Source organism: Schistocerca americana, chromosome X (genome assembly GCF_021461395.2).
Source record: "Schistocerca americana isolate TAMUIC-IGC-003095 chromosome X, iqSchAmer2.1, whole genome shotgun sequence".
NCBI classification, from domain to species: Eukaryota; Metazoa; Arthropoda; class Insecta; order Orthoptera; family Acrididae; genus Schistocerca; species Schistocerca americana.
The window spans coordinates 258,630,238-258,702,326 of NC_060130.1; the positions used below are offsets into that span (position 1 = coordinate 258,630,238).

Genomic DNA, 72,089 nt, shown 5'->3' on the forward strand with positions numbered 1-72,089 from the left:
TGAGCCACCGGCAGTGTGAGGTTTAACAGAGACAATGGTGACCAATTAGTGCAACAGATGGTCTGTGCGAACACTTTGAGATCCAAACAAACCACCCCCTGCACTTCCCTGCCACTCTCGTCGGCAGCTGCTCAGCTAGCAGCAAGCAGTGGTGGTGGCACTGACTGCAAGCTGAGGGGAGGAGTGAGTTTTTCGAATTTCTCTAATACATTTGAAATGCCCTGATTTCCAGAACTTGTGGTAACCCTGGATATAAATTTCTTCACGGTTCACACAGTGTTGCCATGCTTTTCACAGATGTGCAAGATAATTGAATGTACGGACATGAGCATGTATAAATGACCCCATAGGACTGTGTTTGTAGCTATCTGAGGGTTTTACGCATGATGCAGCTGTGTATAGGGACAAACGATCATCATTTAAAAGAGCAGTAACTGGTAGGTAACACTAAACACAAATGCAAACAAAATAGACCTATACAGTTTAATCATATGCTCAGTGACCAGAAAGTGGAATGAAAAACACATTACCTCTTCCAACATAAATCTTATGCAACCATAACAAACATTAAAATTAACGTAATTCAGGGTTACACAAAATGGTACAAACAATCTTTTTCTTTCCCTTCTTACCACCAACAAATGGAACAGGAAAATCGGGTACATAGTCTATCATGAGGATGATTTTAATTATCCATCCTGTAATTAAAACTGTAATTTATATCCGATGAAACAATTATTTTAGTATGGTACTACACAATGACTGACAGAAAAAGTATGGTACTAACATTTCCACAATGGTATATCAGTAAATTAGATTTGTATTTTGTCTTTTTTCCCATAAGGACCAGTGAATGATAAACCACAAATCCAAACACATTATCACTTGCACCTATCATACAATATTCTGGGAATAATTTCATTGAAGAAATGAAATTACCAAATTTTACTTCTGATACTTCCAAATTACGCACTTTCTTCAATCAAATTTCATCTTGCCTATAGAGAAATAAAAAATACAAGGTCTATCTCTTTTCTCCCCCACATTTTGCTATTCTTCATGAGGCGCCTTGCAGACACATTTTCAGAATGGAAATTTCTCACTAGTATCTACACAACACTGACGAAACTGTTCTACAACCACTGGAACTTAAAGGTGAACAATGTTCTTATTATAACAAACATTCTCTATCTCAAATGTTGACACAAACTTGACTTTTTTCAATGTGTTTCATCTGATTAATTCTTCTATGCTGCTTCACATTGCACTGTAATACTGTTGTGTACTACTAGTTATTTCACATCAAAATGAACATCACATACTCTGTCTTGAAAGCAAGTATAATGCAGCTGACTCATATGATTACACAAAAAAGCAGCCGTAGCCAAAGTACTGAAAATGTGGATGGTGTATGCCATAAAACACACAATAAAATGTTACAGCTATCCAATGGGATTGCTTCATAACATCTGGGCATTAAACAAAACATGAATGGTATACAATGAATGCAACATAAAATGTTGCAAACTTAACTGGAGTAAAACACTGAGTGAGAGGGCCAAGGGGAGGATAACATCTATAAAAAATATGTTTGAAGTAATGTCTATTTAATAAGGACCTTTCAGGGAAGGGAATGGCTGTTCAGAAAAAAAGTGTACATGAGCAACAAGTCACTCCAATTACAAGGCACCAACACTTTCAACATTACACATTTCATCCACAAAACACCAAATGTTTGTTCACTGCAGCAAGTCCATCTCACTTCTACAAACATATACTTTTCATAGACTGTCAATCCTTTAATGCACAATCCCACTGCCTGTACACTTTCAATTTCCCTCTAATCACTTTTCATACTGGCTCTGCCAGCCTATGTCAGCCTCCATCATTTTAGAATGGGCCATTTGAACTGTTCTTTCGCTGACTGGAAGACCTGTAAGAAGTGATACAAAGCACAGTTTAACAAGTGGAAATATGTCTTCAGATTTATAGCTCAAAATTATAGACAACCGTGTATGCAATTCTTATACATGAACAATGAATAAATCTCCATCAGAGCTAATTATGTGTCAATAACCAGCCAGAAATGGCAACAGAAATTCAAAGCGACTGATGGTACTGAACCTGCAAGTTGGCAGTGACACCACTTTGTCTGACACTTACACTGCCTCATAAAGAAGAAAGGTAATTTATAACTTAATTGAAAATTCAGAATTACCTGAGAGACAGTCTGATCACCAAGAGGAATGTCATCCACTCTCAAAGCAACTCTTGAAACAAGGGCAGATGGATCTGCTTCCATAATAATCCTGTACAGATTGAAACAATATACATAAATAAATCAGTCATCAAATATGTCAACATTTAAATGAAGCTGCTCTTAAAATAATAGCATGAAAACTTCCATCTGACTGTTGTATTAACATAAAAAAATGTTAAATTACTGCATTGGCCCAAATATAAGCTGCATATTTAATTTCGAGTGGGGGAAGAGAGCACCTCAGCAGGAAAAAATCTGTCACATCATCCATTTTCAAATACAGTTCACAATTTAGTCGCTCTTAATCACATTCTTTTATATAGCAATGCCAATAAGTTACACAGAAATACCAGTCTTCCAATTATCCTTCACTGATGTCACTTAACTTCATGCTAGTGGTATTTGTTTCATTGTTATCAGCATTTCTGTCACTTTTTGTCCTGACTACCTTCCATGGCACTGGATATGACACTCATTGACCCTTCTGATAGTAGAATGTGATGGAGAGAGAAACCACTCACACACAAGGCTAACTGAGGGCTCTTTAAACTTGCCATATGGAGTGAGTGCATAATTTCACAGCCAACCGGAGTCCTGTTTATGGGGACTATCTTCGAATGGTATGTTTATGACATCAAGCAGCTGTAGTTTTGAAGTCATACCTCCAGGTACAATGGGTAGGTATGTCTTCCAGAGTAAGAGTGCCAGTGCCATATTTGGATTGTCTCTCTTGGGACGTTGAGAAGTTTCTTAGTAAAATCTTCTAGCAGTCTCTGTTGGTGACATACTTCTCCACACAAAGGGGCCACTTCTACACATAAACCTAGAGCACCATACAATACTCTTAGAGGGTTCTGTTGGTAGTATTTTAAGGTCTCTACAATTTCCAAGGCCCTTAACTGGATAATGTCAAGAAATATGTACACGGATTTCCTCCTATCTTGAGAAAGAATTCCACAACTTTGGCCCTCTGTTACAAAGCACTGATGAAACAGCAGTTTGCTACTTATTTTCCAACACAATTTAACACTGCACATTACATCAATCGAAACCATAATACTGCTAGCTGTTCTACAAACACACTTTTCACACAACAAATGAATGAGTTTCAATTTTGCATGTTAATTGTGCCAAATTCCGAAGTTTGTTGATTATTTTTTCTGACTTTAGCAGTCTTTGGTGAATTTTACTCTTTAGCTAGAGAAAAATTGTACCTCTTCTGTCATGTAAAATAATGGAACTGCGAGTAAGATTATAATCATTTTTGGCACTAGTGTTAACAGTTGCATTATAATAAAAATAAATGAAAGATAAGAGTGCTGATGATGATTCTTTGAAGCAAGAAACAGATTCAAAATGGATACTAGATATAAGTTTCAACAAGAAGTTCTAGAAAGTAAACAAAGCATACACTGTTGGAAAAATTTCTTCAGTGCTGTTTGTGGGTATTTTCATTGAAGAGACACATGATTAACAAATTTTTAAGTAAGAAAGTTTTTATACTCTACACTCGGAATGCTGAAATGTTCTACAAGCACTGCAACTGCTACTTCTTCCTTTAATAAGAATAAGCACACAAGGATTTGAATCTTGTTCCTCCCAAATGTGTGTCCTAAATATAACCACTATCACCACACTCAACCTGCTTTAAAAATATGATATAGAATAAGTGTGAAAAACTATGTGCCTCTAATTTTAGGTCATCCGCTGCAGCATGTTTCAGATGATGATTGGTCATAATGACACAGCACAAATTTATACAACCAGTGCCCTTTAGCAAACAGACATGAATCTGTACAATGTATAACACAATAAATACAGGTGTGACATTATGCATTTATTCAATAGACTTTTAAAAAAGCTTACAATTTTGCATTGTAAGGAGGCTGTTGGTGAAGTTTGGGCCCATGGAGCAATTGTGATGATAATGAGAAGGCATTTTGAAGCAGCAGTTAATCTCATTTGCATACCACTATGAACAACCATGTCAGCATTCACAGGGAACTGCTTCATACAACATATTAACTTCAGTGCATATTATAAATCGGCTGAGGAGGAGGAGGAGAGATTTTTTTGTTTGTCTAAAATCAGTTCAAAATTTTCATCATCTATACATCGCATTATTGAAATTCCAAAACCCTTGGAACAAGGAAAACTTATTTCAAATCACAGTTTAAGTACAAAAGCTAGTTACATGCAAAGTGTAAGAATTTTATCAATTAAAATGGTGAACAACATTAACAGCTCTTCACTGTTCTTATTTCACGACCTCCCTAATATTCAACACAGGCAGGCGAAATTTCCACAAAATTATGTCCCAGAAGCTCACTTAATCAATGGAAACTCTCTCTCTGACTAGGTTTTCCCCAAGGCAAGAATGAAATATGATTGGAAAAACTGGCAGAAGAGAGAGTATTGCAATGGCCTCATTATATATAAGGATCATCACCAAACAGGATAATTAAAATTACAACTAATGAACACTGCTAACTTAGGAAAGTTTTCTGTATAGTTCCTTTCAAATATAAGTTACTGAGCCTGGTGATATCTTCTGATCTCATATTCTACCCAACTGATCACCGTTTGATATTTTGGTGCAGGTACTAAAGAGACATTATTTGTTTTTAATGTGTTACATTGTGATCTTTACAGCACTGTATTAGCAAGGATATACTGCCCTTCCCCAGGGGAATCAACAATATGCAACTCAGGAAGTGAGAATTATATTCTTCACACTAGATTTATGGGGAAAGCTGAACAAAGTGTGCCATCCTACACTATTGGTCAGAGACTAGCGGCAGCCGGACTAGAGAATTACCATCTCAAGCTTAGGCTGCCATTAACACAAGATAAACAGCTGCATTTAGAGTGGTGTAACCAGGAAGCATGGACTGTTGATGAATACTATCACATTGTGTTCACCGATGTATCGCAGTTCTATAGTACCCCAGATCACCATCATCAACAAGTATGGCTGGGACCTGGGGAGAGGTCCAATCCTTCCAAAGTTTTGAAGAGGCACAATGGTGTTACTCCTTCAGTAATGGAGTGGGAAGCCATCGGGTATGACTTCCGGTCATGGCTAGTAGTGATTTTGGGAACTCTGATGCAGCAAGGGTATGTCACAGACATCCTGTGTCCTCATGCATTACTTTATTACTTGTTTCCCCTTGTGGTACAGTGCCTACTGCCATTACCAGGGAACTGGAGACATGTAGCAAGTGATCTTTAAGCAGACCATGTGCCAGCGCATCATAATATCAATTTTCAAGTTGTGTGTGACTAATGTCTGAGATTTCTGAAACAAGTACTGTATGGTTCCTTTCTTACTATTTTGAAAGCTTGGAATATTTTAGCCATTTTTAAGAGCAAAAACAAATTCCTCAAGTTTTCAGAGGTATAAAAGAATGCCCTAGTTTCAAATTACAGGAGTGGGGAGGGGGAAAGGGGGAAGATTAGTTATCTTCACACATTAAAAAAATCACCATTTATGATGCTTTACCAATAAAGCAAACCACATGCGGCATTTTCTTTATTTGCAATACACTTAAAACGATACTCCCCCATTTTATGCTACCATGCAATCATTTCATTATTTTTGAATCTTAAGCTAATTCACATCCTAAGCTGAAAGCGCAGACAGAACACTACTTACAGAATGCATGGTAGCAATTATTAGCTGCATGTCTACACAAACAGGAAAGCTTATTTGTTTTCTTGGTTTCATACATTTAAAACCTAGACGAAGCTGATATCAATAAACACAGAGCTTTTATTGCCACAATTAGACAGATTCTCACTGTGTGAAAAATTCATTTATATGTACTCCTCTCCACAAACTGCACTACATCTTGAGTGGAGTACAATTTATTTTTATCTCCAGGACAGCTTTAGTTCCCCTTTCTCAACTAAACTGATTGTGAAGATCAATATCACTCAGCACAAATTTATAAATTTACACTATCATTCTATCTCACTCTTCCTGATAACAATACAGGGGAAAAATTACACAAACTTTTGCTCAAACTCATTTGTTTGAGACTGAAATTTTAAAATCAACTCAAATAAATGAGATCAGTGGACATAACTGGTATCAACTAGCTGAATTATGCAAGAGTGATTTGACTGCATCATCTTTGCTACTAAAATGGTGAAAAATCTAAATCCCTTCACACTCGGGATCTGAAATACCAGCTGATGCTTTGACCTAAACTGCAAATATACTGAGTGTGTGATGAAATAAAATTAATGACTTGTACTTTGCGATTACAATTATTATTTATGAAGGAGAAAATTCCAGAGGGATCATGTCAAAATGTGCTCCAGAAGTTATGCAGCACCACCACCAGCAGCAGCAGTACTAGTAATTGCTGTTGTTGCTGGTGTTGGTATTGCTGTCGTCCTTGGTGCAAGGACTTGATTCTGTTCATGCTAGTCTGTCTAGCACAAACCCCTTTAGCTCTGCATAATTACTGCACTCTACATCCAGCTGAACCTGCTTACTGTAGTCTAAAAAAATGTCATTTGATGTATTAGCAGTTCAACATAAAGCACCATTTGCTGCTTCAGATGGAAGGGCTTAAAAAGCTCACACAATTATTACCCATCAGTGATCTCTATATTACTTCCAGGTAGAACTCTGGTCACTGAGGACAGAACTTCAGCACACCTGCAGATTCCTATCTACAACGTCTGCCATTTTATACGTAGTTAGGAAAAAAAAATTACAATGTTATGTGTGTGATCCAGGATTATTTACTTGTTTCTGTTTCTGAACCTTGTGTCAACATGCAATGTAATAAGCCGAGGTAAAGCAGAATAAAAAATTATTTTCTTTTCGTGTCCTCGTGACACTTCATGGCAGCCATTTGTAGTTAGGCAGCAATCTATATGCATGCACAGAAAATCTGTTCATTATTGTTTAAAAAACTATACATAGAGTAAACTACAAAAATTTGAAGTAAAACAGTCAACAACTTTTCAAGATTTTTGCTAATATTTTTCTCCGTTACATATGACATAAATATTTTAAAAATATATAGCCTATGCTCATCCAAAAGTTTATTAGAATATCATTTAAAAATATGAAATAAATCAGCCAACAAATTTGAGATTTTTTACTGACGACATTCCCTCCCCCCCCCCCCCCCCTATATATATATATATATATATATATATATATATATATATATATATATATATATATATATATATATATATATATATATATATACTATGTCTGTCCAAATGTTTATTAGAGTATCACACAATAATTTCAAGTAAATCCGTTAAGAACTTTTTGATTTTTCTGCTAACTTTTCACCTTTGTGTACCATATTTACATTTATATATCACATAAATTAAAGAAATATGTATCCTATGTCCATCTGAATTTATATTACAGCATCACGTAAACATCTGAATTAAATTGGTCAAGAACTTTTGAGATTTTTGCTTACCTATGTTTCCTCTTTACATATCAAATTGATATTTAAAAAAATATACAGCCTATGTCAGTCCAAATGTTTACTAGCACATCATGTAAAATTTTCAAATACACATATACGAGGTCTGTTAGAAAAGTATCTAATTATTTTTGCGAACATATGATGGATCTGAATCTAGCGCACTTGCATGAACCAACCTTCAACTTTCATGCGCTTGAGTGAATTTTTTCCTGCATGCCAACAGTGTCAGTTGTGGCAAGCAGCTTACAGCTTTCGGTGATGGTGCTATGGGTATCACACAAGAGTGCCGGGAAAATTTGTGAAGAAAGTGCTGATGGCTGAGCAGAAACAACTTTGTGCTGACGTATCACAGGACATGCTGGACTCTACAAACAGTGACTCACACTTCGTCAACACCATAATCACTGGTGACAAGTCCCGGGCGTATGAGTATGACCTGGAAATCAAATCCCAGTCATCACAATGGAAGCATTCCTTGTCACTAAGACCAAAGAAGGCCTGTCAAGTGCACAGCAACGTCCAAGTCATGCTGACTGCTTTCTTTGACTCCTGCAGTTTGGTATACCATGTGTACACACCACAGAGCCAACCTGCAGTTTGGTACACCTTGCTTACACACCACAGAGCCAACCACCAAAGAATACTACAGGGATGTTTTGTCATTTACATGATGCTGTATGGTGCAAAACGACACACTTGCGGTCAACAGGAAACTGGCACCTCCATCACAACAATGCTCCAGCACATCCCTCACACTTTGTTCGACTTTTCTGATGAAAAATCAGATTCCTGTGCTTCAACAGGCTCCTTACACTCCTGATACGGCCCCCTGAAACTTCTAGCTGTTCCCCAAACTCAAGAGGCCATTGGAAGGAACACAATGTCAGACAAGAGAACATTATGACAACAATGAAAGCTGAGCAAAACTACAGTCTGAAACAGGTTTTTTTGGCATGCTTCCAACGATGGCGGCACCACTGGTAGAAACGTGTGGAGTGCTAAGGGAATTATTTTGAGGGTGATTAGGTGTCCAATGCTACAGGTAAGTCAGTAATTGGTACACATGGAAAGACAGCACTGATTTTAATCTGACAATGGCACATGCCATGTGGGGGATCATGAATGTACTGATAATGGTTTGGTTTCAACATCATCCACCAACAGGTAGTGTAGTGGCATAGCTATGAGAGTGCCATCTGTATCTACCCTTTAATAAGGAATGCTCACAGCCAGAAGGCTCAGTGTGGTGCGGACGTGTGAAGCAAGCAGGCAACCATGCCAGAGACACACTCATGTTACCTACGGCCAACTGACAGTTTGAAAGAGGTCAAATTATGGCCTTCTATGTGGCAGAATGGTCCTTTCAGTCAATTGTCACACAAATTGGATATGCTGCATCAGTTGGGCAATGATGCTGGTATCAGTGATCACATGAACATTCTCATACCTGTAGACGAGGTTCTGGGATGTCCATGCAGCACAGATGCCTTTCAGGGTCATCTTATTGCAAGGGCAGCAGTGGTAGATCGCACAACTACCACAGCACAGGTAACTGGGCTTGCGAGCCCAGATATGTCAACACGAGGAGGAGGAGACTAGTGTTTAACATCTCACTGACAACGAGGCCATTAGAGACTGAGCACAAGTTTGGATTAGGGAAGGATGGGGAAGGAAATCGGCCATGCCCTTTTGAAGGAACCATTCTAGTGTTAGTCCAAACAATTCAGGCGAATCACTGAAAACCTAAATCAGGATGTTCGGATGTGCACCATCATCCTCCAGAATGCGAATCCAGTGTCCTAACCACTGTGCCACCACGTTTGGTACACGTGAACACAAACTGTTGCATACCAGATATTAGCAGTATGACTACAGGCACGCACACCTCTAGCCCATCTTCAGCTCACGCCACAGCATCGATGTGCTTGGCTTGACTGGTGCCCTCAGACAATGACTTGGAATGTGGACTGGCACGCTGTGGTCTTTAGTGGTGAAAGCAGATTCCGCCCGCACAAAAGTGATGGTTGTTTGTGTGTACGATGTAGACCTGGTAAGTGCTCTCTCGTAGAGTGCATTTGTCCAAGACACAATGTCTCCACCTCAGGCCTTATGGTCTGGGGTGCGATAAGCTACAACTCTCATTCACCTTTAGTGTTTCTGGAGGGGAAGCTAACCAGCACTCGGCATGTGCAGAATGTTGTTAAACCTGGTCTTGCAACAAGAAGGTGATGTGTTGTTCCTACATGATAACATTTGCCCACATACTGCCCGTGAAACTCAAGGTGCTCTGCAAGACATGCAGCAACTTCCCTGGCCAGCACTATCTCCAGACTTGTCTCCAATTGAGCATGTATGGGATATGAAAGGATGAGAGTTGACTTGTGCGACTCGTCAACCAACAACTCTTACAGAACTCTGTTAAAAGGTCAAGCAGGTGTGCCACAATGTATCCCAGGATAGTATTCACCATCTGTATGAGCGACTGGATGCCCAAGTCAGTACCTGCATTGCCGCCTGCAGAGGCTACACCGTGTATTAATGTGGGTGTTTCAGCATGGGTCAATACCCGGTACCACAGAACCACAGGTGCTATTGATCTGTAAATGTAATCATTTCATGTACTCGATACATACTGCTGCAACACTAAATCTCTAGTGAATCTGAAACCTCTAAAAGGGTGTACTAATTTTTTTCTGGCAGTGTATGTAGCCTATGTCAACTTGAGTGTTTATTACAATATTGTGCAAAAATTTGAACAAAATCGGTCAAGAACTTTTTGAGCATTTTGCTAACACTTCCCTCATGTGTTTTATATGTATATATACATTTGTGTACCACATATATTAAAGCAATATGCAGCCCATGTCTATCAGAAAATGTATTAGAGTATCGTGTAAAAAATTTGAAATAAATCAGTCCTGATTTTCCATTGTTTGAAATAAATAAGTCTAGAACATTTGAGATTTTTGGTAAGAATGTTAAACTACAAATTGTCTTTATACAGTAGTACAGAAGTATCGATAGGTCAACATACCAACATTTGAATTTTGGTTTTTGTATTCCACCCCCACCCCCGTTAAAAAGCTGTAACGAGCATTCAAAGTTCTTAAGTAACATAATGAATCGTGCAATTTGACTTCCACATGCTATTCTTTTATTTGTTCTACCCAACGCACAATGCATCACACAGCATGTCTTTAAATTCAAACCATCAACGTATGAATCTCAGGACACAATAAAATCTCATGAGATTCGCATGTTTGATATGCACTGTGAGGAAACATTGCAAATTCTGAGTAGTATTACTTTTTTCTCTTCCCACATCACTGTAATACGGGAACACTACACACATCTGTGCTAGTTCATGTGTTTTATTCTAAAGTAAAAGGTATAACTGTGCATCACTCTTTTATTATGTTATGCTGAGTATTTATTATTAGTATGTTATTTTTGTGATTAAAGAACCATTCATGTATGAAATACAATAAATAAATAAATAATAAATCACTGTTATGTTTTATTTTTGGGCATCAATATTTTAATGTTCTTGTAAATCTTTGGGATAACTTGACTGAATGTAACAACTATAATGAACTGCTATACAAGATTGACAGAAAGAGCGATACAGTTATAGAGAATCAAACATTGTCGGTGCATGCGAGTTTGCCTGAACGCAGAGATAGTAGCGGGTCTGTGCCATGTCAGAATATAAAGTATGCCATATATTGCAGAACACACAACTTTCATATACTGTATGGACTGTACTGCATGAAGAATGTATTAGAATGATTCAAATGGTGCGAGCTCTTTGAAATGCTACGGGCTATACTGACAACATATACACAAGAAAGTTGGGATTACTGCTTCACTAAGCTGAATTCGCTGGTACGAATTGAACAGCATGAGTTTTATAATTTTTATTTGCAAGATGATATGTGATCCTTCAGGTTTTCTTTGTGTGATAAATTAGTGGTGTGCTTCCCAGGTATATAGCCAAGTTGTTGTTTGCACATTTTAAATGGATTAAGACAGTGAAAGCGCTTATAGCAATATTTTCATGCAAACAAAACCGTGAATGTTGACAGCCAGACCGCAAGTTGGCGGAGGTCACCCATCTGGCAAAGACAGACAAACTTCATATTCATATTTTGCTAGTTGATATGATTCCACACACTTTCTAATCTGTGAACTTGCCAATAAGAATTTTGTCATAGCAGAAATATTTGTTGTGGCTTAAATACCGACATTAATTAACTACAAGACTAGTTTCTTCTGACCGGCCTATTCATCAGAGTTGATGGACGAACGCTACTGCCATTAAACAGATTATACACAAATCAAGAGGATGTAATGTTAATGGACCTGCTACAACTTCAGAACCACCACTGATCTGTTGTTGACTCAGAACAGCATTATCCATCAGGCACAGACAACACTACAGTTTCGCATCACCATAAAGCCTTCCCTCTGCAAAGACTCTGAAAGCAGTTCAAATAATTTATATGGTAATTTTATTTTCACTGACTTCATCAAATGTTTCTCAATAAATTTATTTCCACTGTAACTCAAGTACCTATGTTCTAATTTTCCCAATACAACTATTTGCTGACTTTACCTTCCTTTGTGTCAAAGGACGTGTTTCAACGTGTGTGTTCTGTGATGTTAAGGAAATTTGCATAGTTATATGTTTTATTTTGTGAAATGTGAGCGAGCTGCAGTGTCCACCATTATGGTTCTGACTCCAACCAGCTGGAATAAAGTAGGTTACTTCCCACTGGTGTAAGGTCTAAAGGAAGAGAAAAGTTTGAAATCTGCAGTTGTATGATGATGTGAACTTATGTTTATGTCCTGGAACTCTTCACACTGCAACATTCCCAAAGTTGAGAGCGAGCTTGTTTCCTTTTTAGTTCTCTTTGGGCAATGTGACATGCTTGGCTTACTTAATGAAGATATTCACAGGATTTTCGTAAATTGGGGGTTTTGTTTACCAACTGCAAATGTGACTTTTACAGAACTTTGATATCGAAATGGGTTTTCCAGCTCTCAAGTGATTAAATGTTACTTCACTTAGCAAATTCACAATCGAAATTGGACAGTTTACTTCACATACAGTTTCCTAGTGACAGTATCATATTAGGAGTGCCATGTCACGGAAACTAAAAATTACATTATTTCCTTACATAAGACTATTGAGTAACAACACTTTGAAGTCTAATCTCAACAGAGCTAATTTTGTAACAACTGTCAGATGTTTTGTACAGTACTCTGGAACTGGGATTCCTTTGAAACTTAAAATTATTCCATTCCAAGTGGGAGATGTACTCACATTATATTTTTGAGAAAACTGAAAAGCTAGTTCACTGTACTTATAAGGTACAGTTATACACTGGTGTGTGTATTTAAGGTAAGTATGAGAATGACAAAAACAAAAATGTAATTAAAGAAATAAAAACAACTTCTGTGGAGCCAGGTGCAAGTAAGGTTTCTACAAACTTGTTGCACCTGCTAAACATTATATACTGTATCAAAATATAATGCACAAGATTAGAATGTTATTTTTCTGGAATCAGATGTGCCAATGGCTTTATTAATCAGCAATACACAGAAATTCAACTTTAAGTGAAATTAACTACAGTCATCTTTTTCAACACATTTAATATTTTACCCATGTTATCTGAAAATTTAAGAATGCAACTAAGATAGTAGAACAGATAAAAACCACTCCGAATAAGGTCCCAGTATATATCAGAACGACGCTTTACAACAACATAACTTATGTTGCATTATCTTTTCTTACATACATGCAGTTTTTTCTTAATGGAACAGGCACAAATCAGTTTACTAATGTTTATATGAATGATTTGAGGATTAGTAATACTTATGTACGTCACATTTCGGTTACTGCCTTGACCAAATGACAAATGCAATAATCGCTGTAGCCAAAACGTGCCATATGGAATTTTTCAGCAGTGATCTTTATCACAATTTTTATTTTACGAGCAAAATGGTCACAGAATAGTACACATTATTTCTTTCCTGAATTAATAACTTGCCCAATCATTCACGTAAGAGTTGTATAAGTGAATTATAACAATGCTGGCTCTGAAACGTTCAGTCATTTTGTTATATTACACATTTCACATTAAACCGAGTATTTTGAACTACAGCAAAAGCTGTACTAATAGTCTGAATTGTACTTTTAGTTAGCAGTTGTGGGACTGAAGTCTTTAAATACTATCTTCAATCATCCACACAATGCCACACTTTCCAGATATCTACAGATACAAATGTAACAGCTGTTCATCATATAACTGCATGAAATGTTAAATAGAGAATATTAGATTTATTTAACTTCTCAAAAAATTAAAAAATAATAATGAAAACCATTACTGCAGATCAACCTGAGTAGTAGCCCAATAACGACCCAAGTTTCCTCACATTCTCTTCACAAGCCCACGTAAGAGACGGAAGTTCATTAGACAAAAGTGCAGAGGCTACAATTAATATCTCTGCCAATAAACTGTGATGGGGCATGGTATAAGAGCAGATAATTAATATGTTTCCTACATTAGATGACCAATTTACTAATCTTAGAAAGATCTAGTGTATAAATACTGGTACAATGTGATTTATCCAGTATTTGCATTTATGAGGAAAAAAATTCTGTGTTGACTGCTTCTGTATCACACATTTCAAAAATTTAATTATGACACACACAGAAGAATCTTTCACAGACACATTAAAACTATTAGTAACTCGTCTGAACTACTTCCTGGCACAGCAAGAGGACAGAAGCAGTTTTATTTGACTGGATCATATCAATCTTACCTTCATTATCATTCACTACTTAACTGCATGTTATTAGTAAAATTTCTGGCTCTGCATAAACAAATGCACATCACAGGGAAGTCAATTATTTGGACTCCGTATTTTCAAACTAATGAATTGTGTCAACAATCATCTTCAATGACATTCCTCAATAGCAATGAACATTGCTCTGTCCCAATAATAACTCATTCACTCTATAATCATCTCTGCAGCTATGAAACTAAATAAGAGTTATATTTTTTTTTTGCCACAACTGAGCCTTTACACTAGCACACATTTTGATAAATGAAACACAAATCAGAAGGGCTAAACTTTACAAGGAGCTTTCCACATGCAGCACCTATTCGCAGTTTAGAGTTTATGTAGGTGACGTGTTTTCATATGAACTTGGATACAGCCAACGGGAGAATATTTTGTAGTAGCCATTAATGGATGTTAACTAGATACATCTTTATGCTACTATAAACAAATTACTGATGATGTGTGGAGAGCCCTTCACTTTTTCCTTTGGCCATATATAGGCTCTTACTGCTGTATACACACAGTACATTACAACAATATATGAACAAATATTATTAATGTTTTTGACTCAAAGGCAGCAGCAAGAATGTGGCGATAGGCTGATCTGTAGTGTAGCCTGAGGTCTGATTGTAGTGTAACTGGAGGTCTAGGTTAGGATGGAAGACAACAGTTTGGGTTATGAGTTAGTGAAGCCCAGGTAAATGAAATTTCAATCTATCTTGGGTTGAAAAACTGATCTGTAGTGTAGCCCATAGTCTAGGTTAAGCTGGAGGGTGACAAATTCATTTTAGATTGTTTTCTGTTTACTTCAACAAAGTGTCCAACAGGATTTTAGAAATGCCATGATCTGCCTGCACTCATTATTAAATTTATTTATTTACGGTAGAGCTGTCCACACAAAGTGAGTAACTTTAATGAGTGTTTCCAGTATCACAAGTCCATATATTAAATGAAGTAATTTGTATCAGTTCATCACTGAAACCAAGAAACTGTGTTTCAGATGAATTTACTAATCTTACAAGGGGAGACCACAACATTGTGATCACAGGTTTATTTAAAGCTTTTTACACCTTTAGTGGGCCATTAAATCAACATAATGTGCAAGAGAAGTTTTATGCATCTATTATGTAACTAATGTATCTGTGCAAGGGAGGGCTGGTCGTAATGAGTCGTGGTGGTCAAGCAGTTAGCATTTGCTATTTGCAAGTGGTTTCCGAGTGACACAATCGTTCGAATCCCTGCTATCACTTCCATTTTTAATCTATATTTTTTTCCATCACTGGTCACATTATTTAATTTATATAACATTTGAGAGGTAATATAACAAAAAAATTACCATTTCTATTTGCATGAAGTTTCAATTTATGTTTTCCATGTGTCTATGACAAATACCATCCCACAACATGTGATATTGAGAGCACACCTGACAAATTGTACATTACTCTTGTGGTCTGGCACATTGTGACTTATCATATTACTGATTGTGAATAACGTCATTCATATCATTATTTATCAAGGTTTGACTTGGGCTCTCTGAGCCCATCCATCGTCCTCAAAAAATGAATTACAAATAGCAAATAGTCAAATATTATGAAATTCACAACAACTTCATGAAAATGCATGTGTGTTTTCATTATATTACCTCTCATGTGCCAAAAATTAAATAATGTGAGCAATGACAAAAAAAATATAGATTAAAAAAAGTAAGTGGTAGGTGGGATTAGAACCGTTGCGTCGGCCACGTACCACATGCAAACCATGAACGCTAACTGGTTGACCACCACATCTTCTTACGAAAAGCCCCTTCACATCAGCTATATATAATAGATGAGTAAAACTTCTCTTGCAATTTTCTTGGAATTGCCAGAGTATTGCACCTTACTAGTTGCAAATTATGTTGCAGTAATGGCCTACTGAAGGTGTACAAAGTTTGAAGTAAATCCGTGATCCCAACATTGTGGCATCCCCTCGTTAGCATAAAAAGCCCAAAAAACTACATACATCGGTAATGAAAACCCCAACATGTGACAAAGACAGAAAATTAAAACTTGAGGTTAATTTAGTTAGTGTGTGTTATGCATATTTTCACCTGCAAACATAAGACTTTTCTATGAAAATTAAGTTTCACCTCATTCTTGCAGCTGATATATCAACATTGTTATGTTACAAATTAATATATTATTTCGTCCACTATCTAAATGAAATTATCTTGCTATGTCATTAGCTATACAAATCAGCTGTTTAATTCTTATGATTTCTTACAACTGACATTACCAAAATAGCCTGTCAGGTAAGAGTGTGGATGGCCCACTCAAACGTTTTACTTTAGCAAGAGCAAGAGTGTAAATTCAATATTAGCAAACTTTTCAATTCCTAACGATTCTTTGCCTGCTTGCTGCATGTAATTGCCGTACCATTTTATTAATTAACTTACATGTGAATGCAGAATTTACATTGCAGTTGTGTGTGTTAAATACTGACAACACAATCAGCACCAAGATATAATACAATCTTTATCATATTTATGTATATATTGGAGTATAGTACTATTCATTCCTCCTTTCATGCTAGGCACAGTGCAGCAGTACTATGGGCTAAACAAGGATGGAAAATTTATTATGAGCACTTTTCAGAAGCTGTTGTCAGGGTTGCCGGAGGGAAATCATATGGCATGGGGTGTGAAGATGACATTTCTGATTGGCATGGTATGCTGTGTAGCATGTTTTGTCACTGACAAGTCAAAACATTCCTTTGGCCACAGTTTGGTGGCAGCCATTCATATGAATAACAGCTGGTTGGTGGTCATGCCTATATACAACACTGCAGCAGGTATGATAAATGATGTCGCAGCTGTTACTAGTGGCCAGAATGATTGTAATGGCAGAATTCTTTTCACTCACCACAAGCATCTGGATTCTCGTCTATTGGTGATCTAGTTTTATTCTGTTACTTGCTGGTGGCTCAGTATGTACGTACCAGACTGCAACTCAAAAAATCTAGCATTTGATCCCCACTGGATCCACATATTTTTTCCTCCTGGATTCAATCCCTAGTACAACTTTTGATTTTTTCTATGACTGTGTGATTGATTCTTTCACTTCTTGTAATGATCATTTAATGTACAAAATGCCCAGCTGCACTCTGAAACAGAGTCTATGTTACACTGTAGGTCTCTTCGGGCTGGCTATTTCAGTTTAAAGGTAAGAGGAAAGTCAGGGCATATCTACTCCAACAGGATCATGTCGAGTACAGCACTGAGTTGTGGGCAGCTTTAGCTTTTTTTTATCCTGCCTTACCAAGCTTACTCCCCTCTAACCTAATGCACAACAGCCAACTACTTCAGCTGTACCTGGTGAGACCTTTCTCCTAGTGCAACATTCCTATATTTCTCCCCTGCTGTCCATTCTTTTGGTCATCACTCTGACATCCGCCCTGCTTACTCTATACAAGGCAACCACTTCCTGTACAGCTCTTTATGTTGCTTGCTTAGTGAAACTTTCACACTGCAGTTGAGTGCACACCATTTCTGAAACTTCCCAATAAAACTGTGTGCTGGATGGGGACTTGACCCTGAAACCCTGAATTTTATGGATAATGCTCATACTGACTGATCTATCCAGGCAACTTAAACTTTTTACTTAGAGTCTTCTCAGTACCATCATCACATGAAAAAAGAGTATTGTTACCAAAATTTTGATCAGTTCTTGCTTATAATGCTTAAATTCAATTATCTACCTTCCCAATCATTTTCAAAAAGATTTTGATTTGTTTGCAGATGTTCCACATGACAAGATTATTCATAAAAGTTTATTTTTCTTCACATCATCTACTTTTCAATCATAAATGAAGTAACACTCACCCCCCTAGACGACTAATATTTTGTGTACAAAAAGGTCACAAATTATGATTCTATGTACTGATTAATCACTCTGTACCTAGATATCTATCATTGATTCTAACTTCTCTAATTTTTCCAACTTTTCTTCATATGACTTTTTCCTATGTGATATTCAAATTAAGCATAAGAATGGTTCACTATGTATTAATTCCACTCCCTATGCCAGATGACTTTTGAACAAAAAATAATTGCATTAAAATACAATATTTCCAGCTTTATTTCATATTCAATTCATAAGTAGAATTCTTGGAGTCTTGTCTCCATTTCAAGTTTTTTTTTATTGCTCCTATTCAATATTGTGTTAATGTTCATACCTCATCAAATTGACCATGTTGTAGCTTCCCATAATAATCGATTCTTTTCTCTGCTATAGCTATTTCAATGACTAACTTTCGTCAGGTCCTCCTTCAAGCACATTTTTCTCATCCTCTGTGTTTTCAGACCACATAGATATTCTCATCTTCCAGCTTCTATCTGTCACAGTTGCTAATATTTCTTTCAGCACATTGTTTTCCACCTATGGCTTAGTTGTCAGCTACCTTTCCCCCTTTAACTATTCTGTTGCATCTCCCACACGCAGCACAAGGCTTTCTTCCGTCATTTAACTATTCTACAAATAATTTCGAAGTTTTGTGTGTGTGTGTGTGTGTGTGTGTGATTTTTATATATATATATATATATATATATATATATATATATATATGAGAGAGAGAGAGAGCGAGAGAGAGAGAGAGAGAGAGAGAGAGAGAGAGAGAGGGGGGGTCTTATCTTAATAAATTAATTAGGAAGACAAATATATTCTTGGCAGCACAATTTCCCCCTTTCTACACCAAATTATGATTACATAAGTAAAAGTGAGAGTCATTTTTTGTCCTAACACTGTGTTTGTTAATTCACCTACTGGACTTTTCTTTCCGAATTCTGAATGATTGCTAGTGATAAACTTTTTAATGGAGGAAATGTAGTGGGAAGTTTTTAGCATGCAGCGTTGCTTAAATAGTTGTTTGTGGGAGGTTTTGCGAGTATGCCAGGTGTATTCATGTTTTGAAGGAATCCCCATCACCTGTCAATTGCTCCCCAAGCAAATATCAGATGGCAGATATTAGAACCAATAAAATTAAGCAGTTACAACGAAGTTGGGTTTATGTTTTGTGATAGGGGCAACTGCTTGTTATGGGCCAAATTTCAAGAACGAAATGTTTTTTACTATAAGCACTGCAGATACAATACGGCACTGGATGTCATACCCTACTGTTTCATAAAAGGTATCGAAACTTCATATTATTCTGAACACACCATCACAATATTTCCAGACAAAGCGCCCCAACACCATACAGGGGAAATAAAACTATGCTAGACCTCAAACACCATCTTTAAAAGTCAAAACAGAACATTACTGGAACTGGAAACAAAGTTAAAGACTAATATTTCTAATAATATTTACCCTCCATCACAAATTTCATCCAGAGCCAGCATTACTATATCCAAGTTTTCCAGGACAACTCGTTTTTCCACATTTTTTCTAAGGATCTGACTGACAGCGTCATACAGGCAATTCAGTACACTCACAAGAATTAACTGAAATGATTCAAGAAATCAAGAATCAGTGTGTATGATAAAAAAAGCATAAGGTTAGTACACTGAAATACAAAAGTACTTGTAATTGTAATCAAATATATAAGGAAACTCAGAAAATGCATTTAAGTATGATACAAAACAGAATTTTACTCAAGTCATGTTTTTAGGTGTCTTATGGTTTCAGGTTACACAAAATAAAGAATGCATTAACAGGCAGACAACTAGCTCAGTTTTGGAGAGGTCAATTAAGGAATAAACTGCAGCCCTGTTGAAGCCAATTTGCTGTATCTCTCACCCTGTTGCAACTAAAATATTCGTAAAATCAAGTTGGCCATAGAGAGTCCAGCAACACTGTAGCTCATCTGTCAGCAGAAGGCTCACAAACTGCAATGTTTTTATGAAATGAAACAGCTGATGGTGCACACCAATACATCAGACACAAAGGAACTCCTATAGTGTTGCAGCAAGCAAATATCTGTTGCAGCAAGCAAATATCTTTCTCAATCTGCAGACCACATAATTTTAAGCCACTCACAAACAATAACACACAAAACTGACAATTTTTTTGCTTCTATACTATTATTTGGAATGTGTTTTTGACGGACTGATATGTAGTGTTGCTCAAGGCATGGGTCAGATAGGAAGCTGAGTTTGGTTGCAAGTTGTCGAAGTCAATGAACATGATTTTATGATAACAACTATATTCTTGTTATGATAGGTATTTTACACATATTTGATTTTTGTAAGTTGTTTTTGTCTGCCAATTTCACAGTATGATGCATCAACGAACTGGTGGTATCAGCAGGTTCGGTATCTCTGCAAACTATACGTACAAAAGTACCCTGTTTACATGGTTCCAACATAAATGGACTTGGACTCTATATAACTTTCTCAAAGAAAGTCCTACAGATACACCGATCATGGAAATTCAATGCCTGTGGCATTGGCAGACAAGATGTGAACACGGACTGAAGCTTTTCTAGTTTCAATTCACTGTGTGCTTTTCAGACTATGCACTGGCCACAACAAGCAAGAAAAACCTGTCTGCAGCAACCTCTTCTCCATTCAAAAATAAAGTAATGATTGAGTAAAGTCACACAAAATGTGAAACACAATATCTGTAAGCGAGAAATGATTCAATTCTTTTATATTTCAAGTTGTAATATACTTTTATTTCTTAATGTTTTCATTCCATTTGTATGGTCTTACTTCATGATTTTTTTTTTTTTATTACACTCTGTATGTTAATTCACCACTTTTAACTGTGCATAATCTTGCCAATGGTTGTATGCTCAATCTACTTTGATTCTGAAACAGTTTTGTATAAAATTAAATAGTGTAAAAAATCTGCTGCATCCATGACTATGTTGAAAGAATTTTAAAAAAATATTGTAGCTGGTCATTACATGTTAATTCTTACAAATTGAGGCATTTTGGAGGAATTGCTCAATAAAGTGAACATTTTGTCAGTAGTTCAGTAGCAGTGCTCTAGGGAAGGCAACAGAAATTATTTTAATTGTTACCTGATGATAGATCAAAGCTGCTGAAAGACATCACAATAGATAAGTAATAAAATTAATTACTGGTTATTGAGTTTTGTTGGGTAGGTATAGAGTAAAACCGGAGACACACAGTTCCCACAAAAACAAACTTGTAATTGAAGTGATTATAAACAACATAATCTAATAAATGAGAATAGGAAGTGAAAAGTTTGCAACAAAACATGGACCGAAATTAACCTTGATTAGAGATAAAACAGTGCCCAACCGGATACAATGGCTTATCTGTGTGTTTTTAAGGATGGAACCAAAGTTAGGGCTTAATGACTTGAGGTGAAGAGAGAGTAGTGGAACTCAGAAGGCCAACTTTTCATGGAAAGCTCTTGTAAAAACAAGTGTGACGATGGTGAAAAATTGCCTGAAATGATTCCAAGAATTCTTCAACGTTTCTCATGCAACACACTTCTACATAATTACAGCCCGCTCACGGAGTTACAACGATATCCACTGGGTTTCCCATTTTATACTGAGGCATGTAAGACTTGAAAGTATCTTCCATTGATTCATATGCTGCATTTGCTTCTTTCATACTAATAAGTGCAAAAGACTTTGTTCCACATCCGAAAGAAAAGACATTGTACATAGCTTCTTTGTTTCCAGAGTAATAAAACAGCATTACTCATTTTCTTTATCTTGTAAAATTCAGTTTACAAAGTTAAAGTTAATTTTAGTAAGCATGAAATTATACTGGTCTCTCTGGTTATATCACTTCCTTACAATTGGCAAGAGGACTGAGGATATGGTAATATCAACTTGTCTTAGAAATATATGAAGAACTGTACCAAACAACCTGTTATACTCACCTCATTCTCTTGGGAACTGCCCATTACATAGAAAAAAAGATCAACGTTTGACCTGTACACACATGTCAAACCATCCAACATTATAATTTCTGCATTAGCCCTGTGCGTTTTGGTGAAAAGATTTTTTTCAAAAGTTTTTTGCTCTTTCGCAGATGGAAATATATTTTTGTCATAGTATTTTGCAAGGATCCTATTTCCATCATTGTCAAGTATTGCAATGCCTTTCACAGTGTACAGGCTCGGTTCCTAAAAAATCAGAAGTGTCAATTAATACAAATATGAAAACAAAAAAAATTATAATTAGAAGGTAAATAACACATTGGAATAATATGTACATACACTGATGAGCCAAAACATTACAACCACCTGCTCAATAGCTTGTTTGTCCATGTTTCGAACAAAATACATCACTGATTCTGCGTATCAGGGATCTGGTAGGTTTGTGGAGGTATGTGGCATTAGATGTCTACACACATATTATGTAATTCACTCAAATAATGGGCCACTGATTTGCGTACATCAAGCGAAATAGATCACCAAGACATCAAGGCGAGTTCACTATAATGTTCCTCAAAGCACTATAGCAAACACAGTTCTGGCTCCAAGATAGAGAAAATTATAGCAATGAAAGATGACATCACTATCAGGGAAAACATCAAGCATAAAGGGATGCAGGTGGTTCGCAGCTGTGTGTCAGTGACTTCAATTACTACCATAGGTCCCATGCAAGCGCAGGAGAATGTCTCCCACAGCATAATACTGCTTCCACCAGCATGCACCCACGGCGCATTGCACATTTCGAGCTGCTGTTCACCTCGATGAGTGACTGTGCGTACAACCATCGCCCTCGTGATGCAAAATGTGATTCACCCAAAGAGCCGACACTTCCATTGATTAACAATTAAATCCTGGTGGCCCCGTGGTCACTGCAACCTTAAATGACGATGTTGTTGTGTCAATATGTGATCACATAGGGGTGGTCTGCTGCAGAGCTCCATGATCAATGATGTATATGAACAGTGTGCTCCAAAACACTTGCGTGTGCACCAGCATTGTGATCTTTCAGCAGAGATGCCACAAATCACCATCTTTTCCACTTTACAGAGCAAACAAGCCTCCGAACCCCATGTTTTGTGATGAGCATTAGTTTCATTGGCTTACTCTTTCCATAAATGCTCACGGCAGCAGCACGTTAACATTCGGCAAGCTTTGTCGCTAACAAGATACCCTTTCACAGGCTCTGCATAATAATAATCTGCTCTTTGTCAAAGTTGCTTTCTCAATGGACCTGCACATTTGCAACCCATATCTTCGCTAGAGTGATCCTCTGTCGGTATCCGATCCAATTACATACTTTTCTTATGTCATGCGCTACAATGTCAGGTGACGAGATGGCAAGAAGTCATTCGTGGTCTTCTCAAAGGAACCACGCTAGCATTAATCCTGGCACTACCAAGGAAGGGGCTTTATAGGCCCACTGACTTAATAATTACACGTTGTATCAACGTCCTTTGATAAATGAACTTGAAATCAAAGCTTGTTATCCATTACTGCATTTACAACTGAGTGCTTTTAGAATTTGTTAATTAAAATTCATTTATCTGATTTTATTCTCATACGCCTTAGAAGCCTCCCACCCATCAGTAACACTAGGGATAGATTTCAGGTCATTGTGGAGTATGTGGTATTAGATAAATTTAAATATTTAAAATTAAATGATCTTTTGCACTGTCGTCTTCAAACATATTTTTAAGAAACCGTTTTTTTATTTTCATTGTTTCTGGTACTGTTGAACAAGTGACATGAATAGACAATGTTTACGCTATAGTTCTATTGAAGGAGTGCTTGAAGTCTTGAATGAATCAGATGTAGATGAAAATGAAGTGGATGATGGTATGGAGATACACTGCCTGAGAATGAAGATGATGTTCAACCCAACCTACCAGATGCTAATAGCAACTTTTATAAATTCATTGCCAAAAGTGGATGTGAGTATGTTATAGAGCAATTTCGATAATATCAGTGTTCTGTACAAAATACGGGTCAACAGAAACATCCGATCTCACGCGTCGGCTTTGACCCGTGACGTAAGGGTGTTGTGGTGTGTGACGTCATTACGGCGCAGAGTTTGGTTTGTGAGTGTGGCGTGTTTGTAGATGTTGCCTCGTTGACGTTACCTTGTTTTAACGTCGTCTATGAGGCTTTTATCAGTTTGCCATTAGATTGTTCAATCTTTATGGTCTATATGTTTTGTCGCTACTCGTTATGTCTAATGAATCAATATTGTTTTTTTCTATTTTTTTATTTGTTTCTTTTTCTTATCTTTTGATTGACCTACACATTGATCTGTAGCGTAGCCCTGAATACGAGGTTAGGTTGGGAGTTTTTTTTTTGGCGGGGGGTGGGGTGGGGGGGGTGGGGGTGGGGGTGGGGGGGGGGGGGGGAGGGGGGCGCAGCCCCCCCTGCCTGGCCTTGAGTACCACTTGTTTATTATTATCTTTCTTTGCTATCAATGTTAGCAGATTGTTCTTGTGAAACCTTTGTGTGTGTTGTTTTTCTATGTGTTTTCGTCTTTGTGATACGTATGCAACGTTTCTATATCCGCCATATTGGAATTGTCGTTTCCGCTATATTTGTGACGTCATGGGTCAAAGCCGACGGGTTAGATCGGACGCTTCCGTATTTCCCAAAATATAGTGCGGGGCAGAACGAGGCTAAGACAACAAAGAAAAACTAAGTCTCTGTAAGAGGCTTCTCGACCAGATATTCAACACACTGATGAAATGAGTTATTTTGTTATATTTGGCACTTCCTAATCATGGGTTCAAATCATGATGATAAGATACCTGTCCAAGATTTATGGTCTATGCTTCAGGCCCGCCAAGTGTATTAAGGATCAATGAGCCCAACCAGATTTTTTGAACTGAGTAAAATGTTGAGGCCTGATGATAAGAATACAAGAGAATCCCGGGTCAACATGCTACAGGGAATACAAGAGAATCCTGGGTCAACATGCTACAGTGAATATGTCTTTGTTCCATGGTCACTGCCCATTCAAAGTACTTCTAAAAAAACTGAAAAATGTGGCATTTTAATTAGAATGCTGTCCGATTCCGAAACTAGATACGTGGTCAGCATGGACGTCCATACAGGAAAGTCTGGAAATGAACAGCATCTAAATGGACCAATGGATATTGTAAAGAGATCAATAATATCCATCAATCAATCAGGTCGCAGTGTTACCACAGGTGAGAAAGCAAAGTGACTGCTGTTGATGTTTTTGACTTATCACTGGGGTGATTAGTGAAGACTAATCTTTTTCTTTTATAACACCAAAAAGGGAAGTGTGGACACCATAGACTACATGACAAGACATTACAGCATGAAGAGAGAACAAGAAGATGGTTCACATCTGTCTTCTACACACACACACACACACTGATGCAGCAGCAATAAATACATATTCAACTTTCATCTAAACTTTCCAAATTGGAAAAAGAATTTAATGAATCACAATAGAATTTTTCTCGGTAACTTTGGTCTTGAATAATAAGGCCTCATGTACACAAACGGGCCTGAAATTTGTACAGGCTTCAGAGGCGGCATTACAGAAGCATCTGATTCCACCTGTCTGATTTGACCCATGACATCAATATGGTGGAAATGCCTACTTCCAGTGTATGCAAAGGGGAGTTTAGGGTAGGGACAAGCTAAATATACAAGAAAGAAAAACACCCCACCATCCCAAAACAAATTATATATATATAAAAAAAATTTATTTACAGCATTCCACTACAACAAAACCAAAGGAATCTGACATTTCCCTTGGCCTCTATAGCTCAACCGCAGCTATCCATATCAGAAAACCAACACCTACTACCCCAAAAAGTGAACTCTGACATTGCCCTTGCTCTAGATAACTCAACCGTAGCTACTGACACCAAAAAATCAACACCTACAACTCTGGAAAGTTGAACCAAAACCCCAACAACTCAAATACCCCATATTCACAACATAAATTAAAACACAACCGGCCTACCATAAATATACAACACACAAAATATTACAATTACTATGCAATAAAACCAAAACAAAAATTACTTACCAACAAATGCCTCCAGCAATAACAATTAGCTCCCCCCCCCCACTTAAAACACAACACACACATGTCCCTGATCTGAGCTGCAGGCACTCTCCTCAAACTATGTTGTTGCCACAAACTTGACATCTAACATATTCAGCAATAAGACCGAACATCTGCAGAAACTTTATGACAGACACCGTATCATCGCCCATCTCAGAACACAATGACACAGTCATGAACTTCCCTGTCATATCAATACCTTTAAAAAAGGAAAAAAAAATTTTTTACTTCTTTCCACACATCAAACTAATTAGACATAACAAAAAAGCCAAACACAGAAACGCCCTTAATAACGCACTGGAAAGACATCCACATTATCGCACCAACTACCTAAACTCAAAACCATGTTAGCATGACAACCCAAACTCAAATGAACCCAATACTACACATTAAACTCAGCATGTCCACATCCACCACCAGAGGGCACCATCAAATACATCATCTATGAACACAGGGTAAAAGCATGGGTGGACTCTTGATGCTTCCGTTGACCCTCAGAAGCCAGTAACAATGGCAATGGAAAGCACCACACAATGGCACCTTGCTGCACTATGGAACCTGTGCCATAAACAGCAGAGCTAGGAACATGTGGATGGTGCCAGATATTCTACCAAGAAGCTGCACCTAAAAAGTTCAAGTACAACAAGTTGGAAAAATCAGCTGTTACCTGCTTTCAGTGCCGCAAACACATCTGTGTAAAACACCGCAAGGGGACAGTGTTGCGTGAAAAATATGTCTCAGAATGAGACAGCAAATTCTGTTTGCTCCATTTAGTGGACTGAAATTAATTATTAACAGTGCAGGGAGAAAATTGTACAAAGTGAATTTGTCCTTATAATAATTTAATATTTACCTGGTATACAAAAAATTATGTATAAGCAGTTCTAAGTCTTTTCAGTGAGATCAGAATAAAATAAACCTGTTGGTACTACATGTAACAAAAATTACCTAGGTAATGGTAGTGTTAACTTCAGCAAATTCAGACAAAAACCCAATCCAGGATGCACTAAAAGTTACACATCCCCCTTTCATTTTTCCAGTCAGTTTATCACCGCAATCATATTTGCTACTCTCAAATTCAATGGATTTGCCACTCACAACCGAACTGCCACCTTCCAACTTAACCAAGATCTCATGCTGCACTACGGATCAGTCTGTCACCACAACCATGATTTCAGAAGCAGGGAGGCAGGGGTGGGGGGTCCAATATGAAACATAATTTAGCCCAGGAAGCCAGATGATGTAAGAATCCCCTCAATCCTGAATGAGAGTCCAGTGCATTAATATGACTTAGCACCTTACTCAGTACACGGTTATGAAAGGAAAGTGCCTACAAGGATCAAACAGCATGCACTAGAAGTACAATCAATGACATAACTAGAATATGGCACTGTAATATTACACTTCTGAAAAGTATACACACACGGACACCTCCCACATTATGTCCAGCTCTTGCAACTGAGTCCCTACCCTGAGGAGTTTTAATGTACTTCATTTGCAAAAGAAAAAAATAACACCAGAAACATTATTGTGCAAAGACACACACAACATCTGGTAAAAGCTTAAAAAGTACTCAACTGTAAACGAGGGTCTAGTACTTACAAACACATTCATTTACAGTGTAGAAACACTACTCAACTAGAAATGTTCTTAGCTCTGCTCTAAAATCTGTTCCCCTCTCCCAACTTCCTCATGCAAGTTGGCAGTGCATTGTAAAGAGTGATCCAAAGTGTTCAATGTCTTTCACAACCAGTTGTGAATGTTATAACTATGGCATCACTGCTGGTTTGCCAGTCTCCCTGTTTAGATTTTGTCATCAACACAAATTTTTGTACGTATAGCGAGGGTACAGTAAACACAGCAAACCTATGAAAATCACAATTTTAGTACAATTTCCTGCAACTGGCTGTACATGTAATTGGTCTACTAAAAATACATGTATTTTATTTATTTCTTTATATCATGGCAAGCTTCCTGTAATTTCAGCTCAAGTGAAGAACAGCAATTACATACCATGCTCCAAAAATATCACGAAAAACAGCTGCTACCGTATATAACCTCACAAATACGGAAGATCCGCTGTTAGTTATATATAATGAATTACAATGCTTTGTTCGTACTTGGAAACAACAAATTAAACGCCAAATGAAAAGGATTCTTTTGCATCAAACAAATTAACAGGGCACGACATTCACAGTAAATCCTACTGGTCGTGCGTATGTAAATAAGTAACGTCACAGATGAAAATAAACAATATGATTTCACATACACGCGGCATCTGCAAAATTCTGATAAATACTTTAAAAAAATAGGTAAACATACCATGTACGAACAATCCATGGTGTTCTATCACCCAAAGTTCCACGTCAGTCGTGTTCGCTACAGAAAGCAACAAGACGCCAACAGTGTTATATAATGAGTAACGAACTACACTTAACGTAAAAACCAGACAACGCTGAACTGCTAGCACCTTCCCAACATAAAAGTATGTTTACTTGTAGCTTATATTAGATTTCTTCCAACTACAACACATTTGTCCACAAAAAAGCAACGATTTACATTGTCAACGTCAAGCGCTTTGACAAATCCAAAGAGGTACATTTGTATAGATAGTTAGTTATATCGATCCTGTCGATTGTCTTTAAGATAAAGTGTCAAACCGACGTCTGACCAAGTGTGAAACAAAATTTCAACAATAGTGTAATTATTTACTGATTACTGTGATTAATTTCTCTTCTCTTATCCAAATCTGAATTTGTGAAATAATTTAGGTTCTTCGTTATTGCGAGTCAGTCTTTTGTAAAACAATATGTTTCAATTTTCAGAGACATTTTAGCGCACAGTCTAAGAATATCTAAATACTTATTTATTATAAACGAACATAAGGCTGTTGCAGAAAACAGTTATTACAACCAACTTTATCTAATTATTTACTTGTTTCTGAAAATTTATAAAGTATTAATTACTCCTATCAGCGGCGAGCGGATTTTTATACTCATTTTGGGACAGCAGTTCGTTTCTTGTGTAGGGTGTTAGCAACTTGCCTTGCAAGGGAAAAATGTAAACGAAATGTCAGAGGTGTAAAGGACGGCTGAGATGATGAAGTCAGTAGCTCCATAAGCGATGGCATGTGGGCCATATTAATTATCTTAAGCCCGGTCCACACGCAACGATCTGTCTGCGCAGACATCGGCGCAGATGTCTGTACATGCAAAAGATCGCTGCAAATGTGGTGTGTTCACACGACACAAACCCCAATCTACTGCTCGCCCGCCATCTGTCGTTGTAGAAAAGAAATAGCAGTGGCAAGCGACTGCGCTCCCCGTAAACGTCAAAAATTTAATGCAGTTATTTTGAAATATAGGAATGGAGGAAGTTCTGTTGTGGTCTATGTTCGCAACTTGTGTTGCAAAAAACATTCAAACCAACCGCAGGAAACACAGAAAGCGGTCAAAATGGTGTAGACAGTGGCTGCTAAAGCGAAAGCAATTTTCTCACGTAAATTTACTGCGTGATTTGAAGGGCGAACCTTAAGAAAGCCAAGCAGATCAAAATACCATAACGTTGGCTGGTGTACTTCATCTACTCCTACTTCAGATCTTCTAGATTTCTGAACTTTGGATAACTCTTTTCGGTAAACAGTTCGCAAAGAATTTTTTTTTTTAATTCTGTTTGCCGAGGGGTCAACTGCTCGCAATTTTTCAATTAGAGCATTGTATGGTGCTGTCTTTTTGTCTCTGTCATTATATTCTTAACTTTTAATCTTCCACAAACATGGGTGGTTTCTATATATTTCAATGAATCCACTGACAAACTCTCGAGAACACTGACGTGTATCAGCCATTTTAATGCCCTGTGCGCACAAATACAAACACTAGACTGAGCAAACAGCTGTTTCGGGCCAGATTTGCGGAGATCTCCTGTCCACACGCTCCAACTTGTCTGCGCAGATGCGGTTTGAACCCACAGATTTGAGAGGTTCCGCTCAAACCTCCAACTCCAACTTCCAGGTTTGCACACACCTCAGGTTGGTGCAAATCTTCTGCCCACACGCAACGATCTGTCTGCGCAGATGTGATGTGCGCAGACATTTGCGCAGACAGATCGTTGTGTGTGGACGGGCCTTTAGAGAGTTATTTGGCGAACCCTAAGATTTTAGAAATTACTTATGAATCGATATATAAACGTACATAATTTACTGATGGTCGTAACTCCTCCTATAACAGAAAATATTTAAGAGGAGAGCCACCTCACCTCATGAGAGGTTGACAGCTATGCTACGATTCTTGGAACAGGTAGAAGTTATAAGAATTTGGAATTTTCAGCCAGACTGTCCAAGCAAGCACCAAGAGAACTAATGCGGAATGCTTATAAACCAAAGTACATTGTCTGTGCTACGAATTTCATCAACGTATACCTCAGATAGAATAGATTTCGTTACTTAAATCTTTATGGTAAACAGTCCACAATAAAACATTTTTTCTCGTTTTACTGTTTGGCACAGGGTCTCTATTAACACTTTGACTGATACGTGACCACCGGTGGACCCAGGAACCAGACGCAGAGCGCCCTCTGGCGACCACGCACACCACTCTGTTTAGCAAAGTGTATATTATAGTGCAGTACTGTGCATTCATCTGTACTTCTTGATTGAGTAGACACCCTTGTACTGGAAATACCTTGATCAAATATTTGAAATTTGTTTTTTGCAACTTTATACGCCATCTAAAGATACACAGCGTCCTAATCAGGGTGCAATTTGTGTCCACCAGCACCCAATAGGCACCAGGTGTGAACCCCAGTGGTCTCATGACAGTCAACGTGTTAAATAATGATAAAGCAGCTACCTTCTTACACCAACTGCAGTATTACTAGGATTTAATATTCTACAAACGTGAGTGAGTGCTATATATTCTCATGAATTCCCGATGAATTCTCTAGAGCACCAGTGCATATCTACCATTTTAGAATTTCATGGGTAAACAAAGTCTAGAAACACTAAACTGAACAAACAGTTGACTCAGACAAGTCTTGTGTGCCAGAATTCTAGTCCACAAGCAATGCTTTGTCTGTGCAGATTTGATTTGTATCCACATATTTAAGCAGTTTTGCTCATACCTGCAATTCTAACTTCCAAGTTTGTACACATTTAATACTAGCGCAAATTTACAGTCTACACACTACGATCGGTGTGCATAGAAGTGGTGTGTACAGACTACTTGACTGTGTGGCCTTGCATTTAACTTACAGCAAATATTTCCTGGGCAAACCGTATTGTTTGGCAGTATGTCACATGCAAGATAGAGAGGAAACAGTCTCCACTCTCCTTAAGAGCCAATACTTTTGGCAAAAGGAATATGGATTGTTAACATAGGTGTGAAAAAAGATACAGAGATATTAATCATACCGCACCCAGAGAAGGATGGGAACCCTGTGCTCTTGATGGAGTGAAACGGACTGCAAATATATTCCAAAGCACATGTGAAATTCATTCACACAGGTAATCAATGGAATGTCATCAACAGATAGTTTTGGGAAGATTGGGAAGAATGTTCTGGCATTGATGATGGTCGTCTGTTGTTGATCACATGGTGTTGTGACCAGACCCACACCCAACAGCTCATTTCCTTTAAATACGTAACCATGCATTTATTCTTCAGTTTCGTTTCTGTCATACTCGTCACGTCTGTCAGAATTTTTGCTATTGTTTGTCAGTTTTCTGGTTATTGTTACACTTCCTTATTTTATATTGTTGATTTTTTACATATTCATTTCAAAAACTAATATATTAAATAAAAACAACGAATTGCTAATTGAATTTGTTAGACAGAAGCCTGAGCTGTATGACATGAGCGATAGTAGTTGTTGTAACACAGAGCATGTGGAGAGGGAGATTAGTGTTTTACATTCTATTTGCAAAGAGGTCATTAGACATGGAGAACGAGCTCTGATTAGAGAAGGATGGAGAACAAAATTAGCTGAGCCATTTCGAAGGAACCGTCATAGCATTTGCCAGAAGCGATTTAAAGAAATCAGGGAAAACTGAAATCAGGATGTCTGGATGTGGGTTTGAACTGTCATCCTCCCAAATGCAAATCCAGTGTGCTAACCGCTGCACCACCTCTCTCATCAGCTGCTGTAATGCGAAAAGGAAAGAGGTATTATGGAAGAAAATATGAGACTAAATTTAATGCTCAGGTAAAAGAAGATGAAACAGATTTGTCTTAAATTTTATTTAAACGAAATTATGTGTACACAAGTTTTGATATTCATTGTAGTAGGTGGATATGGCGGGTTCTGCTCCAGGTCTCTGTCAGGGATGGGGCTTCCAGGACCATCCTTCTACTATTTCCAATTCCTGATCACACATACCATCCCAGTTTTTTCAACGACCTTTGAGGTTATTGTAAATTACATTCTTTTATAAATTAAATGAAAATGCTTTGATTGTATTAATAAGTAAATATGTAATAAGAACCTGAATAAGGACAAGGAAGAATCAGAAATGATCACCTTATTATAAAATAGAAAATAGTCATGATGATTTAAAAACAATGAGGATAAACCATTAAAAGAAATATTCCCATTTTCTACCAATGTGTTTGGGAAACAAAAGAATAATGAGGATAATCCATTTAAAATATTTCCATTTCCTACCCATGTGCTTGAGAAATAAATAAATTTAAAAACAGTTAAACCATATTTAGTTGATACAGCATTTTTTTAAGAAAAGATTACAGACTATACATTTCCAAAATAATATATGGTCACTCGATCGTAATCATTTCTTAAACGTGACAAAACTTAAAATTATGATAGCAGTTAAGGAAAATATGAAGTTATTTAAAATTTTGAATAATCATTTTAGTTTATTTTGAGAGTATAGAATGCAAAAAAATATAAAATCATGGGATATGGACACCAAACTCAAAATTATAGGCATCTCAGAGAAAGTGATACAACTAGAAATTTAGAAATGGGGAAAAAAGCTATGTTAACAAAAATCGCTAATTTTCGAGTATGAGGATTGGGATGGACATTAAATAGTATTATTGGATTACCATTAGCGATTAATTAATAAATTCTATTGGGAGTTTGGTCTTACATCGAATTACCAGAAAATGAAAGAAAAAAGCTTTACTTTATGTAGAAAATAATGACCAAAAATGCTTCCTATAGGCGGTAGCTTCCACATTAAAACTAATAAATAGACAGAAATCTAAAAATTCTGACAGAGCGAGTAATTATAAAGATTTTGTTAAACAACTTGAAAAAAAACTGGATATTTCGTTCCCCACAGTAAATGAACATTTTCATATTTATTCCTTCAAAGAAATAAGTTAGTCAATCAAAAATATTATTGTGTATAACCATTAAAAATAACAAAGTATAAAAAAGAAAAACATATTAATTTACTGTCTTTTAACAAAGAAAATAATTCACACATCTCTTGGATAAAAGACTTATCCCGACATGTTTCTAATCAAATTAATAAAACAGAGCACCAAAGATTTATTTATGGCTTGCGATTATTACATCTGAATAATAAAGAAAAATTAGATAATCACATAAAAAAGTTTAATTAATAAACAAGAAAAAGTAGAACTACCAAATAAAGGTAAATACATACAGTTAAATTTTAGAAGTTTACGCAAATGGTTCCTTCTGTTATTTATGCAGTATTTGTTATTAAAAATGGGTAATTCTTAAGGTGAGCTGAAAAATTCCTTACTGTAAAATACCAAAAACATCAACATTCTGGTTTTTGTTATTATATTAAATAACAAATAGAAATTACAAAGACCCAGTTGTTTATAGATGACTAAATTTTTATAAATAGTTTATAGAATCTATTAAAAAGAAGTTGAAGATATTGGGGAAATTTATTCTGAAACTGAAATATTAAACTGTTAGCTTCTGAAGAAAATGTAGAAATAATAAATCTAAAAAATATTCGTCATCTTAAAATTTTGTACAAAAGAAAATAAATAAGTTCATCATCCCGATCATTTGAATGGAAGATATATAAAACCATTACTTAATAATTGTAATTTACAATTAAAACACCCTAATTTTGTAGCAAATTATTTATGTAATTTAACTAGCTATGATTCCCATCTTATTGTGAAAGAACTTTGTCATGACGAAAAAGAAATAGATGTAATACCAAATAATGACAGTAGATTTATTACTTTTCATAAGGGAACACAAAAATTGCAAATGAGATTTATTGATACATTTAAAAATATATATAAAATCCTCGATATTCTTTCTTCAGACTTAAAAAGGAATTAAATGAAAAATTAAAAAATTTGCCAGAAGGTATAGAAAGTTGGGGAAAATTTTAAGGAAGAAAACTTTCAGCAAAAAAGGAATTTTACAATATACTGAAAGACTAGGAGATAAGTGATGAACATTACAACCATTCTAAATTAATGTAGGAAGAATTAAGTATAATAATCTTGGTAAATAGTATGGTTTATATTTAAAAACAGATTTTTTATTATTAGCTGAGGTTTTTGAAAATTTTAGAAAAATTTGTTTAGATCCATCTTGGTATTTGATGGCACTTGGTTATACTTGGTATGCGATGTTAAATATGAATGATCAACCACTTGAATTCTTACATAATTGTAATATCGTTTTGAACATTGAAAAACGAATAATAGGTGATGTATCCCAATGTTGTAAATATATGTTAAATGTAAATAATAAATATGTGAAAAATTTTAATAAAAGCAAGATATCGAATTAATTAGCATATTTAGACAAAATAATTTATATGTTAATGGTAATGGCAATACTTACCATATCTTGAATCTGAATGCGCTGTACCAAAAAATTTCCATTCTAAAATATAAGCGAAATTTCAAACACTTGTAGAACTACTTACGTTCTTGAGGTAGCTTTTGAATACAAAAAATTTACATGATTTGCGCAAGGATTTACCATTATCTCCCAAAAATAAAGTGGTCCGAGGAATTAAAGAAAAAACTTAGCTAATTCAGATAATAAATATAATTATGTGGGTCCTTGTGATAATCTCAAATTATACTTATCTTTAGAAATGCAAATAAAAAAATTCATAGATTTTCAAAATTTAAAGATCTAATTGGTTGTACAAGTATATAGATTAAAATATAGAAATAAGGATGAAAGCAACAACAGATTTTGAAAAAGATTTCTACAAATTAATGATAATTCAGTATTTATGGAAACAATGAAAAATATATGAGACAGAGTTGATATAAAGTTAGTCTCAGACTAGATATATGTGATAAATTTATAGCTAAACCAAATTTTAAAATACAGCAATATTTAATGAAAATTTAGTTGCTATCCATATGAATAAAACAAAAATTTTCCTTAATAAACCTATTTATATTCGTGTGACAATACTAGATTTAGTGAAAGAAATAATATATAATTTTCACTATAATGTTAAGAAACCAAAATATGGAAAAAGCTATAAAATAACTGATAGTTATACCTATAATACAAAAACTAAATATTTCATCAAGATATGAAATCGTTGATGATTATTTTCATATAAGTGATGATTAGGAAAATTATACATTTGTAATGTGTATATAGTAAGTAAAAAGGAATATAAAATGTAAGATGAATGCAAAGAAAAAGTAATGGAATAATATCGGCGTTTAATAGCGAAAATATATGGTTGTAAAGTTGATGATGAGAAAGAGAAAAAATCAAAACACATCAAGAAGTCTGTCATATATGACTACATTATGCCTTTAGGACTACAAGGACTGTCTGTTCAACAATTTGAAAAATAAAGAAGAATGAGAATGTTGTGAAACAAAAACATGAAACCTATAGAGATATAGTCAATAAGAAAGCATTGAGTCCACACGAAAACTAGAGAGCTATCTCGGAAAATAAGATAAATATATTGCCATATGGACATTATCAAACAAATAATTAGATTTAAAAATCACATTTTATACATTTATGTTCCCATTAAAAAATAAACTGCAGCAGAGACTTCCTGTTATACTTGAGAACACTTTTTTTACATTTTTTGTAATTTCATCCCTTGAAGTAGGAATCATGTAAAAACAATTTGAATCTTTTAATTTCTTTACAATTTGAATATTTTTTTTTAATTAGAGTCTGCCAAAGCAGACTTCTCATCATCATTTTTTCCGCAAACACAAAGAATTTGATTTTTAATATGTATATTTTATGATATTTATTTAAACAAGGTCTACACATAGCTCGAAAGTCATACTTTGTAAATTGCTGTGAAGTAAAATTATTAATTAATTTGTCAGCCCCACTTTTTTGGAAATCCTACATTACGGTTAATAAGTATTTATATCTTTCATTTATTTCTGATATTCCCTTTTAATTTTCCAGAAACAATTCTACTAGATCAGTTTCCCATAAATCATCTACACTGAGAGAAACAAGATATCTTCTTGTAAATTTTTTTCTGATTTTTTATGTTACTATTTATAATTTCTTTATAAATACTCACCCCACCACCTACAAATTTTTTCAGTCCCCTGTCTTCCATTTTCAGTGGTGAATCGTTGATGGTGGTGAGTCTCAGTAAATTTTCTGCACTTCAAGTACAACCTACATTTGTCCACCTACACAGATAAAAATTAATTAATTAATTTTATCATCATCATTTGATTCTAAAAACTGTTCACCATAAAAAATTAATATTGCATCTACTGGTACTGTTTTAATAGAATCTTTTAATTCTATGGTTAGAAAGCTTCATTAATGTTCAATTTTTATAGATATTGTAAGGTGGTGTGGTCTCACGACCTTCATTTCTTACATATTCCGACCTCACCATCGTATTCTGCGTATCAAGATGTCTCATTCGAGCACAAAGTCGGTAGAGTATAGTCAATTTTTCATTTTTCCATTTAATCGATACGCAAATCTAGTAAATAAATCGCAAGTGCGCACCGAGATTAAAAAATCGAGGCTGGCGTACACAAACATTCAAGACACGCCGGCCACAGGAGTTTTTCATCAGTGGAGGCAACCAGCCCGCTGGAAAGTCTGTAGAAGGGTAAGTTAGCACGCAGCTGCACCAGCCGGCCAACTGCCCAGGGACCAAAACAATTTTTGCCAGAGGAAAGGAATAATGGCCTGTGTGTTCACCTTAAAAGCAAAACCTGCTGTAATGTTTGAGAGAGCCCCAGCATATGCATTTTTGACGGACCTAGTGCGCAGTTTCACAGTTCTCACAGGTGGAGAGTAAATGCCTAACGTAGAGCTATATATTTCTGGATTGGTCAGCTTAAACGGAACACCATTCTCCTGTTTGTAAGAGTAACGCTTATTTGCGGACTATTTCTGACAGAATGAGCGGAAGGAATGAGGGAAAGACAGCGGATGATATACCCTTTCGCTTCTTGCATGGAGAGGTGTTGCTCCAGTGAAGCACTTGAAGCGGGAACACGTAGCAGGAGCGAGTACGCTTGTGCGTGTACACAGAGGGCGAGGAACAAAGTCTCTACTCAGTACTGGACTGAGAGAGCACCTCTGGCACTAGCGATTTGGAGTGATATTCTATATTGAGTCGCTCGTGGTTAAGCGTTTGTTCACTTTGTTGGCCACAACACTTAATGTGCAGTGTGAACACAGACAAGGTATTAGTTAGCGCCTGTGAGCGAACATTGAGTGGCATCGTGGTGGACTGGTTATCTGACCAGTGTACCACGCCAATAGTTAGACTAGGGCCAGATAGGAATCCTTGACTTCATCAAGGCGTAGTGAGAGTTCGATTGGCGAAGGTCAATCCAGATAGAAAGAGATAGTATTGTTATTTTTCAGCAGCGAACAACGCAGGCAGCATGTGTCACATCTCACGGTATTGTGCGCTGCAGTGTAGGCAAGCCTCATCTTTCCTCCATTAGAAATAACATACCTCATTCACGTCACTCCATTACATTTCTCAAGCGACAGCCTCGACCATACTTATAAAATTCAATTGGATAATTATTCAAGATGAGTAGATGCGGCTCTCTGCCATTCTGCCAAGTTCAAATGGCTCTGAGCACTATGGGACTTAACATCTGTGGTCATCAGTCCCCTAGAACTTAGAACTACTTAAACCTAACTAACCTAAGGACACCACACACACCTATGCCCGAGGTAGGATTCGAACCTGCGACCGTAGCGGTCATGCGGTTCCAGACTGAAGTGCCTAGAACCGCACGGCCACACCGGCCAGCATTCTGCCGGGTAAATAGCATTCTTAAAGAAAAGGGATAAAAGAGCTTTCGCACTCTTTTTATATAAATTTCATTCAGAGGATTCCTGTCCATAAGAGGTAACCTGATGTTCCGAAAAGAACCTAGAAATTTGTGTATCAGCTTATAAATAAAGGTTTGACTAGATTTTCTCAGATTTTGTAATAAATAATATTTTCTGTTCATTTAATGTTTTTCTTACACTAACTAGCAATACTCCAGTACTGAAGTATCCCACTAGTTACGTAAGGAAATAGAATATTTTTGTGTCTTTTCCTTACAGCAGACGACTCCAGAAGATATTTATTGCTGAAAGTTTTTCAGGCATTTTTGGTATGTTAGAAGCGTCTGTCTGACTTCTGTAGCAGTGTGGGGTGGAAACTGCATCTTGCAGGAGCCAAAGGGTAGTTGTCAAATCAATCTGTCGCACAACTCGTCAAGATAACATCCACAAACATACAGAAAATGGCGACCCTGCCAGGAGAGGTAAGATAGGTAGGTTACCAAGATAGGACAGTGTCAGAATAGGTGATAGATGATAGTTAGGTATTGCAGGTTGCAATCTTAGTAAAAAAATTGGTCATTACAGATAGTTTATTGATATTTATGCAATGTTAAGTTAAGCGAGAAGCCAATAATTGTAAAGTTTTTTTAACAAAGAAATTTAGTTAATTTGAGAAAAATTTTTTATGTTAGGCTGCATTATCACTTTGAAAAATTTTCTTTCATATCTTAAAGAGTTATTTGCAAAGATTTAGGATTAGAATAGAAACAAGTAGTGAGGAAAGCAGAATTGTAGTGGAAAGGTCTTGTGTTATTGTGTTGAAAAAGTTTTGGATTTTTATGATTTTTGAGTAGCTGCTAGGACATATGATTTTCATGTGATGGGCACAGACCCAGAGTGACGTAGAAATGCAGAGACGCGTAGTGATGCAGTATTGAAATCGTTAGAATTATGAAGTAACATTTTTACTCCCTTTGAAAGCGTACAGGTGGAGATTGGAGACTAGCAGAGCAGACAGAACAGTAGCCAAGAATTCACGATGTTGTTGTTGTTGTTGGTTCAACCAACTGATACGTGGTCATACAGTTTTGTAGATAGGGTTGTGGTGTGTTGAAAGAACTTCCAAGTTAATGAAAGCACAAGCCAAAAGGTTACATGATAGACAGCAAGTAGACAAGACGGGGGAGAATCAACCAGATAAACAGTAAGTAAACGAGCTCGTTGAGGATAGGACAGTTGGTGAACCAGAGAATAGGACAGTCGGTCAGCTGCAGAACCAGCAGGCTCAGGTAGATTTGGATAGAATTGAGACAGATCGGAGAGATGGGAATCGAATGGACGAGAACACTGAATTTTCAGAATACGAAATTCCGTGTAGGGCACATTCTGAGCCAGAAATAGATAGCCCACGCAGGAAATGGCAAAAATTAGCAGCGAAACGAGCTCAGGAAACTCGTTTGTTTGCTGCATATTGAGAGACAGAATATGTGTCAATACAGTCAATGAACCGGCAGTTAGTTAACATTCAAAGAGAAGTAGACAGTGAGGAAGTGGTGGAACATTTAGAATACGTCGAACCTCTTGTACACATTCTAAATATACCTCAGCGACAGGGACAGAAGTCTGTGGAGTCTGTGGAGTTACCGGCGCCGCAAAAAGGCACCGTAACAGACGTAACTGTACCTGCAAACATAAGACATACACAATAGAGAGGGCAGTGTGTGGAGTTGTTTACACCACGAAATGATTCGATGACAAACGTAACTAGTCCTCAACATAAAGAGCAACACAGGGAGAACGGAAGACAGCACGGATTGTTGCAGTTATCGAACTTAGAAACGTTACAGCACAGTCCAGTAAGCGACTTAATTGACCGAGTAGAAAACAATAGATCGAAAACACACATTTCAGCAGAAGGTAGTGTTCCAGGACAGGACGCGATCATGGAGATGTTACAAAAAATGAACAATAGAACGACACAAATAGCGAATCAGAATCACGACACAAATAGCGAAACAGAATCAGCATATTAATACACGGATAACGAAACAGAATACACAGATGATGAAACAGTATCAGCAATTGAAACAGGATAATCAGGAATTGGGACAAAAGTTTAAGACACAGATTCAACAAGTTAAAATCCAGATGGAAAAAAGGGATCACCAGAATTGATAGTCAGATCACTCAGATAAATAGAGACGCCAAAGAATCTAGGGAAAGAATTCAGGTACTAACACAAGGTCAGCAGCAATTACGCACTGACGTGGACAAGGTCCAATTGGACATCGTAAAAGTTGACAAAAAAGTGGAACGTTTTACGAAAAAGGCCACTCAAACAGCAATACAAATTTCGAAGAACAAGCGATTCAAAGCAAGGTCGCAAACGTTGCACTGAAAAAATATGATCAGCGGATCAATAAAATCAAACTTAACAACAAAGATCAGTCTGAAAAGCTTCGAACGGAGTTGATACAAAGTATCGAAGAAAAGATCGAAACCGATTACACCTGTAGTGAAACAACTGATGCGTCAAGCATTAATTCAGTAGATGAACAAGCGCCGTCTAAGAAAGTTCAAGAAGACCAAAGACCAGAAGTAACACTCGCGCAGAAATCGAAACAGAAGGCCCCGATTAAAGAGATACATGACACGCCACAGAACCAGGCACAGTGTCTAGAAAAACGGGACACATACAGTCAGCCGATACCAATGGAACGACAGGCGACTGAACCAGTAAACCTGATGATGCAGTATAACCGTAGCACAGGTACAGTACCGCGAACGACGAGAGTAGAGACAAACGAACAACACTTTTGTTAATTAATGTTACGATATGATGTGAATATGGGTCAGAAAATTTAGAATATGCAGACAGGCAGTGGATTGCCAGAGAATAGCAAGACAACACAAGCAGTGGAAGATTATTTGAGTCTATAAAATCAGCCTCAACCCGGATTTATGAGTAGATACGATACAGAACACTTCTTTACAGTTAGAAAATTCCAACATTTCAAGGAAGAAGGCTGTAGCTTGCATGCACGCACATTCATAGATCAGTTCCAGGTAGGCTTGCCAAATCATTGGAGCTTGACTCACAAACTTGACTTTATTTGTGTCAGGGACAGTAGCGGAGGTGATGCAAAAGATCGCTTCTACCTGTACGTCTTACCTACAGCTCAAAACAGCATTTCTCTAAAGATATTGGTCTAAGGAGGCGCAAAACAAAATTAAATACGAGTTACTATAGATGACACCATATGAAAACTTAGGGGAGAAAATCGTTGTAAAATTCTTTGACACAATGGACAAAAAGAATCGACGCTTACATAAACCATATAGTAATGGAGAGCTGATACGTCCATGTAGAATGAAGTTACCGGTAAAGTATCAACAGGCGACCATAGGAAAAAATGAAAATATGGAGGAATTCAAAGAGGTCCTAAGGGAGTTCGAATTCATGTTTAAAGAAAACGAGGTGAAAGAAAAAACAAAGGAAAGGGAATAGCAAAAGGAGAGGACTTGGAACGAATGTTCTAATAATAATAATACTAATCCTAATAATAATAATTTCAGGCAATTTAACAACTCAGGACAGTGGCATAATGGAGGTAATTGGCATAGAAACGGGAACCAGAATAATTGTCACCGAAATAGGAATGGTAATGGACACTCATACAGTGGTGGATATGGGTTTAGGAATCAAAATACCAATGGTCAAGGGTACTTTGAAAGAGGTCACGATGCCGGAAACAGCAACGGGCGAGACCAGGGCGCGAATAATTAGAGAGGAAATCATAGTCCACAGAGAAGAACAACACAGCAAAGGAAACCAGAAATACAAGTTAGGCAACCGAATCCTGAAAAACGTAAAGATTGACGGGAAAATATGGAAGAGGTTAGGCAAACTAACGCCCACCCATTAACACAATCAAAACAGAACATTCATTTCTTTGAAGTAGATAAATCAAAATTAAAAAAAAAACTGACAATAGCCACAATTCAGATAAACAGGGACTTACGAAAATTTTCGATAAAGAGTCAGCACCACATAGTACCACAACTTATCCACCAATTGCAGTATTAAAAAATATAGATCCACCAGAAAAAATAAAAGAAATCATTAAATTTCCAATGATTCCCCGAAAGCAACACAGACAAATCGTCGCTTCTGCCTTACAGAACATTCGTTCAGACGTAAGAGCACCCAAGACAAGTCAGCCACAAAGAAACGCTTCACCTTGGGCCAGAAAGTATTCGTAAAGACTCATTACCTTTCACACAAGAGCCAAAATAAATGCTGTAAACTATTTGCAGTCTATAAAGGGCCGATGATAATTTCCAGAATCGCTCACGAAAATGCCGTAGAGCTAAAAAACCCAAAAAGAGGTAAGTGTGTTGGCATCTACCATGTGAGTCATTTAAAAGCATGTGAGTGAAAAGAACAGTAAAGGAAAAGAAAAGGAAAGATACAAAAGGGAAAATAAATCTCATATCTTATACTAATAACTAAATAAAAGATAATTAAGTAATCAACAAATTAACACATTAATTAAAAGAAAGGAAGAGAGATACAAAACAGACTAACAGATTTTCTTGTATCATTGAGTACTCTGCAACATGCACACAAACCATAAATGACACACAACTAATAAAAGAATGAAGAAGTGGTAGGCTATAAAAAAGACACACACACACACGCACGCACACACACACACACACACACACACTCACACACACGCCTGTAAAACAAGGAAAAAATCTACACATCAGAGGGACATTGCCACCAACATCAATCGCCAGCTACCTCAACACCAGATGCTTCGATAAAGCGACGGAGAGGCTACAGACATGTTGAGAAAGCACTTAGGGCAATGATAACAACGTGAAGACCAATGCGATACTGGAAATGTGGGGCAACCAGGTTGGTCTTCAGGAGGGCAACACGCAGCCCAGACATTTCATGTGTCACGACACTGCTACTCAATGGACGAGCACGAGACTACAATGAAGGTACAAGAAATACTAACAAGGGAACCTCCCCATCGCACCCCCCTCTGATTTAGTTATAGGTTGGCACAGTGGATAGGTCTTAAAAAACTGAACACAGATCAATCGAGAAAACAGGAAGAAGTTATGTGGAACTATGGAAAAAATATGCAAAATATACAAACTGAGTAGTCCACGTGCAAGATAGGCAACATCAAGGATAATGTCAGTTCAGCAGCGGTGTGGTCCCGTGGTTAGCGTGAGCAACTGCGGAGCGAGAGGTCCTTGGTTCAAGTCTTCCCTCGCGTGAAAGGTTTACTTTATTTATTTTCGCAAAGTTATGATCTGTCCGTTCGTTCATTGACGTCTCTGTTCCCTGTAATACGTTTAGTATCTGTGTTTTGCGACCGCCCCGCAAAACCGTGCGATTAGTAGACGAAAGGGCGTGCCTCTCCAATGGGAACCGAAAACATTTGATCGCAAGATCATAGGTCAACCGATTGCTCCACAGGAAAACACGTCTGATATATTCTATACGACACTGGTGACGGCACGTGCGTCACATGACAGGAATATGTTGTCGACCCACCTAACTTGTACACTTGGCGAATGGGTAAAAAGATTCTTCTACCTTGCCCGATTTAGGTTTTCTTGTGGATGTGATAATCACTCCCAAAAAGTGATGAAAACATAAGAGTTTCTCACATGAACTGCAACAACGGACGGACAGATAATAATTGTCTGAAAATAAAAAATTAAACTTTTACTCGAGGGGAAACTTGAACCAAGGACCTCCCATTCCACAGCTGCTCACGCTAACCGCGGGACCACGGTGCTCGTGAGCTTAAACTATCCACGATGCTGCATATCTTTCACGTGGACTACTCAGTTTGTATATTTTGCTTATTTTTTTCATAGTTCCACACAACTTCTCCCTGTTTTCTCGATTGATCTGCATTCATTTTTTCAAGGCCTATCCTCTGTGCCAACTTATAACTAAATCTGAAGGGGATGCGATGCGGAGATTCCCTTGTAAGATCTACAAACTCATCAAATAAAATTTGGGAAAGGCAGTCAGATCCGACAAATCCTATATCTCTCCTACATTAGAATTCACATATTCCTAGCCCAAGAAGAACAGAAGAATGCATGAAAGAAGAGAAGACCAGAAGACGCAAGATGAAGAAGGGCAGAAGAGTGGAAGATCCCTTTCTCACCTATACTAAAAATTGTTACAAACGTCTCTCCATGAACTATGCAGCATAGTAATTACTACAGCCATCTCTCAAAATATAAATCTTGCATAGTCAAAAGAAGGCAAACAAATGTCAAACAGCATATTAATCTAGCACCAACAAACATTATCAAGAAATGGATTAAGCTAAATGAACATCATTCTCTCTACCACATCACCGAACAGCCATACTGAACCAGGTGTGGAGTACCAAGATGTCACACCACATATAATGGGTGACAGTCTTTGGCGATCATTGAACTGCCATACCTGACCAGGTGTGACAGAAAAGGAGTACAAGGACATCACTGCATATTCATTAAACTACAGTCATCAGCAACCATTAGTTAGAAGTACCACTTCATGATGACAACATCAACAAATAAGGCCCGGCATCACATGCTATAGTGCTTCTCACATGGTTTGTGACACCCTTCCAGTACTTCAGTGGGGATCGTCTAGTACAGAAACTGACAGAGCAGCACAAAATGAAAAGACTATTTCGAAAAAAAGAAAAAAATCTCTCTACACTAAAACAATCGTAGATTTATGAAAATAATATACATTTGTAATATGATATTTTTCTTCTCTTTCTAGCCAAAAGTAATTACTTTTATAATATATGTACAGTCCATAATTTATAGATAACTGTAAAACCTTCTGTAAATAAACTTAGTTAGTATAGTTATATAATTTCACAAACTCATGGAAATTCTATTTATTTCTTTTATATGTAAAATTATAAAAGGATTTATGCAGGATTTTTCTTCTATAAGTAACATTCGAAAACACCTTTTTGGGGGTAATAATATTAATACCGAGGATAGAATTAAGAGGAAACGTTTCTTCATTCTTACACAAAAAAAAACAGTAACACACAAAAGTCAGTTTTACATATTTCCATTTAATAGATATGCAAATCTAATAAATAAATCACAAGTGCGCATCGAGATTAAGAAGTCCAGGGTGGCATATGCAAACATTCAAGACACGGCGGCCACAGGAGTTTATATTTGGCGGAGGCAACAAGCCTGCTACAAAGTCCGTAGAAGGGTGAGTCAGCACACAACTGCGACGGCCAGCCAACCGCCCAGGGATCAAAACAGTTTTTGCCAGAGAAAAGGGATAATGGCCTGTGTGTTCACCTTAAAAGCAAAACCCGCTGTATTGTTTGGGAGAGCCCCAGCATATGCATTTTTTGACGGACCTAGTGCGCAGTTTCAGAATTCTCACAGGTGGACAGTAAACGCCTAACACAGATGCTATATATTTCCAGATTGGTCGGCTTAAACAGAGCAGGATTTTTCTTCTTTAAGTAACATTCGAAAACACCTTTTTGGGGTAATAATATTAATACCGATAAGTGAGGGGGAGGTTACACGTGGCGACCTGGTGACAGGACAATCTTCAAATTTGAGGTTGTTCTGGACACGAATTTTGCATTGTGCAAATCTCGTAACAAAGTACTGGTTACGAAATGGTCGATACGTCAGCGAGAATATTAGTGTAAGGAATCCTAGTTAGATTTGAGATTTGGCATTTATATTGAAAATTATTAAAATGAGTGAAGGCAGCAATTACCAAAATTTGGTAGACTTGGATAAGGAACAATCGGTCGAACAGTGGGAAACGTGCACTGCGGTACCCATTGTTCAGGGGCACGCGGCTAGCATGAAAGACGTGACCGCCGAAACGCAACAAAGAGCAGAAATGGAATTCCAAACTTTAGAAAATGTTTCGGAATCGGAAGTGAAAATCAAATCTGAATCCCTTGATGACGAATACGAGGGGACAATTAAAGAGGAAGCCGCTACGGAGGTAAAACCGGTAGTTTCCGGGAATTTAACTGATTTATTGAATGTTTTGATTAATGAAATCAAGAGTCTGGCTGGGGTGGTGCAGTGGAGCAGGTGTGTTGTGTGAAGCTCCCGCGAGTTGCCGCACTTTCGGGGTTTGGCAGAATGTAATTGCGCTCGACTTGCGATGATACTTTCTGACATTGTGTCGCGGACGGGAAGCATTAGCTGGCGCACATCAAGAGCCCGTTTCGTCTGGTGACCGTGTCGAGAAGAAGGCGCGCCAACATCCAGCTTCAGCAACATCGACGGCCGACAATGAGTGACTGTCGCCACCTCCTCGATGGACGGCTTCAAACCTTCAATCAGCCAACAAGGAAGACTGGAAGCACGTAAAGTTTTAGAACTGTATGGCAGACCTCAGCTTTTCAAACTTTTAAAATTGTTGCATCACAAAATTATAGCAACTTAGCATGAACGTTTGTTGCTCATTGTCCCAATTGTATTACCAAGCAGGGTCCCTTCCTTTTCGGAAATGAACCCGAGTGTAGTTGAAATTCAAACGCCAGCATCATTCGATTTCATTGCTTTAATTTCAAAGTTCAGTTAAGGTATTCACAGCTGGCTACAATATTCAGATTACACAAGCACAAATTAATAGTGCGAGTTTTGTTACCGTATTTTAGCTTACCTGTGACTGCAGCTCAGCTTGGTACATACTAAATTTTACTACTGTTAATTGTTCAGAATCATTTAATTCAAGTTCAAAGTTAAATCCCTTATTTCTAAATTGCGTAGATTCAAGTAGCTTTTAAAATGATTGTTGAGGTAGTCCAAGACTAACCGTATTTTACTGAATTTCGATGTGCTTCAGAAAGAAAGCTCACTATTAACTTCAGTCACTAAATTAACTTTCGATTTTCCTGTTTTATTAATTCTTTTGCTAAATTAAGTCAGAGTGCAGCGAAATTTATTACTTCTGACAAACTTTCAGTTTTCACACTGCACGTGTCAACCTTCAGTTGCCACGCTTCTAGTGCTAATTATATGTCTAATAACCTTTCTTTTTCAGTTACTATAGTGTTTGTCCTTAGGACTGGCGACCGTAATTTCCCCCAAATCTCAAATATCTAATTACCGCTAGTTAATTGTTAATGTAACAGCTGCACATTTACTTTCTTTATTAACTTTACCCCTTTTCAAAATTAATTTCCACCTGTTTCATTAGCATTTTTCCTTTCATTTAGATGTAACCCTTTCCTCCCTCTTTGCCGACGGATTAACTTTGGTGACGATTGCTTTTCCCAAATTTCCATTAGGTACACGCGGTTTAATTTTTCACTGTCATTAAGGTCGATAAGTGAGGGGGAGGCAGTCCTGTTTGTAAGAGTAGCGGTGATTTGGGGACTATTTCTAATGGAATGAGCTGGAGGAATGAGGGAAACACAGCAGATGATATACCCTTTCGCTTTTTGCGTGGAGAGGTGTCGTTCCAGTGACGCTCTTAAAGCGGGAACACGTAGCAGGAGCGAGTGCGCTTGTGCATGTACACAGAGGGTGAGGAACAAAGTCTCTACTCAGTACTGCACTGAGAGAGCCCCTCTGTCACTAGTGAATCGGAGTGATATTCTATACTGAGTCGCTCGCGATTAAGCGTTGGTTCACTGTGTTGGCCGCGACACTTAATGTTCAGTGTCAACACAGATAGAGTATTAGTTAGTGCCTGCGAGTGAACATTGAGTGGCATCGCGGTGGACTGGTTATCTGACCAGTGTACCACTCCAATAGTTAGATTAGAGCCAGATAGGAGTCCTTGACTTTATCAAGGAGTAGTGAGAGTTTGATTGGCGAAGGTCAATCCAGATAGAAAGCGACAGTGTTGTTATTTTTCAGCAGCGAACAACGCAGGCAGCATGTGTCACAGCTCACGGTATTGTGCGCTACATCGTAGGCGAGCACCATCTTTCCTCCATTAGAAATATCATACTTCATTCACATCACTCCATTACATTTCTCAAGCGACAGCCTCGACCGTACATAGAAAAATTCAATTGGATAATTATTCAAGTTGAGTAGGTGCAGCTCTCAGCCATTCTGCCGAGTCCATAACATTCTTGAAGAAAAGGAATAAAAGAGCTTTCCCACACTTTGTATATAAATTTCATTAACAGGATTCCTGTCCATAAGAGGTAACCCCCATTTTCTCAGATTTTGTAATAAAAGGATTTATGCAGGATAGTTCTTCTTTAAGTAACATTCGAAAACACCTTTTTGGAGCAATAATATTAATACCAAGGATAGAATTAAGAGGAAACTTTTCTTCATTTTCCGTTCATGTAATGATATTCTTACACTAGCTAACAATACTCCAGTACCGAAGTATCCCACTAGTTACATAAAAAAATAGAATATTTTTGTGTCTTTTCCTTACAGCAGACGACTCCAGAAGATAATTATTGCTGAAAGTTTTTCAGGCATTTTTGGTAAGTTAGGAGTTTCTGTCTGACTTCTGTAGTAGTGTGGGGTGGCAATTACTTTTTGCGGGAGCCAAAGGGTAGTTGTCAGATCAATCTGTTCTGCAACTCGTCAAGATGACACCCACACACATACAATATGACATCAGTATTCACTTTATAAACTTCGTCTCAAACACTTAATTTAATATAAAAATGGTTTTGTGCAATAAATGTAAATTCAACTGTTTGTTTATCATGGATTTTTCGAATTTAATCGATTTAATATGTGAAATTAGCTCTGTTAACGTTTATTCTATTTCTTTCTTTGTAAGGTAGTTGCTTAGTCACAAGCTGAAGTCAGCAATGGCTGATGCAGAGGCTGCTATGACTGACACTAATACCTGTTTGATAATACAATCATTGAATTGTGCGAGAATACTTGTGTAATCAGCCTTTGTGAGTATAACTTTTCATTGTTTTTCTAAATATTGGTTTCTAACAGCATCATAAACACCTAGTGGATCTTTTCTACTGACTATTCTCCTTTCTTTGAGTTTAGTATAACTCTTGGTCATCAGAAAAATCTTCATTTTTTCTGAAAATGTTTAATCATATTTTCTATTTTCGAATCGAATGATTTTATTTTTCGATCAGATGATTCTAAAGCTGATTTTATTCTTTATAATCCTTCCAATATGTCTGGTAACCTTTAGGCCATCCCACATTTCCAAAAATGTCCACATATATTATATTGCATTAGTGGATAGCCGTGTGGTCTAGGGAACCATGCCATGGTTTGTGCAACTCCCTCCATCAGAGATTTGAGTTATCCCTCGGGCATGGGTATGTGTGTTACCCTTAGAGTAAGTTAGTTTAAGGCAGATTAAGTAGTGTGTAATTGTAGGGACCGATGAACTCAGCAGTTTGGTCTAATGGGAAGTTGCCACAAAACATATTATACTGAAAATATCATTACACTTACAGTTATCTGACAATAGTTTTAGCAGAAATATACACAATTTACAGCATATAATTTTTAAAAGTTTGTGTTAGCTGGCCATTATAAAACATCTCACTTGAGCCAAGCTATTAATCTAATTCTTTCTGAATATTTCCTCCAAATAAATCAAATATGTTTTTTTTTCTTTATTCTTTTTTGTTTGATATTCGATAATTTTTTTCACAATAGGTATACCTGATGTTATGAGCAAATTACCACCTGCTTCCTTTCCTATCTTTCTTTTTTGTGCATCAGTTAAAAAATGTTCAGTACTATGTAACTGATTATTGTTTACTTCAGTTTTAATTGATTTTGGTTTAGTCTTGCCACTAGGTAGCAAAGTATAATCAGTGGTGAAGTTATTTATTTATATAGATCTAATTTTATAATACAGATATAATTTTTAATGGTTAATATTTTTATCATCAACATCTAAACCCATGTCTAATTTTCTCTTTCCATACATTATTCCTCTAATTGCTGTAGCAACAAATTTTTCTCCAGTAGATGGATCAAAAGCACACAATCTTTCTTTTGCAGCTGGTTAAAGTTGTTTATCTGCTTCGTGTCATCTTTTATTATCTCTATAGGCAAGATCATGTGTTTTGCAAGCTTCATGCAGTGGATTTATTCCTGGATCCTCATGTAGTAACCTTTCTTCTAAGTTAGTTTCTGGACTACAGTAATTATAACCGGGGGGGGGGGGGTGTATTTCGAATGGTAATCTATTAATTAAATCCTTTTCCATATTTACCACTTTTCCAAAAAGTGTGCAGCAAGCTATTCAAAAATCTAATCATATATAGTATTCCTTATGTTTGTTGATAACGAAATCGTAAAATTCATTTGTTGACATGTGTGTTATTTTAAGTTTTTCATTATGATAATTTTTTTCAGCTATTTCTTCTCAATGGATTACTGCTAATCTATCGATTATGTCTCTAACATCATTCATCCAAATGTTCAATTGGTTTTTCTGTAAATTTTTTATTATGCCTTAACTTTTTTGCATCTGAGAAATCTGAACTTGAAAGTGGTTGCCTTAATTTTGGAAAATGATTTTCAGCAATTCAGTTGTATTTAATTTGTCTCTTCAATTTTATTTTATTTGGATTCTTTTCAGAATATTATGTGTATGAATGATATAATATATATGCATAATTTGATAACTCAGCAACATCAAACTTTTCTTTCATATCTTCAAAAGTAATGTGTGTCTTGGTTATCAGATTCATTAGTCCATCTGTACCTTCATTGATCATTAACTTATCTCCTTTAAATTTTTCTGGTTTATCGGCAATATATTTAAACATACCAACAGGTCTTGATCCAAAAACCTTATCTTCACTGTGATTAGTATATTCTAGCACTATTTCACTTATGTTTATTTATTTAGGGAGTTGCTTCTATTCTATTTTCCTATCTTTAACCTTTCAATTGTATTTCTTCAATAAACTTTGTATATCCGATTTGCCTAATGTATAAGCTCTTTAATCGCAGTCATATTGCTTAACTGGTGGTATGCTATTAAATTCTGGAAATATTTATAAGGAGCCATCTGCTTTTCGAATTCTCTATTTTCTTCTATCACCTAAACCTTTGGTCCTTGTTTTACTTTTTCGATTATATCAATAATTGGCTGATCTTTTTTATGTTTTTCTAATTCTGTTCTTGGTTGTTTCTTATATTTTTTAAATTCCTCTTTTACTTGTTCCTTTACCTTTCTATTTCTTTTAGGTTTTTTAACTACCTTTGGATTATACACAGAATGCATACTCAGCCCTTACAGATTATTGTGTTTAGGAAATATTTATTAAGAATAAACGACATTAATAATTTATTTTTTAACGTTTAAGACTTACGTTTAACGTTGTTTTGTGCGTATTACTATGTTAAACTTTTATGTTTAACATCTATAGTTACGTTTAATAATTATTTTTCATGTTTATATTTTTAAAAGTTTTTTAATATTATCACTTTACATACAATTAAAAAAAATTTTTCTTATCATTTCTTTTATAATAAAATCAAATTTATCTCCATTCCAGCCCTTACCACACATTTTTTAAGATTATCAAATGTTAAATTTCTACTGGTACACTTGTGACAAATATTATTTAAATTTGTGTTGAACTGTTCACAAATATTTAAAAGAATTATAATACCTCTTACTAGTTGTTTTGGTATTTTTGAATATGTCTGGGCTAAGTAAAAACAATCTATTTCTTTGTGACGTCCTCTAGTATAGTATTCTCTAAATACATTCTGATTTTCTAGAGTCAAATCACCAAATACTACAACTCAATTATCTTCACAGTCATCTAACGATATAATTTCGCATTATTTTCGATAAACGTCGTTATCTTCCCATTATTTTTCTCTTCAACTTTTTTACACATTTTTACAATTATTTATTTTATTCAGTTTTGCCATACTGGAGCTAAAACATAACTACCAATGGTTGATGCCACTGTTCCATATCCACTTGGATGCTATTTGTGCACATCAAATAGAGCTAGACATGAGTTTGCCGTGTTTATTCCTTGTTCTCATCTCTAGAATTCTTATTTTTGGATCTCAGTCAGTTTTATTAATTTACTATGTAATCTTTTATTAATATAAATGAATCGCTTGTTTCAAGTGAGTGGCAAGTCATCTGTTCTCAAAAAAAAGGTTGACAGTATCTATAACACATAGCTGCAGTAATGTTTCACAAGTTCATTTTTAGACGACATTTCTTATGTCAAAAATCATATCGAAAAACAGTAAATTGTAATATGATGGGGAAACGATAGAATCTCCTGCTGGTCAATTTAGATTGAAAAATTTAGAAAAATTTATTCACACATAAAGCTATATACTCACATTAAAAGCAGATGAAATTTTAAATAGTGTTAGTATTGAGTGTAACGTTAAATTATGTATGGACATAAAGAATGACACTGGAAGTGTATTAGGATTTAATAACCAAATTATTGAAGCCAACGAAGAACTATTCCTAATAATGTGCCTAAAATCGAACTATTCCAATCAATGAGTATTAATTTTAATTGGGCTGATGGAATGTATGTTAAGCATGGTGATGTCATTTTTAGAGAAACTAATATTATTGCTGCATTCAAACCCAGTGCAGAATACGGTGGATCGACAAGTCATGAGCCACATTACCTAGTACTTATTCCGTTTTTTAATACTATACACGATTTACAAACAACTGTAACTTACAAAACCGAGAATTTGATTGACTTGAATGGTGCTAGTGTAACAGTTGTTTTAGAAATATCTTAATAAATTTCATCCTTGTTAAATAAAGTAGACTGAGAGCTATCTGTTTTACTCATTCTCTGTGAATGAGAAGACTAAAAATAATTATATATTCCTAATAAGAAGTCAGAGATTAATATTCATATTGGTGATGGTTGGATTCATCCTAAATGTGGACAACTGTGCCTTAGCTACAGTAATATTGGAGCTGATGGTACAGATTATCCAAGATATGATGGAATATCAAATAAAAAATGGATTGACAGCTATGTGACAAATAAGTTCGGTGTTATCACCATAAGGAAAGGGAACAATATTTTTTTCTACAGTCGAGTTCACTTTCATTTTTTTGTCTGTTTTTGTACTATTGACATCAGCTGTAGCCAATGAGTTAGCCATGGAAGATCATATCCTCAGTAATGCGAAGATAAAAAGTAAGGAAAATGAAGTAGTCTTTCCACTAGATTTGTTTCGTGCATCCTCTAAAGACTAGAAAGAAATTTTGTGGGAACGAGATTTAACTGTAATTTTAACATAGAGTTCTTGTGTAGACAATGCCATTTCTTGATAGTCTGGCTGTACTCAAACTCAAGCTGAAATAAAAGATACACTTCCAAGGAAGGTAAAATTGTTGTGTAATCGATGGAAATTCGTGTTCCTGTGGTTGCATATGAACTAGAGTATTCACTTGTGCTGGAGCAAGAAAGACAAAAAAATCCAAAAATTCCCATATTTTATTTGAATCATAAACCATTGATATTGCCAGATTAAGTAGAAAAATAAGTTTTGCATTAGATGTCAGCAACTACTAGAATTCTGCAGAATTTGATATGCCTTATTTTATTTTTGTTGTTTTTCAAACAAATCGAAAAAAATAATCATCTGACTGATCCTTCTTTATTCAATCATGTTACATTAGAGAATGTATATGTAAAGGATAATAGAAATGCAGTTTTTCCTCAAGAGATGTGGAATCTAGGTCCACCAACTAACGTTTTGTAGGCTTATGATGTTTTCCGAGTTTTTTAAGTGGGTTACACAATTAAACATCAACGTGAAATTAAATCAATTCAATTTCACAGAGAATTATCCTTTGTTTCTTGTAAATAAGTCAAGAAGGACGAATATGATAACTACCCAAAAAACTATTATGTAATTATGTGCCCTGATCAATGACAAAATTCTGGTGCAATTGTTTATATAATAACATATGGCAAGAAAAGTTTAACATTTGATAGTTATGACATAATATTAACTGAAAATTTTTAAATCAGTATGAAAATTATCTTCTATTTTTTGTTATTGAGTCACAAACTTATAAAAATAGCTTATAAAATTCTGTATAAGCTTCTATCATATTTAGGAAATCAGAATATTCACAACATTTTTTTGAAAAACTAATTATCACAATAAAGTTGTAATAATGAATCATTAAGTTTTTTATGATGATTTGGAATTTCTAAAGTAATAAAAAAAGAGAAATTAACATTTCTGTTTCTTTACAAATATCTATAATTGGTTCTATACAATTAAAAACAAATTCCTCATCTTCAAATTAATTGTCATCATTATAATTTAGATTATTATAAATACCCTCCTTGTGTTTCTTGTTTCTCTGATGTTGTATGATTAAAGGTGGTTTAAAATCGGTTTTGGAAATATTATATTTGACTTTGTTCTCTCTTCGTTTATTAAAGATGTTTTTCTCTATTGGTTTATTAAAAATGTTTTTGTCAAATTTAAATTCATTGCACACATTAGTCATAAATTTTAGTTTAATATATCAGGAAATAGTCTCATCAGATTTTTGAAAATAAGAATTTATTAGAATTTTTAAAAGTATTTTATCCATTTACTCACAAGTTTTTTTTGTGAATGAACATTTGACATTTTTTAATCAGTTAAAATTTGTAGTTAACTGATTTTCGTTAGTTTTTTATGTTTCGTTAAAATTTACAATTAATTTATTTCCTTTCTTTTAAAAATCTAGGGTGGTTTGAAAGATCAGGAATTGGCTGTAGTAAATGGATATTGCTGGTAGCCTCTAGCTTTGGTCAGAACAGGCTACACATACTAAATATATGGCTTGATGTAGTTCCCCTCATGTAAGTCCTCCATGTCAACTATTGGTAAGAATCCATAAACACTGATCTGACACGAAATGTCAACTCTGTGGCGCAACCATCTAAACTATTGAGGCAGTCAATTTTTATCATTTCATGTACTGCATTATCTAGATGATCAGCTACAACACTGTCTGTTATATCTCCTTTTTTTCTTGTCATTGTGTCCTGCATTGGAGCACAGTCTGCCTGGTTAGTAACGAATTATTCATGGCTAATTCGGTTAGTTTAAAGAATGGCTAGATGCCCTTTCTGTCACCACCACATTATCCCCCTCTCCCCCACCCCCTGCCCTTGGGACATAATTTACATATGCCAACAGATTGTATTTAGTGTTATTCCTGTGAAAGGGAGCAAACGTTTTTGAAATGTTTACAAATCGTGTAACAGAGGTGGGACTTGGGTATCTGCTAAGTAGTCACCTAGTGAGACGTGGAAAACGGCCTAAAAACCACATCCAGGCTGTCTAGCACACCGACACTCGTCGTCAATCCTCTGGGTGAACTCAGTCTGGTCCCAGTGCACCTCTCTGTCCTAGAAGCAGTAGTTTAACATGCATTACTTTTGGGTGGGTAATGTCTTCTACAGAATGATCCAAAACGGCTATAACCTTTACAGTTTTGTCGACGTTTTCCAGAACAGCATTTTTTCCTGAGAAATATAATTTACATTTTTATGCTATTAACCCACAAAAATTTTCTGAAACTGCACTAGCTCAGGGATTCCCAGTATTGAAAATTTATTCATGTACTTCAATTTAGGACTTGGACAAAGCAACTATATTTTTAGAGGGAAAGCCCCATCCTTTACATTTACACTGATGGCCAAAAAAGATTGTTACACCAGGAAATCACAGGAGATAACGAAATTTTATTTATTTTACAAATGCAGTATAGTAGGAAGGATGTATGAGTAAATTTGTGGGTGTACATAGTGTGAAATTTAGTATGCAGAGGTGTCACCTCTCGAAGAAGCAGTGCCCACAATCGGGCTGGGTACTGTGTCAAACTGAACTTTGATAACAGATACAGGTACATCATCCCATGCTGATTGAGCTATATGCCAGTGGTCATCAGTCGTAGTGGCTGGCAGCTGTGCCAGTCTTTTGGCAACCCATGACCAAATGTTTCCAGTTGTGTACCTAATTGTAGTATCCCATACCATCATGCCAAGTGCTGGGCTCAAATGACAATGCTGAATGTAATCATTAGGGTCCTGAGAGCCCCCACTTAATGTGTAAGTCTACTATGATGCTATACACAGAACGAGGACTTCTTTGTTAAGATGGTATGGCGCCACTCTTTTGTCCAATGTTGTTGGGTGCGCCACTCTCTGCTACAGAAGTGGTTGCCATGCTGATAGTCAGTGAAGCTCCAGACGTCATTGCACTGTCTGGCCGGACATTTCTCTTGATGCAAACAAGCCCATTCCCTAACTGAAAATACGTGATGTGGCTGTACGATTCTGCATGGATGTGTGAACAATATGTCTGTTCTATCAGGCTCCAGCTGAGGTGGGTTCTTGAGGTAATACATATCAATGAGTATGGTGCTCCTGAAGCCATCGATTCCAGATTCCCATGACAGTCGTGGGACCTTGAGCTATGCAAGTAGCAATCTGGTGGAATGATAAAGCATGGTCTTTATGGGCCATGATCCTGCTGTTGTCGAATTCCGTGCTAATATACTTATCAAAAGTTTGTTAATCGGTTCTCAGCAAGACACTGTTGTTATCAAACAAATTTTATGCCCTTTGTTCTTTGAATTCTGTGCATGCCTGTGAATCAAAATACAAATACTTGCTCTTCTTTTAGACTGCAAATGCCGAGTAAGAGGGATTTGATGTAGAGACCAAAAGAAAAAAATAATGAATAAGAAATCAACAAATGGTTAGTCAGTGCACTTCTTCATAGTCTGCAGCGATTATCCACAGTACTCCTTCAGGCTGTAGATGACAACCATCAACATCAAAGAGGTGTTCAGGGGCACATTCTTTGTGTTTGGCTTCCCTGCAGAAAATACACACTTTACCTTTTTCTGTTCAAAAGCTGGAGAGTGAGGGGCCACAGCAGTCTCATTGGCAGCTGCCTAGTATCTAATTGCCATGTCGATAAACTACAACGAGTAATACACTTGCTTACAAGCTGAGTGAGTGACAGAGAATGAGCCACTGCCTCAGTCACACCAAGAAGCCTTGGTAGCATGAAGATCTCATGGTATTCGATAGCCTTATTTTAATGAATAGGACACCATCACAGATATCTTGTCATAACAAAGTGACGCTACACTGCCTAGTGATGACATTATGTGAGTAGACTTTGTCACTGTCAATCATTACCATTCCTCCTGGTGTAGACTTGGCATTGGCAAGTAGTGTCATGTGGAAGAGAAAGTGAGTAAAAGAATATTTTAGCAAAGCTTGAAACACCAATTACAATATTATTTTGAGTATAGCAGGTCAAGTAACGATGGAAGACCCACATAGGCAATGAATAGATTGCTCCAGATGAAGTTGATCAAATAGTAAGTAGGATTAGCAGAGAAGAAGGGAACATGGTAAATTATATATCAGATTTCAGTCCCAACTATCAATATTTAGCAAACTGTTTTTTAAACAAATATTTAAAATAACATTTGGGTTCGTGTTCATAACAAGTCACTTAAACCTTTTATGATGTTTGTCTTCCATTTGTTACTTGTCATACATACAAAGGATGATATTCAAAAGCGTATCTACATTAACAAATCTACTATGTTGCCGCCAATACGTCATCATGTGACGTTTAATTGGAACAAATCGTTCCAAGAATGAAGTGTTTTTATAAATTTTCAATGTGCCATTGCCTTGAAATGGCATTTTTTTTTCGTATGTGAATTAAGATCTGAAATTACGGAATCCAGTATGGAGTTTTAGAAGCACCCAGCAGCCTGAGGTCTTCGATAAGTACATGTGACGTCAAAATGACTTCATGTTTGCACAAGTCTTGTGAACTGTATATTACCCAAGGGGCAGTGGGGCAGTAGTGTGTGACATATATGTTGACTTCATTTTTCACAAAATGACAGGGATCATAAATTTGTGGTTAGCAATTGCCAATTATATTTACTAGAAGTGGCAATTACATAACTGGTACAATTACATAACTACTCCAATTCCGTGATATTTTGACATTTCATGCAAAATTTGCAGCACACCGTGTTCTCTCAAAAAGTGCCTTCCTATCATTATTTCTGTCTTTATTTCTGCTCCAAAGATAAGAATATTCTACAAAACCTGTAAAGTTTTTACATGCCACTGATACAGTTTCTAAACTAGCAATACTCATTTGCAGCAGATCGTTTTTTTATTATCATACAAATAGTGACGTTTTCTTGTCTTTCTTTATTCAAGCACAAATAGTTACTTCCACTTGCAAAATCTGAATATTCGGCACCATGGCTAATAATAGAAAGACTAGACTGGCAATTTCCACTCACATGAGTAATTTCATTGGAACTTGTCGAGAAATGCTGCCATCTGACCATTCAATGCTGCATGACGTCCCAAGGTATGGGCTTCTTCTAATAGAGGAAAGTGGAGACAATGTCAAAAATTACCCAGCAGCCACTCTTGTAAAGGATATTTATCCAACAGTGATTGAAAAGAGGGGGATAGCAAACAGTCGCTTTGTGGTGCCAGTTTTAAATTGGAGAGTCACAGTCCAAAAGAAGATTCAAGAAAACTGGAAAAAGGCCGAAAAGGTATCACTTGGTCAGAAGAAAACTGGAAGTTAAGAAGGCTTTCATAGCAACATTACACAAGCTCTTTGACATCCGCAATATCGCAACTATGAAATTACGCTATGTTCAAAGTTTGGGGGTTCATGTCTAGGTGGCGTTGACTGTAAACATAAAGTGCACATCTCTTGATCTTGTTCTAAGGTTGTAGAACTGTCAAAGAACTAGCGGCCAAAGAGAGAAGGTTGGATCTATTGGACAGCACCAGATTGGTTTACCATATCTACCTGAGCACATAAGACGAATCAAAAAGCAGAAGAGGCAAGAAGGTGAATTAAGAAGAATTTCTAAATAAAAGCAGAAAAGGAAGGAAGAGTTAACAACGCAACCAAATGAAATTCTTTTCTACAAGGAAGAGGAAGAAATACTGATGTTAAAGATTAAGATTCTGAGGATTCTTTGCAGATAAGATTTGTTGAGTCTGATGCACCTTCTACTTCAAGTACAAGTCAGTATAATTCCTTACAATTGCGTACTGTTGCATTGTAAGGTATCAGGTATTATGTCAGTCTATGTTCTACAGATACATATTTGGATACTGTGTTAATGATTGAAGTAGACAGGAGATCTATGGTTGACAAGAATAAAGTAAAAAGGACCAAGGAAAAGTTAACAACCCACTTTTTGAAGAATTTCTTTCCTGATTCAGGGTTGGCAAAACTTAATGTATCTTTTTGATGGAAACCAAGATTCCATTAAGTTCTGTTACAAGCAGAGAACTCAAGACATTAGTTTTGAAGTGTTGTGAAAGAACAGCATTACACTGTTTGCAGTGAGCCAGGTGGAAAGTATCTCTGCGATTTTACTCCTGAGAAAGACTTAACGAAAATAAAACTTGATGAAGTTATTGCTAACCATCTTGTGAATTTTTTAAGGAAAAACAGCATTGAAAAAAGTCTGCAGCATATTGGTGGTGACTCAACAAATTTTAACACTGGGTGGAAAGGTGGAGTCATGGATTGGGTTGAGACAAAGCTGAATCTCAAACTCATCTGGTTGGTTTGTGCTCGTCATACTAATTAGCTACCTTTACAGCCCTTGATCAAACGGTTGGGTGAAAAAACCTTGTCTAACAATAGGTGGAGTGGTAAGATTGGCAACATACTTGACAGTGCATTAGTAGGATTTGTCGCAAAAAATAAAAAGTTGAAATTAATGTGTCCTTGTCAGAATATTCTTTCCAGAATCTTTGGTTCCATTGAGTGACGCGGATATCAAAGATCTCTCTACAGGCCAGGCTTATGGTTACAGGATAACTCATTCTATAAGAACAGGTGCATTTCCAAGTGATCTGGCATTACTAGTATTTGGTCCTGTGAGCCATGCTCAGTGGATAGCAAGTACAAGTAGGATTTTTCATGTATGGATTTTAAGGGGTGGCCTTAAAGGCAAAAACTTGAATACATTAAACTGCTTATAGAATATATTGTTGGAATTTACTATGCCTGTTGGTTTACAATCAGATCCAAATTCTGTTGGTTGGAAGGACCCCACCACATTGTCTATCAACTGAAGCACCTAAAATCCCAGAAGAAGGCAGCTGAAGATATTATTTTACCAACAATCCAACGTTCATCAAGTTTCACATTTAGTGTAGTGGTGCTTCAGACTTTTTTTTTTTGCTTGGAAGACCTAATAGAAAAGAAAGCAGTGATCCAGGAGATAGCTGAACTGAGAAATAAAGAAGATGATGCACCAGGAGACCTACCTCTACACGTAAACTCAAAATATCAGAAATAAGAAAGATTATTAAGAGTCAGTGCAAGTTCCAAAGTGACCATGTCATGGACAGTCCATAGAGAGATGTGTGAAACAAGTAACAGAGACTTCTAGTTAAGTATATACTCACAAGAAATTAGAAGGATACATTAGAAGGCAAGAGGCAGACAGAATAATGATGTCTAGGAATGATTCAAAGGAAGATTTGATGAATATTGTTGACTGAAGGATTTAAAATTTTTTGAAATATGTTTTTAGTGTTTGGTAGAAGAGACAAAATGCAAAGAAAATTGTTTGAGTTGAATAAACTATTTTTTGAGCAAATTTTGCTGGCTCTCATATTAATTTATGCACTTTTGTCATAAATTTCAACTTACACTATAATCAAGTGTGAATTTACCAAGCTAAATGTTTATCAATAAAGAAAAATCTTTTAAATTAGGAGATTACACATTAAAAGGCACATTTTTGGGCCACCTCATTCACAAAAATTACGAAAATTTATTTTTGCCCTCTGCAATGACACACCCTAGTGGGGCAGGAGCCGGCGATATACGGTACTTCCAGTGTGGTGAGCTTGCATGATCCCGCTCTGCTCATGAGTCTTGTGAGACATGTAGACACTTGAGTGCTGTTTGTCACAGTGCTAAGGCGATGAAGGAACACCTATAAATGATAGCACACGAGACATACATTCTACTAGACAGGTCCAGAAACTGAAATAGTTCCAGTACTGATAATTTCAAGCTACCAGTTGTTTAATTTTAGTAAGAAGTTGTGTCGTTTGATGTTAGATGAAAGAGGTGTCCGAGACAATGTTATCAGATTTTCCTGAAGTATCGCTTGTGTACTCATACAACCGTTTGATATAAAAGTGCTAAAGTGTTATTTTCGCATGTCCTTCAGCTTCTGAACAGTGGTGCATTACAATTATGAAAAGTGATGCATTTTTTTATTTCATAGTCTAATATATGTTCCACATGCAGCTGGAAAGCTCAGTCACAGGCAAATGTTCAGGAATATTACCATGTGTGTCAGTCTCAAAAAATTAAAACGATAACAAATTTTTGGTAATGCAGTTGGAAAAAGGGTTTCTTTGATTACATCAAACATTATGAATAAAATTTATTATTTTCCATCAAGTTTCAACTTGGTGCCATTCTGAGACTAACATAGCAGTATTTTCCACTTTGCTTTTTTCTTGTCCTCCAGTTTCGGAAAAATCCTGTCCTTGTTTTAAACAGGTAAGAGAAGAAGAATGGAGCTGTATTCGACAGAAAATATGTTTATTACCGCTATTTTTGATTTCGGTTAGTAGCTGTAGGGGTACTTGTGGTCCTAGGGGCTATTTTCAGTACCAAAGAGAAGGATGTAAAGCGTTACTCATATACACTGAGGTGACAAAAGTCATAGGATACCTCCTAATATCGTGTCGGATGTCGTGCAGCAGCTCTACGTGGCATGGAATCAAAAAGTCGTTGGAAGTCCCCTGCAGAAATATTGAGCAATGCTGCATCTATAGCAGTCCATAATTGCAAATGTGTTGCTGGTGCAGGATTTTGTGCACGTACTGACCTCTCGGTTATGTCCTATAAATGTTTGATGGTATTCATCTCGGACGATCTGGGAGGCCAAATAATTTGCTCGAATTCTCCATAATGTTCTTCAAACTAGCCCAAAAAATTCTGACCCTGTGACGTGGCACAACGTCAACCATAAAAACTTAAGGTCATGAATGGATGGAAGTGGTCTCCAGGTAGCCGAATATAACCAATTTCAGTCAATGATCGGTTCGGTTGGACTAGAGGAACCACTCCTCTCCATGTAAACACAGTCCACACTATTATAGTGCCACCACTAGCTTTCACAGTGCCTTATTGACAACTTGGGTCCAAGGCTTCGTAGCATCTGTGCCATAGTCGAATCCTTCCACCAGCTCTTACCAACTGAAATCGGGACTCTTCTGACCAGACCACTGTATTTCAGTTGTCTGTGATACAACCAATATGCTCACGAACCCTGGAGAGGCGCTTCAGGTGATGTCATGCAGTAATAAGACACACGCATTGGTCGTCTGCTGCCATAGCCCATTAATGCCAAATTTCGCGGCATTGACCTAACAGATACGTTCATCGTATTTCCCACATTGATTTCTGAGGTTATTTCACATGGTATTGTTATCTGTTGGCATTGATAACTCAACGCAAGGAGTATAACCAAGTATGTATGGCCCCACTCTCCATTGTTGCCAGATGTATCCAATATGGCGGCGATTACGTAATCCAAGATGGCGGCCTGTAGACTTACCAAAAGCACATGACGCCATCCAAGATGGCGGATTTTGGCGGGAAGATAGGTCAATTGGGCTACTTCCACTAACCTAACCCATCTACCCTTCTCTCCCCCAGAAAAATGGCGGTAAGTTCAAATTCCAACTGGATAATGCATCACGCCGCGGTTATCTCTACTAACCTAGGAAAATCGGGGGAAAATAACTCACTTGGGCTATCTTCACTAATCTAAGTCATCTGACCATCACCTCTTGCTAGGAATTGCTGGAGAAAGGACTCAGACTGTGCTGGACATAAGTCTTTATTTTGCAGGCTGACTTTATTTAAACAATTTGAGGCAGTAGCTCCATCCAGTGTGTTCTACAAGAGGTCTGGACTCCAACTGACCTAGTACATAGTAGCACCACCAGAGGGCACTCTCATCCATGACGTAATCCAAGATGGCCCCCATGACGAGGGTACCGTTATCCAAGATGGCGGGAAACAGAGCGTTCACCATGAGGTCCAGGTCTAGCACACAGTACCACCACCAGAGAGCATTGTCATCTGTTCCATGATGTAATCAGAGATGACGGTCCAGGGTGGGGGAAATGGTGGGAGAGGGACTCTGCCTGTGCTGAACATAAGTCTTTATTTTGCAGACAGTGTCTCCACCACAAGATCTAGAGTCCAACTGACCTGGTACCCAGTACTGCCACCAGAGGGTGCTGTCATCCCTTCTGTGATGTAATCCAAGATGGTGGTCTCGAGGCGGAAAATGGCACAAAAAAGACTCAGCCTGTGCTGGGCTGCTCGATAGAGTAAGGAAGGAGTGTACTTAATTTATTTTGAAACAATTTATTTAGGGATGGAGTAGGTTTATCACACTGATACATAACACATTCTGACATGCTTGGGGTCACACCACAGAGCCCACAGATCTGTAAACTACTCATAAATAACTCTCTGCAGACACGAAAACAAATCCTAACTTACCGAAATAATTACAGTACAGACATGCATCTTCTCCTAAATAATGCAAGCGAGCGTTTACTATTTCTGGGACACAATACAATTTCCTAGAGGTCGACTTGGTTCTGATTTTACAGAGCCATGTGACATCAGTGTAAGATGGAGAACCTTGTTAGATGCGCTTCCGATGGGTGGTAGCTACGTGTGCGCACTTCGCGGTGTTGCGTGAGTCATGCTGGGCAGTTAAGCACCATTAGACGCAGCCCGCATGTCCAGCTAGGAACAATGCACACTCTGCTACTCTGGAAAGCGTTGAAACATTTATCTCTTTGCGCTGTTCCACGGGTAGAGCGGGAGTTCACGCCAGCAGCGGTGAAAACGAAGTGCTCATTTACATAGAAACGTGACATCAGTATCCATAGGTATCGCGTCATCAACAGTAAACACACACACATGCTACCCAGAGGTGTCTCGCATATGGGACCGGCGTGAGCGCGCGTTGGACTTCTGTGACATCAGTATAACACTGACTGTATACCTGGAAATAGGCCCAACTTCACCTGCAGTGGCGTGAGGGTAATGGGTCGTGCTGGCTGGCGGCCGACTGTGGCTCGCGGCGGCGGCCGGCGCTCGGCCTGTATGTCTCCATTCCCATCCCGTCACATCAGCAATGGTGCCTAGGAGAACAAGTATTTCGAGAGGAATTTCTCAGGATCAAGTATGAAAGGGATGTCGCCGCCTAATGTGTTCAAGACCCGAAGGGGCACCTGTGTGTGATTTGACAGCTGTCGGCCATGTCACTTCGCGGGGCTGTCAGTAGACTCCTGTGCGGTCTAGTGGACAGGGGGCGGGGGGCGATGTCTGTGTATGTTGTTTGTGTGGCTGTTGCATTATTTTTGTGAGCGGGTCTGTGGGATACGCTAGTGTTAATTGGACAGTCTACGAGTTGATTTCGTGCTTGCATTATTTAGGAGAAGATGCATGTCTGTACTGTAATTATTTTGGTAAGTTAGGAGTTGTCTGCATGTCTTCAGAGCGTTATTTAGGAGCAGTTTACAGATCTGTGGGCTCTGTGGTGTGACCTCAAGCATGTAAGAGCGTCTGTTTTGTGTCAGTGTGATGAACATACTCCATCCCTAAATAAATTGTTTCAAAATAAATGAAGTATACTCCTTCCTTACTCTATCGAGCGGCCCAGCACAGGCTGAGTCATTTTCGTGCAATTTTCCCCCTCCAGACCACCATCTTGGATTATGTCACAGAAGGGATGACAGTACTCTCTGGTGGCAGTAGTGTGTACTAGGGCAGTTGGACTCTAGAGATTGTGGTGGAGACACTGCCTGCAAAATGAAGACTTATGTCCAGCACAGGCAGAGTCCTCTTCCCTCGATTTTCCCCATCAAGGACTGTCATCTCGGGTTTCATCATGGAATGGACGACAATGCGCTCTGGTGGTGGTACTGTGTACTAGACCTGGACCTCGTGGTGGTGAACACACTGTTTCCTACCACATTGGATAATGGTACTCGTGTCATGGGGGCCATCTTGGATTATGTCATGGATGAGAGTGCCCTCTGGTGGTGGTACTGTGTACTAGGTCAGTTGGAGTCTGGACCTCGTGTAGAACCCACTGGATGGAGCTACTGCTTCAAATTGTTTAAATAACGTCAGCTTGCAAAATAAAGACTTATGTCCAGCTCAGGCAGAGTCCTTTCTCCAGCAATTCCTAGGAAGAGGTGATGGTCAGATGACTTAGATTAGTAGAGTTAGACCAAGTGACCTATTTTTCCCCAATTTTCTTAGGTTAGTAGAGATAACTGTGGTGTGATACATTATCCTGTTGGAATCTGAACTTCCATCCATTTTTTTGGGGGAGGGAAGGGGAGGTGGGTTAGGTTAGTGGAACTAGCCGAGTTGACCTATCTTCCCACCAAAATCCGTCGTCTTGGATGACGTCATGCGCTGTTGGCAAGTCTAAAGGCCGCCATCTTGGATGACATCATCATCGCCATCTTGTATACATGTGGCAACAGCTGAGAGTAAGGCCACACATATGCTGGCCGTTGTGGCCAAGCGGTTCTAGGCGCTTCAAGCTGGAACTGCGCGCCACTACGGTCGCATGTGCGAATCCTGCCATGGATTTGTGTGATGTCCTTATGTTAGTTAGGTTTAAGTAGTTCTGTGTCCTAGGGGACTGATGACCTCAGATGTTAAGTCCCGTAGTGCTCAGAACCATTTGAACCATTTTGAGCCACACATACTTTGTTCTGCTACTAACGCAAATGCCGCTGTTCTCGGTCGTTAACTGATGGCCTTGGCTACTGCCTTGTTCGTGGTGGGAGGTATTGCTTGAAGTTTGGTATTCTCGACCCGCTCTTGACACTGTCGATCTCGGAATATTTAACGGACTAACAATTTCCTAAATGGTATGCCCTATGCCTCTAGCACCAACTACCATTCTGCATTCAGTATTTGTTAACTCCCGTCGTGAGGCCATAATCACGTCAGAAACCTTTTCAGAAGAATCACCTGAGTACAAATGACAACTCCACTAATACACTGTCCTTTTATATCTTGTGTACACGATACTACCGCCATCCATATACGTGCATATCGCTATCCCACAGTTTTTTCACCTCAGTGTACAAGGAGAGCAGCACAGGCGTGAAAAGATGTCAGTGCAAACATCTCGTACGTTCGGCATCCACAATAGTTCTGGCACCTTGAAGGATAAGTGTGAGGTAAATTGTGCAAGGGATTTATGGGCCGTCAGCATTGGTAGTGGAGAAGAATTTATTGGTATTTCACAAGAACTAATCGGCACTGGTGCCAAGTACAGCACAGTGAGAATTTTGACTTTTCAAAGAACTGTGTCTCAATATACACAAGATATAGCAAATGAAAGAGAAGTGAGATCTTGCCTAAAATAGAGGAAGCCATTGAACAGGACGAGTGTGCTATGACGTGCAAACTTTGGACTGACAATTGTCACAAAATACATTCTCTCGCTGTCACATCCATTAGACTCTGAAGACGGGTGTGAACGAAGAAACAATATGCTCTTCACAACAAAGTTTCCAGCTGTTACAAAAACACGTGAAAATATTCTCACAGGAAAATGTGTCTCAGACAGATATATCTCCTCTGGAACTAAACAAAGTAACATTTGTATTTGGCCAAAGGCGGGACATAAACAAAGGTCTTCAACTTCATAAATGCATGTCATATGCAGTCAGTTGCATAAACAGAGCATTAATACACCCACTGGAAGAGAATTCCTTAGTGAAAAATTGCCTGACACTTATAAATCCATCAAGACAGTGAGCAGGGTTGAAGGTGTATGAAATCCTCTGGTTTGATTGCAAGATTAGAAAAATATTACATGAAAACATTGGAAATAATGGAGTAGCATCTACATCTCATTCATAAAAAAATTACACTGAGAATTTGCTTTTTGATAGAAACAAGCAAGAAATGATACCTTCATATCAGCCTGATGTAATCGATGGCATAATGAAATTCCTGGAAGTTTTTAAAGAAATCACAAATGACCTGGAGGGTAAAACAGAACTGACCCTTTCTTTTATAGTGCATTGGGAATCCAGTTTACGAGATTTGTGCCAAAGTGAAGCTGACAACATAATATTTAAATTTCTGACAGGGTGTGCAGAAACATTCCTAAAAGAGAAAGTCATTAATGAACTACAGGATTCTAATTACTTGGCTACTTTTGTGATCCATGTTTCACGGAACACATGGTCGTGTTGTTCTGTGTTGTTTTGCGTCTTTATTTACGCTCTAAAATCAAAAAGGCATTGCAATGTTGCTAGTAAATATTAACATTGTCTTTTCTTTAGATTTGTAATAGCCAAATGTTTTAAAGCAGAAACTGTCTTTATAAGGAAGTTTGCACTCCATGCTGAAGTCTGGGTTAAAGCCCATACAAAACAAGCAGTGACACCTCACGTTAAATACATAAACCATAAAACTCATCCCTCTCAACAACGTTATGCGACCTGTCATCGGGCGAAAAAGGAAAGGCATGATGATACTTCTCCCATACATCCTTATGGTGCAACACACTTTCTTCAACCGACAACTGTAGTTTGGCTCAGGAATCTGGACCTGGTCATGTTAACCCTTTGGCAGGGGTAGATGATGTGGACGGTGAAATCGAAGAAACAGACATGCTCTATTAGAAAGCCCCTTGAAATATCGGCATGACAAGAATTCCACTTTAAGAAATTTCCACATTTAGAAACTACAATTTATTTATAATCCGTTGATGAATGCACTGCTGAACTATTGGACCGACTCAGTAGGTAGCATTCTAGTAATTAACAAAAATAATGCAATTATTTTAACTCAATGTGTGAGAGAAAAGTGCATAATGGGAGCAATAAGTGCAGACTCACATTTACTGGGTCACATTGTGTTTATGTTTTAGAAGTAAATTGCAATTATAGAGATTAAAAGACAGTGTATTCCTTCTCAGGTATTCAAGTTGACCAAAACGTTTATAAGAAGAGTGCTACAACTCTTGATTTATACCACTTTACCTTTCACAATTCGTAAATCTCTGAGAGGAAAAGTGGTACTCCAACTTTTAGGGACTATAAAAAGGAATTTAACGTACAAATAAGCAAAATGTCTGTAGTGAACGTAATTATAATATTTCATTTGTACATTTCATCAAATGAATCATGAACTATTGTAAAGCATGAATTTACACCAAAAGAAACGCAATATCCCTCATTTCTCAGAAGTAGGAAAAATGGTATTATACCAATTTGGCTCTCAGCGCCTCATACATACATATATATGCGGCGCATGGCGAATGAATTATCAAGATGGAACGGAAATCGGTAGATGTGCTGTATATGTACAGGCAAACAAATGATCCCAATTTCAGAAAAACTGGATGATTTGCTCAGGAGAATCAGCTTCAATATTACGACAAACGTGACTTCAACCATCTTGTGGGCACTGAAATAAGTCAATAGTGAAGGTAGAAAATTTGTGCCAGACCAGGTCTCCAACCCAGATGCTGCCCTTCTGTAGAATAATTGCGTTAACTACCTTTTTCTACCGATTTTTTTGGATCTCTTGCTTACTTCTTAAATTTTTAGATGCTATCCCTTTTTTCTTTATTTTGTTATAAGTAACAAACTGATTACAATTTTTCAACAGTAGGAAACGTCCGCCCCTGGTAGCTGAGTGGTCAGCGCGACGGAATGTCATACCTAACGGCCCAGGTTCGATTCCCGGCTGGATCGGAGATTTTCTCCGCTCAGGGACTGGATGTTGTGTCGTCCTTGTCATCATCATTTCATCCCCATCGACATGCAAGTCGCCGGAGTGGCGTCAACTCGAAAGACTTGCACCAGGAGTATGGTCTACCCGACGGGAGGGCCTAGCCACAAGGCATTTAAATTCCAACACTATGAAACAAATAAAGTATCTGTCTTTTTTAATTGATTTTTTAAGAGTCACAAGCAGCTACAGGCTGGAGGACACAATGTGGGGATGGGTCGAATCCCAAGGCCTGATCATGATGCAGAAATAGATTGTGTGGAAGGCAGTAGTAATGCAGTCAACTACCTCCTCAATCATCCGTACACACTTCATAACCTATCCATATTCTCAAAACATCATGTGCAAGTAGCGCCCCTTTCCATTAGTTCCACTGCTTGTAGTATTCATTAAGTCCATCAGGGGTGTGGAAGATGTGGTGCCTCTGCACTGAAAGTCCCTAGAGGCATATTTGTTCGTATTTACGAAGGGCGTTCAATAAATGATGCAAAACATTTTTTGTCGACCAGTTTCGGTTGAAAAACTGGGAAATTTGTTGTGGGACATCGTGCAATATTCTCACTTCAGACCCTATGGTTTCATGAAGTTCCGACATGTAGCGGCGCTATACATAGCCTTCCAAATGGCGTCTGTAATGGGGCTGCATTCCAAGCAGGGAGCTGTAATTAAGTTTATTTTGGCGGAAAATCAGAAAATCGCAGATATTCACAGGCTCTGGCAGAATGTATATGGTGGCCTGTTAGTGCACAGAAACATATTGAGTAGTTGGACGAGGCGTCTGTCATCATCGCAACAAGGTCGAAAAAAGTAGTCCGATCTCCTGAATGACGGTCAGCCACAAATTGCTGTACTACCCCTAGGAAATTGAAGAAACGACTTCAGCGTGATCTTCGTCACAAAAATGCAACCAAACCTCTCCTTCGCCACGACAATGCAAGGCCTTACACATGTCTGCGCATCCAAGAGTAGCTCACAAAACTTCATTGGAATGTTCTTCCTCATCCATCCTATAGACTGGATCTCGCACCTTCCGACTTTCATATGTTTTGCCCGATGAAGAACGCACTCCGTGGGAAGTAGTGCGTGGATGATGTGGAGGTTATTGATGCAGCAAGACATTGGCAGTAGAATGGCACCATGCAGGCGCACAGGCCCTCACAGTAAGGTGGCGCAGGGCCGTCGCATTGAACGGAAATTACGTTGAATAACAGGTTTTTGTAGCCAACAGAGTGAGGAATAAGATGGTGTATTGGAATCTTGAATAAAACGAACCTGTTTTCAGGAAAAAATATTTTTTGCATTACTTATTGAAACCCCTTATATATATATATATATATATATATATATATATATATATATATATATATATATATATATATGTGTGTGTGTGTGTGTGTGTGTGTGTGTGTGTGTGTGGTGCCTGTTCTGTTGGATATGCCCTACAGAACAGACACAACATTTCAATAGAAAAGGCTTCACAAATTGAGCAAGTCAATAATGCCTTGGTCCACCTCTGGTCCTTTTGCAAGCAGTTATTTGCCTTGGTATTGATTGACAGAGTTGACGCACGATTCCTGAGAAATATCGTGCGAAAATATTGTCAATTGGCACTTTATATTGTCAAAATCTCGAACTGGTTGGAAGGCCCTATACATAATGCTCCATATGTTTTCAGATGGGCAGAGCTTTGGCGACCGTGCTATCCAAGGTAGAGTTTGGAAATAATGATGACAAGCATTAGAAACTCTCATTGTGTACTGCCAGGCATTATTGCGCTGAAATGTAAGCCCATGATGGCTTGCCATGAAGGGCAACAAAACGGGGCATGGAATATCGTCGGTGTACTGCTGTGCTGTAAGGGTGCCATGGGTAACAATCACAGGGTTCCTTCTACCAAATGAAATGGCATCCCAGACCATGAATCCTGGACTTTGGGCCGTTTAATGGGTGACAATCGGACTGGTATCCCACCTTTCTCCAGATTATCTCCAGATGTGTCTTTGCTGGTCATCGGGGCACAGTTGGAAGAGGGATCATCACTGAGGCAAACCAGAAGAGATGCCATGGCAGGACCCTTTTGGTTGCACATGTGCCACTCTTAGAGAACAGTGTTATGTCGACGATATTCTGCGCCCTGTTTCGATGCCCTTCGTGGCAAGCCATCCTAGTCTTATATTTCAGCAAGATAATACCCACTCGCACACAGTGGGAGTTTCTACTACTTGTCTTCATGCTTGCCACATCCTACCTTGGCCATCTCCCCAGTCACACAGAATTTGACACAATATCTCTCGAGAGGACTTCCGATAACTCTGTCAATGAATGTCAAGCCAAGTAACTGCTTGTATAAGGGCCAGTGGTGGACCAATGCGTTA

At 37.5% G+C, this 72,089-nt stretch overlaps 1 protein-coding gene across 1 annotated transcript; it reads right to left on the bottom strand.

Moving 5' to 3' along the window:
• Positions 1-1,590: 1,590 nt before the first annotated feature.
• LOC124555691 (coatomer subunit zeta-1) lies at positions 1,591-29,115 on the bottom strand. Its single transcript, XM_047129693.1, has 6 exons — positions 29,030-29,115; positions 28,882-28,938; positions 22,416-22,661; positions 19,920-20,053; positions 2,219-2,309; positions 1,591-1,933 (listed from the first exon to the last, which is right to left on the bottom strand). The coding sequence occupies exons 2-6, from the start codon at positions 28,897-28,899 to the stop codon at positions 1,886-1,888; spliced, it is 537 nt and encodes a 178-aa protein (XP_046985649.1). The 5' UTR covers positions 28,900-28,938; positions 29,030-29,115; the 3' UTR covers positions 1,591-1,885.
• Positions 29,116-72,089: the final 42,974 nt, after the last annotated feature.

Coding starts and splice junctions, on each gene's coding strand:
- LOC124555691 (XM_047129693.1), bottom strand. Junction 20,054..22,415: donor GCAGTTCCCAAGAGAATGAG/GTGAGTATAACA, acceptor GAATCATTTCAG/TTAATTCTTGTGAGTGTACT. Junction 1,934..2,218: donor GTGATCAGACTGTCTCTCAG/GTAATTCTGAAT, acceptor CACTTCTTACAG/GTCTTCCAGTCAGCGAAAGA.